Below are 72089 nucleotides of genomic sequence, written 5' to 3'. Positions count from 1 at the left end.
GATCATCATCTACCTTTGTAGATAAGTTAGTGAACTGATCTGAAAGTTCGGCTACTTTATCCGATTGTGAAATTATTTCCTCTGTGTGTTTTTCTGAACCAAGTTTCAGAGTGTCCATTTGTGTTGAAATCGTATCTACTGTGTCCTTTAAGTTTTCCTGAGTTTTTGCAAGTTGCGTAACCGAATCGGTAGATGCAACTGAGTCAATTTTAGCTTGCAAGGTGTCGTAATTTTCATGAACAATAGTTTGCAGTTCTTTTATGGCTGCTTCGTGATTCTGTAATGCATTTTCATGACGCAAAAAAATAGGTTGAAAATGCTCACAAATTTGTGTTTTTACGTCATTACAGACTTTTTGACATTTCGATTCTATTTTATGTAACTCAGTAGTTAAATCTTCACGTGTTTGTTCAAGCATGGTGTGAAGATTTTGTTCCATTGCGTCTAACTGTTGCTGTGTTTGTCTCTGGTGTTGTTCCATTGTGTGTAACTTTTGAAGATTTTGTTCCATTGTGTCTAACTTTTGAAGCTTTTGCTGTGTTTGTCCCATTTGTTGTATTAATTGTAATAACAATGTACGAGTGTCTGAAACATGTTTCTCAGTGCTTTTCGGCAATGAATTTGCACCGGCAACATTCACATTTTGACAAGCAGAAAATGTGTCTTGATTTATTTGAGAAAACGGTGAGGACCCAAAACCTGAATCTACAGTATTTGCGAGATTGTGTCCTGTCATTTCGGATTCCTGAGGCGAGCTGTTGCCGACCGATCGATCGATAATGCTTCCCTGTTCACTAATAGTTTCACTGCCTACGGCATTATTTGCCGCCCGCTTTATTTCCCTATGCACAATTACCAAATTACTACTTTGAATGTCTGTTAATTCATTACACAGTGGTGCTGATAAACTACGCTCGTCGTCACTATTATTTCTCAGTTTACTTTGGAGCCTAGTATTACGTTTTTCACACGCCATTATTGTCACAATATTTCACACGACAACACAGAAAAGCACAATTTGAAGAGAAAAATAAGAAAACACATTAACATAGCATTGAAAATAGTATCTGGTTAATCGCAAGCGCAGCTGCGAAATACTTGGTGCAAATCTACATGCATGCCACAACTGTTTTACTGTACAACAATGAAAGACTGCAACTACAAAGGAGATTCTCTCTACAATTACGCGCTAGCAATAAACAAAATCTACACTAATTACACAAACTACAAGAAAAAAATCGGAAGATTCCAGTGAGGTATCCTCGGCTAAGGGTCGACATATGAGACGTCCCCTTAGGAAAATTATACATGACTGTGTTTAAACGGACACACAATATTTTTAGCGCAACGGCAATCTGACTTTCAAAAATCCCTACAAAAGAATGGCCCTGACTAACATTAACCTATACGTTTCACAAATCACTTACCTCACAAAAATCTTGGTTACTTAAACTACTGCAATACAGCGAGCGCCACTACTGCCAGCTAAATAAAAGATTCAAACTACGGAAGGCACTAACTACTAATAGGCACAGTTAGCAAATGAAAGATTTTGATAGAGAACAAACAATGTATTTACCTTACTAGTGTTCAAAAGTCATAATATATATAGCAGTTCATGACATCCAGTCTTACAAATTTCAAAACTCCGCCATTTCTCTCCCCACATCCACCACTGCCGGCGGCTCACCTCCAACTGCGCAACGCTACGCGCTGTTAACATCCAGCTGTCCAACACTACAATGGCAGACAACAATGCAAACTAGCTGCAGACTGCACACAGCACAGCCAGTGATTTTCATACAGAGCGCTACGTAACGTTGCCAATAAGAAAACATAAACAGCCTACTTACACAGTAAGTATTTGCTAATACTGAATATTGATATCGGCAAGCATTCAGTAAGTATTTGTCTAATATGTCTGTGATATTTTTGTTGTTATAAATAACATACCTCCTCTATGGCAGAAGATGAAATGGGTCCGCAATTTTGTCTTTAGTGAAAGAAATTGTTGGAATACTGTCGTGAAGCCGGCCGCGGTGGTCTAGCGGTTCTGGCGCTGCAGTCCGGAACCGCGGGACTGCTACGGTCGCAGGTTCGAATCCTGCCTCGGGCATGGGTGTGTATGATGTCCTTAGGTTAGTTAGGTTTAAGTAGTTCTAAGTTCTAGGGGACTTATGACCTAAGATGTTGAGTCCCATAGTGCTCAGAGCCATTTGAACCATTTTTTGAATACTGTCGTGAGCTGCATTAGAAAGTCTCCTTTATTTACTCATGATGGACAGTTTCGGACTTAAGTCCAATCTCAAACCGTACATCTTCATAACTGACTGAATACAGTTATGTACGCATGTGTGGGACAGCTATAGCAAATAATCCAAATGATAATACAGATACTTAAGCATACAATAGACAAGTTACACTGGGCAGTGCGAAGAATAATCAGTTGTGTTCTCTTGTCACTACTCATTCTAATTTGTCTCCCATATGCTTAAGTATTTGTATTACCATTTGCATTACCCGCTATGGTTGTTCCACGCAAGCGTGCATAACTGTACTCTGTCATTTACGAAGGTGGATTTTTGAGACTGGACTCAAGTCCGGAACTGGTCGCCATCAATAAATGAAGGAGACTTCCTAATACAAGTTATGACAGATTCTAACTATTTATTTCATTACCTATTATAATGATTTCTAACTATACTTCAGCACACAGTCATAAACATTGATAGTCTGTTGTTGCTTTTATAATTTTTTACAATTACTTTTCAGCACCAAATCGCATTGTTGCTAAATTTCGTCCAGCAGCACAATGTTACAGCATTGTCTACTCACCATCACATGTCGAGAAGACTAGGGGCTCCCCCAGTAGGTTAACTTTTGCGCCAGCACACAGTGTTATAGGCAGGTAGTTGAAAAAAGTGATTTACATTTCCATGTGTGGTCTACCTGTCGTGATCCAATTAATGCGGTCTATAGCAGCAGCACCAGCACACATTGGCGTAGTTCGGCACTTTAAGAAAATAATGATAAGTGTGTGGTGAGCTATACATCGTGTTCTCCACTGCGGTTGTGTCAGTTTCGTAGGGGGTTGCATACCACGTGTATGGCAACCCATTCGACAATACTGTGGATACAGCCATGAATTACTAGCAGTAATAACTCTTACACTCTACATAAGAAATGTATCTGCGAGATTGGTTTTATAACTCCCAGACTACCAGCAATCGGTGTTTCTGGAGTTGCAGATAATGGTCTTTGGCTGATGCCTGTTCCTTTCCCTTCTAGGCTTTTTTTATGTCTCCGCTGAAATTTTCTCCAGTGTTGACGCTTCTTGGAGAAGTGTTTGGACAGAAATATTACCTGATAATAAATTCGATTATGCCCTTTTTGTATGATGAACATAATGTAAATACTAACATTCTGACGCCATGTTTCGTTCTGTTTTACACCATGGCCTGATTTTGCCCCGCACTTTAAATAAACAAAAAGAGAACATCAATACAAAGCACCACGAGAGGAAGTACGAGTATCAAAGACGTTTCAAGATGGCGTCATTGAAGCCAATGCGTTCCAAGACAAAATTTCGCAATGACATACAACCGAAAAATTTTCATAACGACAGAATCAGTTGTTCCGGGGAGTTCGGAAGTGACATAGGACGGATTAGATGGGGTTGTTGGAACATCTGGTTCGCCGACGTCATTCAGTGTGTCACTCCTCCAAAGGTTTAAGACTCAGACGAAGCATGCATTAAGTGTAACAGCCTAGTAAGCCGTATTTAGACCCATTACCGAAGGATAGATGGATCCAATATCTATCTAGCCGTTAATGCTCTCACGAAGAATGATCCATTGTTTAGGTATAAGGCACTTACTTCGTTTGCGATTTCAGTTTTTAATTATGGTAGTTTTTGTTTTTTATTGGAAAAAATTATTGAAAACTTTGCAACATTTGAAACTTTGAACTTCTTTATGGAAAACCAGTTTGGCACGTAAAACCGGTTTCTGGTATTATTCGGTAGTAATTTTAAAGATGTCTCCGCAATATCCTTTCTTTCAGGAGTGCTAGTTCTGCAAGGTTCGCAGGAGAGCTTCTGTTAAGTTTGGAAGGTAGGAGACGAGGTACTGGCAGAAGTAAAGCTGTGAGGACGGGGCGTGAGTCGTGCTTGGGTAGCTCAGTTGGTAGAGCACTTGCCCGCGAAAGGCAAAGGTCCCGAGTTCGAGTCTCGGTCCGGCACATAGTTTTAATCTGCCAGGAAGTTTGAATTTTAAAGATCTCTATATGTTTACACAAGTCTTTGCAGTAGAATACAACTGTTTCCTAGTTTTCAAGTTATTTCCATTCCTTTAAATGGATACCTCCGTTTATACCATGGGTGGGACAAAACTGGATATTTTGCACCTCTGAAAGTTGTTACGTCTAAATCCGATATGGTTTATTTTGAGCTGAAACCGGACTCGTAGAAAGTTGCTGAATACATAAGTAATCAGATTAATAATCATTTACGAACTTAAATATCGGTGACAATAGTTTATATGTATTAAGATACCCGGGTTTGCCCATACATTCGCCTAAAAAACTTTATATAACAATGTCAATTAACTCCTGTATGCATTAGAATATCATCCACTAACTTACAATATTCTCCACACTATCCACTCCTCCAGAACAACCTGCTGCTTCCTGACAACCTGAGCAAAGCCAACCTTTCGCATCGTACCTACATTTTCACCACCCATGACAACCCTAATATCGATAATTTCAAGGCCTCTTATGGCCATGATCGCATTAAGATCATCGTCCCTCCCCTTGTCACCCATCTTCAATACTTACACTCCACACCGCAAACAGATTCAAATACACCAATACAGCGTACGATATTAAAGCCACTGTTGTTAGCGCCCGCCCATAATGCCATCACTCACCTTAAGGGAAATCCTTTCTTCTTTCTGGAAACATTATCATCATTACACAACACCACCATTTACTCTGGTTTCTAGCCTGAGCTGTGGAAGACCAAATTCCTACTTCTCCTCAGACTCAATAATAACCCAGAGAACCGTCATCCTACTAACCCATTGCCTTGCGTAAATCTTCAGCAAGGCCCTTCGATCTATCTTCACCCCTCCCGCCATATATTACAGTACTATACAGCCCACCTTGCCTTCAGCATCTGCCTTCCTTTGCCTGCAAGCCTTCTTCAACACTGAATCAAATTTACACAACTTCTCTAACAGTTAAAAGATATAGACCTCTCTTATATCTAAACGTCATTTCCAACAACCTACACTCTACCCCATCTTTGAGTACTCTAGCGAGCCGCCATTCTCTACCAACACGTCCCATCCTTCCTACATGTGCACGCACTCTATAGCTTTTTCAAAGCTTTTCCAAAGGAATTTAAGTCGCCTTACCCTCCCAAACTGGAGAAACTCTTCTCAAGAATAACGCCACTTTCCAATACTTAACCAACTTTCCCAACCCAATCTCATCTGAAAAAAGTTCCAGCTCACCCCCCTCCTGGCCCAAATGACATTACAGTCTTGCGGCATTGTGTGTTGTCGGTGAGACAACCCATCCATTAGGTTAAAACGTAATGGGGAGTCGAGGAGGCTCAGTTGGGGAAGCAGCAACCGTATGAAACTGCTAAACTTGTGAGTCACCATATGTATATAATCTCCTTTTTTCACGCACCAGGTTTCCTTAAACAACGCTGTCATCTCGTCTTGAAATGCAAGGTTGACTGTGGATACGTTTTTGGTGAGTGGGTGGGAGTCTGAAGACTATAATACAGTCTTACTCTTGGACTTCTCTGAACATTCCTTGCACTGCTTACAATTCACACTTTCCAGTCACATTGATATGATCACCTGTCAAAAGCCTGAATAACTAGCTTCTGCAGCGTGGACGATTCTGAGAAATGCAGGAATGGGGTCAGAGGGGTACTCGAAGACACCGAGAGGTGTATGGAGCCATGCTGATTCCAGTGCTGTGACCAACTAAGTTTGGTTTATCGGCTGAGCATCCGTGATGTGATCAGTCCCATCGTCGTGGACCCACAGATTCTCGATTGTGTTCAAATCCGAGAGGGTCTGGTGGTCTTCGAAAATGCATGAATATTGCGAGCTGTGTGGCAAATTGCATTGTCCTGCTCATACATGTCATCGTTCTTGGTATGGTAGAAGCTGTGAAGCAGTTGTAAGGAACCAAGCTATTCAGATATCCTTTAAAACGATTTTATTAGCAAATAATTCTTACTCAACTGTTGTTAGAAAGCATATTGTTTATATATGTAATGCCAAATTTGGGCCCAAAGTAAGTATAACACCAGTTAAAAATTTCAACTCAACCTCGATAACTATTTGTGATAAGAGTTTAAAATGCCCGCGGCTATTACAGAAATGCATGTAGTAATCTTTAAACCACTTTATAATTACAAACTGACAACAGTTCGAACCTAAAAACAGTATTCAGATAAATCCAGTTTAACAAAAGCACTTGGAACACACAACAAATTACTGCGGGTCCCCCTTATCACAAGTTTTGTACTCGCCAGGTTTTCTCGTGTCACAGTTTAAAATTTGCTCATTTACTGTACCGGACCACCGCACAATCTCAAACAAGTTTAGGTGCAAACTTTTTCAGATGGACGCCAAATTAAGAGACGCGAATAGTTCAATTACAAAAGCTAATTACTTAACTCAAGAACAAATCTGCAGCATCAGAATTCATCCGCTGTTACCTCAGTGGGTTAACAGAGCCGTAATCTGGCCATATTATTTTATTTTACACGTCAGACGTGCGCAGACTTCCTGTAAATACATGACACACGTCCTTAAATTGGCGTGATAAGAGCTGAAGCCTAAATGAGTTACCACTGGCCACACACAACAGTACAATAATGCGACCCATCACGACAAACTCAATGACAAGCTCGTAACGGGAACAGTTAAAATAAACAAATGACGAGTCACGAAATAGTGGAATTAATGGCACCCCACAAGAGCGGACTCAATTACAATGTTGAACAACTAAAACACACAGATGGGCAAGTAGTCAATGATAAGGATACTCAGCTTCAGGTGGAGCTATGCAGTACTCGTGTGTCAATCCAACCAGGGCGCAGTGACAGTGCAGTGACGGCTGTACAGACCTCCAACCGTTGCTTTAACCCGCGATCTCCTTCGGGCAACACAAGTATCACGGAACCGAAACGCTCTTGCGTGCAAAAGCGGAGCTCATTTCCAAATCTCAGCTCCCAAACAACGGCTTCCAACTAGGTCTCGCTACCACTCTTGGTGTGGCCAGGTCTTTATGCGGCACATATACGGGCTGCTCCCAGCACACGGCCTCGCTCGCCACCTTCCTCGTGCCGCTGCTACCTCAAGACTCCTCCACTGCTCGAGCCACGCCGCCTCGGGGATCACATTCGCACCACAAGACTCTCTGACAAAGAGATTCTACACACCCAGCGAAACACAACAAACTTTGTGGAAGATTTCGACGCACGCCACAGTTATGAAGAAAAGCCGACTGGTTTTTGGGGTGAACATGGTCCCCAGGGATACATACTTATTTGTATTGGTACATTGTGCCTTTCGAAATGACGAGATTACCCACTGAATGCCACGAAAACATTCCCCAGACCATAACGCCCCCTACTCCTGTCTAGGCATTACCGACAATTGTAGTGGACGTTTGCCACTGTCAGATAGAGCACACACCGTGGTTCATTTGAACAGCCTACCTGTCACCACTCACTGGACGTCCAGTTGCCGTTCTGACGTGCAAATTCCAGCCTTCGCCGCCGGTTAACAGCGGTCAGCATGGGCGCGTCAACCAGGCACTTGCTGCGGGGGGCAATACGCGGCAACGTTCGCTGAACGGTCGTCGGGGAGACACTGCTGGTGGCCCCTTGCTGTATCTGAGCCGTCAGTTGCTCAGCAGCTGCACGTGTATTCACACTCTTACATCTCTGCAGCCGTCGTTTCCGCCTGCCGTCTATGACTTCGGGGTGCACTACAGTTGCCTCGACGCCAGTTTTGGAGAGCGCCATTTTGCCATACACAGTCTACTTCAACCAGGGTGGCAAGTGAATAGTTTACAAACTTAGCCGTTTCCGAAATGCTTCCCCTCTTGGGCGGAAAGCCCTTTTGGACGCCAGTTAAATTGCTCCGTTTCCCTGATACGACAACACCTGCACTGTTTTTACGTGTCCCTCTTCTGTTCAGCGCTTTCACCTGCCGTCTGTGAGTGATTAGAACACTTTAAACTGACTGGATTGTATATATACTACGTTTTCGTAGTATATTCCGCGGTATAGCTGTCTTGGTAAGCAGTGGGTAACGCCAGAAATATACTCACCATACCTTCATTTGTGTAGAATAGAAGGCTTGAATTATTTTCGTCGTATTCTTATTTGATCAAAGCTCTAAACAAAATCCTGTTCGTTAATTGATCCAAACTACACTCCTGGAAATTGAAATAAGAACACCGTGAATTCATTGTCCCAGGAAGGGGAAACTTTATTGACACATTCCTGGGGTCAGATACATCACATGATGACACTGACAGAACCACAGGCACATAGACACAGGCAACAGAGCATGCACAATGTCGGCACTAGTACAGTGTATATCCACCTTTCGCAGCAATGCAGGCTGCTATTCTCCCATGGAGACGATCGTAGAGATGCTGGATGTAGTCCTGTGGAACGGCTTGCCATGCCATTTCCACCTGGCGCCTCAGTTGGACCAGCGTTCGTGCTGGACGTGCAGACCGCGTGAGACGACGCTTCATCCAGTCCCAAACATGCTCAATGGGGGACAGATCCGGAGATCTTGCTGGCCAGGGTAGTTGACTTACACCTTCTAGGGCACGTTGGGTGGCACGGGATACATGCGGACGTGCATTGTCCTGTTGGAACAGCAAGTTCCCTTGCCGGTCTAGGAATGGTAGAACGATGGGTTCGATGACGGTTTGGATGTACCGTGCACTATTCAGTGTCCCCTCGACGATCACCAGTGGTGTACGGCCAGTGTAGGAGATCACTCCCCACACCATGATGCCGGGTGTTGGCCCTGTGTGCCTCGGTCGTATGCAGTCCTGATTGTGGCGCTCACCTGCACGGCGCCAAACACGCATACGACCATCATTGGCACCAAGGCAGAAGCGACTCTCATCGCTGAAGACGACACGTCTCCATTCGTCCCTCCATTCCGCCTGTGGCGACACCACTGGAGGCGGGCTGCACGATGTTGGGGCGTGAGCGGAAGACGGCCTAATGGTGTGCGGGACCGTAGCCCAGCTTCATGGAGACGGTTGCGAATGGTCCTCGCCGATACCCCAGGAGCAACAGTGTCCCTAATTTGCTGGGAAGTGGCGGTGCGGTCCCCTACGGCACTGCGTAGGATCCTACGGTCTTGGCGTGCATCCGTGCGTCGCTGCGGTCCGGTCCCAGGTCGACGGGCACGTGCACCTTCCGCCGACCACTGGCGACAACATCGATGTACTGTGGAGACCTCACGCCCCACGTGTTGAGCAATTCGGCGGTACGTCCACCCGGCCTCCCGCATGCCCACTATACGCCCTCGCTCAAAGTCCGTCAACTGCACATGCAGTTCACGTCCACGCTGTCGCGGCATGCTACCAGTGTTAAAGACTGCGATGGAGCTCCGTATGCCATGGCAAACTGGCTGACACTGACGGCGGCGGTGCACAAATGCTGCGCAGCTAGCGCCATTCGACGGCCAACACCGCGGTTCCTGGTGTGTCCGCTGTGCCGTGCGTGTGATCATTGCTTGTACAGCCCTCTCGCAGTGTCCGGAGCAAGTATGGTGGTCTGACACACCGGTGTCAATGTGTTCTTTTTCCCATTTCCAGGAGTGTATTTATTTAAAAACTTTTCTTACAATTTTATAAATTTTGTGGATATGGAAACAAATTTACCTTTCCTGTTCATAACTACTACTTTGTCTTTACCTCAGCCAACCACTCCGTTGCTCCTTACAAGCAAAATTCTTCTGTTTCACTGTCAGCCGAGAGCGACTGGTCTGAGGTTTTTTGCCGCTTTTGATAGGGTTGTGATTGTTGCTGGATACGATTTCATCCTGTAGAGTTTCAGAAATGGCGGTGAGGGAAGTACTTGACTCAGCTTATCTACATGAGAAAGAGGTAAAGTGTAAAGTAATAGTCCCCAGTAGAGAATTTGGTGTTACTAAGCTCCGGCAACTGTGTCATATGATCTAGAAACTGATGTGGACAGAAGTTTTTGATTCTGATGTGGTGAGTGCAGCCGTCGAAGCAATTGAGTATATTTCGACCCGGTTTTCCTCGCTTGTTTCCCTTGAGTGCATTGACCCTTTTGGTAGTCAATCATCATATTAGTCGAATTAATGATCTGAGAGTGTGCTAGTCAAGGAAAGTATGATAAAACTGGTACTGATCTACGCAGGAAGAGGGCAGTGGCTGTTTGTGGACGAGTTAAGGGACTATTTTATAATGTCAGGGAGGCGGATATTAAGCTGAAAGTGACGGCAGTATGGGATGTAAAGTGATACGCGATGGTAGACCAAGTCAAGTCACTGCAAAAGTCAATAATCCTCAGGTGGCCTTATTGGAGGGCAATACATTTTTTTCCTATAGAAACCCGTCAGCACACACTGGACATTTAGTATTTCCATATCCAGGTCCAGGTATGAAGTATGTGAAGTGAGCTAGGGTGACGCTGTCCAGTTATTAGCCATCAGGGTATGGGGTGGGCTCCTCCAGTGGATTAAGGAAGCCCTAACTGAAGGAACGAGAATTAGTGAATGACTCTGAGCACTATGGGATTTAACTGCTGTGGTCATCAGTCCCCTAGAACTTAGAAGTACTTAAACCTAAGGACAACACACACATCCATGCGCGAGGCAGGATTCGAACCTGCGACCGTAGCGGTCGCGCGGTTCCAGACTGTAGCGCCTAGAACCGCTCGGCCACTCCGGCCGGTCGAGAATTAGTTACTTCCGTCAAAGACCCCTAACTGAGGGAACGACAATTAGTGACTTTCGTCAAAGACTGTGTGAGGAAATCATACGTAAATGGGCACTTCAGGAACTGGTTCACCTAAACCATTCCTCTGAAGGAGGGAAGCATGGATGTATGGGTCATTATATAGAAAGTGTGAGGGAGAACGTGAGGGAATTATGTTTACCTTGTAATAAACGTGAGGTGCAGGAGTATGACAGAAATATGGAAACACCGCGAGAAATGCACACTTGAATATAGATGCAGACGCTAGTCAAGCCTGTAGGTTGCGCAATTGCGGAATGTCCTCAATACGCTGCGTCATCAGAACAAAATTCTGTGTATTTGTAAGTGCGTGATGGCGGCGCTCACTGGCTAATTGTTGGTGCTAGTAAAGTGGAGCTTCCTTAAACTACACAGCAGAGGTGTTCAGTGTTTCAAGAGATAAGTAAACCATGTACAGAGAAATCGGAGAAAAATCGCCGATAAGTCACACAGAGGGTTGAAGAGGATCGTAACGAAGGACGACAGCTGCAAAATTGAATGTCGCACTCGCGAGACCAGTCACTACCAAAAGAACACAAAGTGAGTTCAATGGTAACTGAATAGCAAAGCGACCTGGAATTCCAGAACTACTCATTAGTGGTGCAAGTGCCCGTCACAGGAAAACATGGTGCCGAAGCCATAAAACCTGGGCTATGGAGCAATATAGGAATGTCATTTGGTCGGATGAGTCTTGTTTCAAACCGTTTGCAAGTGCTGGCACAGTTTCATGAGTGAAATAAGGCGGTGGTTCGGCAATGATCTGGGGAGCCATGTCGTTGTCCCCACGATTACTCTTCAAGGCCTCGATACTGCCAAGTATTATGTGATTAGTTTGGCGGATAAGGTCCATCTGATCGTAAAGTGTTTGTTTCCCAACAGTGACACTGTGTTCCACGAGTGTCAGGGTCCCCGTTCACACAGCCCACATCGTTCAGGATTGGTTTTTTGAGCACGAGGATAAACTGTCGCTTCTCGCCCGGCTACCACCGTCACCAGATCTGAGTACTGTTGAGACTTTCTAGTCTACTTTGGGGAGAAGGCTACGTGATCTCTATCCACCCCCAACGCCATTACCTGTATTTGCCACTATTTTGCAAGCAGAATAGAATAAGATTCCTTTAAAACCATGCAGTATCTGCATTTATCCATTCCCAAACGTCTGGTAGCTGTTTTGATTGCTGATAGTTACGCTGCATTAGGTTTGGTAATAAGCTGTGTTTGGGGCATTTCCATACTCTTCCCTCCTTCTAGTACAACATGTATACTACAAGAGGTGAGACCAGCTGATACAGCAGATTGATGAGACAGCTGTGGAAATAACGTGCGCGGAACAGCGTAAGGGTGATGTAATGGATTATGACGTTGTGCACCAGATAGGCTTTAGAGGATCAATGCGTTTTGGGCAAGGAGGACACTTTCAGATGAATTTCCCAAAGAGACCAATTGGAAATCAAATGAATGACTAAAAAGGAGAGCAGTGTGCCCTAATCTAGATCGATTACGACCTTGCATTAAAAGACCTGTTCGACCACGTCTTCTCTTTGAATGCTATAAAGTGAAAATTGAACACATCAGTGCATTATTGACCATAGAAGGTATGGTAACGGCCATGAGTGGGATATGGGTTCTGCAACACTGTCAGCCCTGTCATCTGGATAAGTTAACTGAAAATAAGGATGCTTGTCAGGCAGGTAATACTACCCCAGTTTACATGTGGCAAAGCCTAAAAGTAAAAAATCAGAATAGCTAATTTTACTTAGCGTATTAAATTTATCTACTAATTTTACTCTGGGGCTTTTTGTTTAAATTTTCATCTAACGAGAGTTTTTCTTCTGCCACCATGTCACTAGCACCGTGAATAGTTTGCAAGATGGACAGAATAAGAAAGGAGATGAACAAGAAATTCAGTTGGAGTAGCTGGTATCTAAACAGAAGACAGCTCTTAGTCAGTTTGTTAAACAATTTCCGGAGTTACTCACAATTAAGTCTTAATCTCCATTGTTGAATATAATGTTGAAGTAATTGACCAGAAACCAGTCGGAAGATAGCGTCATAGATTGTCAGCTCCATGGGTGGGTTAACAGGAGTTAGTTCAAGAAATACTAGGGTATCATTAGACCGTAGAGCTCACTTTATTTGGTTCCACTGTTCCTGGTTCCTGTGTTACACCTATCGATGTTAAGGAGAGGCCTGTTTATTGGTATGCCGATCTTGTTTGGGAACTTTGTTCCAGATTTTGAGCAGAGATCAGAACTCGATAGTGTGTTGCGAAACACAAACCATACATTTGAGTGGGCGCCATTCCAGCAAGACGCCATTATAAATCTTAAAAATACATTTGCTGCTATTTCAGTTTTTGGGCTTCTATAGTTTATCAGACAATTTATCCTCCAGATGGACGCTTTCTTTTCCGGCTTGGGTGCAATATTGCTGCAGAAGTATGAGGTAAGGTACTACACGTCCATAGCCTTAAATGACCTTCAAAAGAAGTATTCAGTAATATATGCTCCAAGCTCTAGCACTTCTACTTGCCAACGAAAAGTTCAGACTTCATCTGGAAACCAACAACCAGGCAGTGAGCTGGGTTTTAAGACCCCCACCCCATAAAACTCGAAAAATTTAGTTCAGAGTCAGTCATGTAAGAGGAACAGAGAATGAAGTGGCCTGCATCCTAAGTGGACAGTTTGACCATGACATAGAAGGTGCTGAGCCTAAAGAAGATGAGTGTGATACCTCATTGCACTGTAGTGTGCGAGTGAATAAGTTTTGCCAGTAATACTTAAGAGAATCGAAACTTACCAAGTCTATAATCCTGAAATTAAACAAATTAAAGAACGTCTAGCACATGATAAGTGGAATTAACTGTATTTGATGAAATGTCATGTGTCGTAATATTAGAGGAGACTGGCAGCATAAGACAGTCGGCCTCATTATGTACTCGTTTCCATGTTTAAATATCTCCATGAACACCCAGTGAGAGGTCACATGGGGGTTTTAAGTAATTCCTCAGAATGTTCTGGAGCGATGCATCTGGAAAGATATAGACAAGGTTATTAAGATCAGTATCAACTCTGAGAAAACTGCCACACAAATAAACCTGCTTGGAATACCAAGTAAGGGGTACTGCCTTCTGAAGATCCACAAAGTTATTGGAGAAAATTTACTTTAGTTTTGCGGGCCCACTGTCCTGATCTTGTGCCAGAAATAAACAGATTTTTGGTTGTGTAGATGCCTTCATGCGTATCACATTGTTACTTCCAACCAGGAGAGCTACCCTATATATAGCCATTTGTTCTATTAGAAATACTCATTCCATTTTAGGTGACAATAATAAAGTGAAGTCTGATCAAGCAGCAGCTTTATTTCCCAAAGATCCCAAAATTTCGGTTTTGGTATGGGCATGAGGCACTCTACCAATACTTCACAACAATCCAATCTTTCCTCTGGGGATAGAATGAACAGAAATTTGAACGCTACTCTAGTAGCAGCTTTATTTCTCAAAGATCCCAAAATTTCGGTTTTGGTATGGGCATGAGGCACTCTACCAATACTTCACAACAATCCAATCTTTCCTTTGGGGATAGAATGAACAGAAATTTGAACGCTACTCTAGCCGCCTACCATCAGCAGGTTACACGGTAATTGGTTGACAGCAGTCGCGGGGTTGGATAGTGTATACTTTCAATACACCGATGCATGAGAGACACAAGGCCACTTCCATGAATCTGTTCCCTTTTCGCCTATAGTCGACAGACGATATGTTCCCAGAAGTTACGTTTCCCAGCAGTTGGTGGAGCAATAGAAAAGGGCCCAAAAGGAAAATTGAAAATTGTCCTTAATCGACAAGGGAAACGGTACACTAGCGGCTGGTAGTCGAAAGTGGAAGAGTGGATCTTTATTTTAAATTTCGCCAAGGGGTGTAGGGCAAAATTTGTGCTACATTGTTGCCATAATTTCGTTTCCAGGAAGGACTGTTCGCTTCCTTACTCCCATAAGCCCGTTATTGGAAGACCTTCAACAGACGTAGGCTATATGGATGGGTACCTGGCGTGTGCACATTTCGCAGGTGACGCTGATGAATGTTATCCTCCTGGCTGCTTAGAAACGTAGTTTAGTTTAGTTTAGTTTATGTATTCATGTCTTCATTGTTGTTGAGTAGCATGGTCTTGTGATATATCAGCTCTACTGGCAAGCTTACATCTGTACCACTCTGAACGACTGAGTAAAGGTTTCGTTCCTGTGGTGGGTGTGTTCCAGTTCCGGTGGTGGATCTTCCAGAGCATATTAGAGTCACGATTGCTGCACTAGCGTTGCGCAGCCGTTGCCATGTTGCTGCGACATCTCAGCCACCCAGACCACATGAGACAGGAAGCTTGTAATCGATGGCAGTGAAGTAAGCCTCCTCCATCAACGACAAGAGTGGCACTAGACCGAGGGTAACAGCTGAGCAATTGGGAGAGCAGCAACCGTTTGGAATAGGTACCTTTTCGACGAGCTAGTTGCGGACTGAACAACATAAAATGGTCTTGTTATTGGGCTTCACTGTACATTCGTTTCTCTGTTTACAGCTTACACATTTCTTTCCATGAGGACAATGTACATTATTTCATTACTCAGTGATCTGCACGAGGAATATTATTTTTATCAATAGTTTTCTATACGTTTATACGTGTGGCTCAACAGACAAATTTACTTATTCTGGTTAGTAAGTTGTGATTACTTTGGTATTGGTGATATTAACAAATTACTTACAGTGGTGCGCATTTTACATGATTACGCTTGCTCCTTGGAAGTAAAATTTCTTCCTTTTAATATAATTTTCATTATAATATAAGATACACAACAACATGGTCATTTTCATAAATATTATCTGGATTTGAACCTCATAAACTGTTTATTTTATATTCACTTTGGCTTAAATAATATCACAATTTTTGCAATTATTTCTATATACCGCAGAGCCACGAAACTTATCGTGTTCATTTCCCATCGCACACTTATATGAAATTTTTGAATGTTATTAACTTGGTAACTACACTGACATTAGAGTCTCCAAAACATTTCTTTATTTTCGGGGACATTGCTGTGAAATTTCATAGAAATGCTTTCCATTCACTCTTTATTATCTATATTTCTGAGTGGTTGTGAGTTGAACTGCAATGTACTTCTTCTTTGTTTAGCATATTGTACGGCCACTTTACGTTATTTGCATAAAACCCATTGGCTCTTGGAACTTGCTTTAATATACTGCGTTCTTTACGTTTTTCAATGACAGCCAATGATAAACTAAAGAGACGGCATTCATTAATATGAGAAAGGGCTTTTTTAATCGTGTTGTATAACAGGAAGTGCCTTGGATGATAAGATCTTAGCAAGTATATTTCCTAAAGATTGCAAATTTGTCTGTCAATTTTTGTAACGAAAAGGTACATACACATAAAGGAATTTCCTTCTTCTAGATCCATTGTGAGTCGTTGTTGTGTAAATACTACCTATCGATTCAGCAAATGCGTTAACCTCATTAGTGTTACCTCCTGTCAGCAATAAACCTGTGGAAACTTGGAAAAAAAGCAATGTTTTAAATTATTCACAAAAATGTCTGATATTAACGACACTTTTGCTTTACCTCAAGGCCATCCATTTGATATATTTATTACCGAAAGTAAAAAAAAGTGTTGACTAGAACAAAGAATAAAAACACAATCAGATTTATGTATTCTACCGTAAAAATTTTATCACGGGTTATCAGCACTCAGCCCTTACACGTTTAATTATAGACGAAAATCAGATAAACTGGATTAAGGCCTAGTTACATGAATAGCAACCGAGAGAGGTGGCGCAGTGGTTAGATACTGGACTCGCATTCGGGAGAACGACGGTTCAATCCCGCGTCCGGCCATCCTGATTTAGGTTTTCCGTGGTTTCCCTAAATCGCTCCAGGCAAATGCCGGGATGGTTCCTAGCAAAAGGCACGGCCGTCTTCCTTCCCCGTCCTTCTCTAATCCGATGAGACCTATGACCTCGCTGTCTGGTCTCCTTCCCCCAAACAACCAACCAACCAACCATGAATAGCATTAAAATGAAGACTTATTAGGTAGAGAAGTTCTGAATTACATTTGTAACGAAGTAACTAGCCTCCTAGTACTCGTTTTCAGTCTAAATGGAAATAAATCTCAGTTCATTAAATAGAAAAAAGACCTAACAAAAAGTGAGCAAAATATTCTAACCTCAGAATGCTAATATTATAAACAGTGTGGCTGGCTCTCAACAGTACCACTCTAATTTCATTGTAGTTGATTTAACAAATACTGAACTAAATGATGATGTAAATACTTTACTGAATAAAGGTTACAGCATAATATCACTCCATTAAGAAAAATATTACGCCAGTTATGTTTCAGACTAAAATTGTATGTGAAGTGACAGAGATGATGAAACCCGAAAATGTAAACGTAGCCGTTAGTGGTAAAGAAAGCGTCTTCTGATCAACATAGCTTTTCTGAAGTTGCTAACCGCAGGGGTGGTATTTAAAAAAAAAAAAAAAAAACCGCCTTAAGACAGCACTAGAGAAAGAGAAGCCAATGTTCATTAGAACCGATAAGGGGAATACGCTAGTCGCTGTACGTGTAGATGACTGTAATATCAAGTCACAAGAATTTTTTGCAGAGAAAGAAATAATAGATTTTAACAGAGACCAAACTGAGAAATGCCAAACAGAGCAATGTAAAAAGATAAGTAACTCCCAAATTCATCTTAATGAATATGGGAAGAAACCCATGAGACTGGTGAATTCTAAAATCTCCGACATAGGTCTCAAGTTAAAATACAAACACTGATAATTGTATTAAACTGATTGTGAACAATATGTCATGAATAGGCTACAGACACTATAGCATTAGTCTTTTACAAAGAATGTAGGTAACGAAATATTCGAAAGCGTCAACTTGTGGCTTATCGCAGAATTTTGAAATAGTCATTACGTAGAGTTCAGAACTCCTTATAGAACTCCGCAATCTATACAAGTAGTCTTCTCAAACAATGAAATAGACGAAGCAGGTGGACTTATGGTTTAAGACTAACAGATAGAACATGATTATAATTAGAAAAACCACTATGTAAAATGCACCTTAATTGAGCTATGTTTGCAGTATTCAAGTTATTGCTAAATGACTTAAAAAAGGAAAAAGAAACTAGTTTGTTCTGCATATATCCGTTCACTATTAAACCATTTTCTGGACAAAGGCTACGTAGAGTGGATAGAATTGTTAAAAGAAAGAAGCATGTTGCAAGAACGATATTTGTTATTAGTTCTTGAACAATCTGCAGAGAACGTGACATTATAGCCATCTGGGCACCAAACTAAATGGCGTTTCTGAGCGTGTCCACTAGTCTAGGAGGTTGGTCACGTAACGAAAGCGGGTTGCCTTCGTAGCTGGACCTGACCCGGCGTGGTTTGAACCAGTGTGGTAATATTCCCTCGTTATCTAATGTGGCAGCGAGAATGGATGAAACATTCTCCGCACGCTTTCGAAGGGCCAGTTGGCGACGCTATGAGATTTTATAGGAACTACACGGTGAAAAAGTTGATTTTTGCCTTACTATTAGCTTTATATGTCAGGTTCATGATGGAGTGCCCACTATCTCGATAATGGTCATACTTATTGTGATATTCGTATATAAATTACACATGGCACGAAATTCGAAAAGCTTGCAATGAAAAATAGGAACGCTATGATTTTGCATTTGGTGCATCTTACACCATATGTTGCTGTGTATAAGAAATAGCTAAGATATTGGATTTTTCTTTGGATTTGGGAGGAGGTCTCTGTCTGTCTCTAATATTGAGAAAATTGATTTTAAGTAGTGTGCTCAGTTACGATCACACTCGTGTGAGACTGCGATATTCGTAACATTCCTCACATCTCTTAAACCACTCAAGAAACCGAAACGAGATTGTGGCAAATGGTAGCACACAAAGAGGAGACTATTTTGCCAAGTGGTTGGCATACAGAACTCTCGTGTCTGCGGCGATATTACTATTGTTTTAATTGAATTTTTGCAATCTATTACTGTATTTTTAAGAGCCATTGACAGCTAATGGAAAGATAATTAAGTAGTATCAAAATAAACACGAAATTTTATTCTCTTACGTTACTGCAAACCAACACAGTTAGATATTCTCTAAATTACTGACTTCTGAGGTCACAAATTTCTTGTTTAGTACTACAGATTCTTTCAGGATTCTATTGCAATAACTGCTGCAAGGCGAGTCTGTACAAACTGTACTGTGATTTGAAAGAAAGACTCAAAATTAAACTTGCCAGCAAGAGAAACGGGGCCATTACTCTTAAATGATTATGCTTTTCAAACTAAGGAAAGGTTAACAGTTCAGACAAAAATAAGTCTCCAATTCTTTTGCAGTTGTGGCAGTATCCCGTAACCCGCCATATTTTTGATGGTGGAATGGAAACTTACCAAATGAATTTCTTCCTGTTCATCTTCTGAGGAGTAGAAAAATGGTTTGCAGTAAATTGTACACCATATTTTTCTTCCTATCTCCATTTAGAGTGATGTGATGAACTTCATCTTCATTACCGTTTGTAGTATAAAATAGAGATTATGTATATTCACAACCTATTTTTGCCTTGATTATTAGTCTCAAGCAGTTTATAAAATAATGGAATGGTTCAAATGGCTCTGAGCACTATGGGACTTAACTTTTGAGGTCATCAGTCCCCTAGAACGTAGAGCTACTTAAACCTAACTAACCTAAGGACATCACACACATCCATGCCCGAGGCAGGATTCGAAGCTGCGACCGTAGCGCCTAGAATCGCTCGGCCACCCCGGCCGGTTAAAATAATGGATATCAAGTTTTTGTAACCTTTTATCCACAGGTAAACATGAATGAAATTTATTGTTTCTAATAGAACAGTGCTGCATGTTACTGACCCAGTAAATCTCTTCAATATGTCTGAAGCTGTGGACACACTGTGAGTTGCAAAGCCTATTCCTCGTAGTCAGAATCACTGATGAATTAAAAAGATATTTGTAGTAAGGAGATTCAGTCCCACATTCTTTACAGGTATAGGAATGGAAATATGGTACTCAGTTTTATGTACTTTTTCCGTATGTCAGAGGTAACTGATGTTTAAAGAGAAAATCCTTTGGTAAGTTTCAGTCCCAGATGTTCAGTAGTAAAGATACATGATGTACACGATTCTCCTGAAACTGCAACAGAATTGGCCATTTATTTTCATCTGAGTTTTTGAAAATTTTTGCTCATTGAACTGTCATCAGTGACGAGTTTTGAGTAATATATTCATTTACCTGGTTGCCACATTAAATTCTGATTCTTTTGCAAATCGCATCTAATTTGAAAAAGTTAATGATTACAGCCATAAATGTAAAGATAGTTTATTAGCAAACCACACAATGATGGTACAAATATTTTTTATCTAACTTTCAGAATCGGAAGAACAAAGTTGTGCTGCAGTACTTATTCAACCACCTGCTATTCGCACAATAAAGCGGCCGTGTATCGCAGGCATTTTCCAGGTACTTCAGCTGCGACAACAGTGGTTTCCCGCCTTTGCTTTCATAGTCATCCATTTCTTCAATTTTTGTTGTGTTTTGGCAAAGGAAGAAAAATTTAACATGGCAAGTAGATTAATGTGTATGATGTCAAAGCCTGTCACTGATGACAATTCTCTGAAAGAAAAATAAGTTTAACAAGTCAGACGAAAATGAGTCGGTAATTCTCTCGCAATTTCAGATAAATCCTGTACCAAATCTAACTCTAAAAATGAGCAGCTGGAACTGAAACTTACCAAAGGATTTTCTTTTTACACTTCAGTTACCTCTGACATATAAAAAATACACCAAAACAACACACCATTTTTCCGTTCCTATCCCTGTACTGAGTCAGGCAGCGAATGTTCTTGCTGTGAATTTCTTTAAACTCATCAGGGATATCGATTCTGACGAACAGTTGGTAAAGCTCTGCAAGTAGTCAATGAGTTCACAGGTCCGAAGTTATGAAAGGTACTACTTTGCAGGAAAAATGCAGCATTATTCTATTAGGAAATTAAATTTGGTTCGTGTTTATCAGTGAATAACAATGTTACAAAAACAAGATAGTCATTACTTTACGAATCGGGTGAGACTACTCATTAAGATTAAAATTTATTGTAAAAACACATCAAACGATAATTAAGGTGAAGAAGTTCACCTCTTCACTCTGAATGGGGATAGGAAAAAATGTGGGATACTATTTGCTGTGAACTATTTTCATTCTTCTCAGGTGAAGACGAGCAAGAAAATCCTTTGCTGATTTTCCATTCCAGTCGTTCTCTGTTAAAAATATGATAGGTTACGGAATTCTGCCAAATTTGCAACAGAATTGGCGATTTGCGTCTGCCTGAATTATTATCCTTTTCTAATCTGAAGAAGAATCGTCATTTACGAGTAACTTCTGTACTTCTATTTTTGGTAGGTAGAATTTACCTTCTTTTGCCTAAACATAGAAAAATTTGAACAAACTCGCCATACAGGAACTATTGCGGCAGAATCCTGAAAGAGATCATCTTATTAAACAAGAAATTCGCAAACAGTGAGGTCAATATCTTACGCAATACATCAGTATCTCGGTTTGCAGTAACAGTCGAGGAGAAATTTAATATTTATTTTCATACGAGCAAATTGTCTTTTCATTAGCTGTCAATGACTGTTAAAAAATACAGTTGTTTGTTGTTGTGGTCTTTAGTCCTGAGACTGGTTTGATGCAGCTCTCCATGCTACTCTATCCTGTGCAAGCTTCTTCATCTCCCAGTACCTACTGCAACTTACATCCTTCTGAATCTGCTTAGTGTATTCATCTCTTGGTCTCCCCCTACGATTTTTACCCTCCACGCTGCCCTCCAGTACTAAATTGGTGATCCCTTGATGCCTCAGAACATGTCCTACCAACCGATCCCTTCTTCTGGTCAAGTTGTGCCACAAACTTCTCTTCTCCCCAATACTTCCTCATTAGTTATGTGATCTACCCATCTAATCTTCAGCATTCTTCTGTAGCACCACATTTCGAAAGCTTCTATTCTCTTCTTGTCCAAACTATTTACCGTCCATGTTGCACTTCCATACATGGCTACACTCGATACAAATACTTTCAGAAATGACTTCCTGACACTTAAATCTATACTCGATGTTAACAAATTTCTCTTCAGAAACGCTTTCCTTGCCATTGCCAGTCTACATTTTATATCCTCTCTACTTCGACCATCATCAGTTATTTTGCTCCCCAAATAGCAAAACTCCTTTACTGCTTTAAGTGTCTCATTTCCTAATCTAATACCGTCAACATCACCCGACTTAATTCGACTACATTCCATTATCCTCGTTTTGCTTTTGTTGATGTTCATCTTATATCCTCCCTTCAAGACACCATCCATTCCATTCAACTGCTCTTCAAAGTCCTTTGCTGTCTCTGACAGAATTACAATGTCGTCGGCGAACCTCAAAGTTTTTATTTCTTCTCCATGGTACTGGATTGAAAAAAACTTGTCTAAAATAAAAACTATGGCTTCTACTATGTCGCCATAGATAAGAACGTTCCGTGCGTTAAGAGTCTGGCAAAATACCCTCCTCCTTGCGTGCTATTTGTCACAGTCTCGTTACGTTTTCTTGGCCGGTTTAGGTGAGCTGAGGGATGTTATGAACTGTCGGGCAAGTGCTGTCGGAAGTGAGCGTTTACATAAAATACATTTCATCGAGTTGGAGACAGACTGAAGTCTCCTCTCAAGTATAAATAAAAATGCAATGTGTCAGCCAAGTTTCATACGCAGCAACATACGGTTTAATGTGCACCAAATGCAGAAAAGTAGCCCATTCCTACTCTTCATTGGAAATGTCTCGAATTTCACGCCGTATCTTACTTAAAAGCGAATGTCACAGTAAGCCACAAGACTGGCACCTCAGCAAGAAGCTGACATGTAACGCTATAAGTAACACAAAATCATTTTTTTACCGAATAGTTTCTGTAAAATATCGCGAGAAAATCTGCAGAGCAATCAGAGCACCCGCGACGTTCTTCTCATAACGGCATTGCTGCACCTTGACTGGCAGGCTGACCAGCATTCTCTGACTGCGCCTGTAGGCTCGCTGGCCAGCCCGGCGGGCTGGAACGCCGACTACTGGTTATCTTCCTGCTCTTACGCTGTAAGACAGGGTCTCGTGGACGCTCAGCGCGACTTTGATGCTAGATCTGGTTAGGTTGGGTTGAAGACAGTACAAGATTGGCGGAAGCTACACGGTGGTTCTTTGGGTGGGTTGCAGACGACGGAAACAGTCACGTGTCTGACAAGCAGAACTATCAGACAGACGTGCCTGTCAAACTAGCGGGGCATGAGGTCGCTTACTTCACCAGAGCTCTGTGGATAGATTCATTTGTCCGAAGGCCGATCACAGCAGCCATTCAGCATATGGTTTGAAACAGCAGTCACGATGAGAAGTGCATGATCCTTCACAACAAGAATAAGTTAATCATACGAATTTAGAGGTGGTTTTATGCTGATCTCTGCAGTATTATTAGTTTAGAAAATACAGATCGAAAATAGTAAATGACATACAGTAAGAATGGAAAAGAAAATTGAGGATGCACTAACTGACGATCAGTTTGGCTTCAGGAAAGGTAAAGGCACGAGAGCGGCAACTCTGACGGGCGGTGAATAATGGAAGCAAGACTAAAGAAAAATAAAGACACGTTCATAGGATTCGTGAACCTGCAAAAAGCGTTCGACAATGTAAAACTGTGCAAGATGCTCGAAATTCTGAAAAAAGTAGGGGTAATATAGGGAGAGACGGGGCATATTGTACAACAGCTAAGAGCGAATAATAAGAGTGGACGACCAAGAACGAAGTGCTCATATTAAAAAGGGTGTAAGACAAGGAAGTAGTCTTACGCCACTACTGTTCAGTCTGTACATCGAGGTAGCAATGATGGAAACGTTCAGGAGCGGAATTTACACTGCTGGCCACCGTAAATGCAACACCCTGAAGGAAGCATCCGAATCAAGTGAAATTTACACCATGAGTTTGCAGCGATGAAATATGCAACTGATTAGAATTTCAGCGCAGGCGCACATCACGCGCGCCTGTGGCGCCACCTCATAGCGCCATTTAAGGCTTGGCGATTTCGACGAGTGTACGTTCGGCACGTGTGTTTACCTTGTTGTTGTTTCACAAGACGGTCAGTTATGCCTCGTAGACAACAGCGAACATCTTTTGATCAAGTATCCGAGTTCGACAGAGGAAGGATAGTGGCTTACCGAGATTGTGGATTATCATACAGAGAAATCGCTAGTCGTGTTGTACGAAACCAAACAACTGTAATGCGGATATGTGACCGTTGGATGCAGGAGGGTACGACGGACCGACGTGGTCGATCGCATTCACCTCGGTGCACCACTGCACGTGCTGATAGGCAAATTGTGCGCATGGCAGTGACGGATCGCTCAGTGACATCCCGAACCATAGCACAGCACATTGCGTCTGTAACGCATCATCCAGTGTCTGCGCGTACCATTCGACGCCGTTTGCAGCAGAGTGGTCTGTCCGCAAGACGTCCATTGCTTCGTCTACCATTGACGCAGAACCACAGACGTCTCCGTCGCCAATGGTGTGATGACAGACGGATGTGGACGGCAGAATGGAATGACGTTGGCTTTAGTGACGAGGCACGCTTCTGTCTGCAGCACCACGATGGTCGGATTCGAGTGTGGAGACACCGTGGAGAGAGGATGCTGGACAGCTGCATTATGCACCGCCACACTGGTCTTGCACCGGGTATTATGGTATGGGGCGGTATTGATATTACTCTCGCACGCCTCTAGTACGCATTGTCGGTACTTTAAATAGCCGGCGCTACATATCCGAGGTTCTGGAGCCAGTTGTCCTTCCTTACCTTCAGGGCTCGGCCACAGCCATATTTTAACAGGATAATGCGCGACCCCACGTGGCACGCATTGTCCAAAGGTTCTTCGTCAATAACCAGATTGAATTGCTTCCCTGGCCGTCTTGCTCTCCGGATCTTTCGCCGATAGCAAACAAGTGGTCCATGGTTGCTCAACGAGTGACCCAGATTACATCCCCAGCTGCCACACCAGATGATCTTTGGCAACGTGTGGAAGCTGCTTGGGCTGCTGTACCCCAGGAACACATCCAACGTCTCTTTGACTCAATGCCGAGACGTGTGGCAGCGGTGATCTCCAACAATGGCGGCTACTCTGGCTACTGATTCTGGCAGGAACCATATGTCACAGACGTCTGTAAACGTAATCATTTGATACTTGGTCAACATGTTATCTACAAAATAAATTTTGTTGTGCTACCTCTTGTCTTTCTTGGTGTTGCATTTACGGTGGCCAGCAGTGTAAATTCAAGGTGAAAGTATATCAATGAATACGATTCGCTGATGACATTGCTATCCTGAGTGAAAGTGAAGGAGAATTACATGATCTGCTGAGCGGAATGAACAGTCTAATGAGCACAGAGTATGCATTGAAAGTAAATCGAAGAAAAACGAAGGTAATGAGAAGTAGTAGAAATGAGAACAGCGAGAAACTTGACATGAGGATCGATGGTCACGAAATAGAAGAAGTTAAGGAATTCTGTTACCTAGGCAGTAAAATAACCAATGACGGAGGGAGCAAGGAGGACATCAAAAGCAGACTAGCAATGGCAAAGAGGGCATTCCTGGCCAAGAGAAGTCTACTTATATCAAATATCAGCCTTAATTTGAGGAAGAAATTTATGAGAATGTACGTCTGGGGTAGAGCATTGTATGATAGTGAAACATGGACTGTGGGAAAACCGTAACAGAAGAGAATCGAAGTATTTGAGATGTGGTCCGACAGACGAATGTTGAAAATTAGGTAGTCTGATAAGATAAGAAATGAGGAGGTTCTGCGTAGAACGGAGAGAAAAGGAATATGTGTAAAACACTGATAAGGAGAAGAGAAAGGATGATAGGACATCTGTTAAGACATGAGGGAATGACTTCCGTGGTACTAGAGGGAGCTGTAGTTGGCAAAAACTGTAGACGAAGACAGAGATTAGAACACATCCAGCAAATAATTGAGGACATAGGTTGCAAGTGCTACTCTGAGATGAAGAGGTTAGCACAGGAGAGGAATTCGTGGCGGGCCGGATCAAACCATTCAGTAGACTGATGACCAAAAAGAAAAAAGTTTACTAGAAATTCCACTTGTCGTTTTTATCATTTTACTATTATTAGTCGGTCAAATGAAAGAAAATGCAGTATAAAATGCAAATACAACTCCAAAAGTGGCACTCAATGTTTCTGTAGATGTTACTGAAACTTTTGAGTATTCCGCATTTAGTTTTAGGGAAAGTACAGTATGACTATATTAGATTTAAGATACCCAAAGCAGCAAGGAAAAACAGAGCTCAAGAGGATTAGATTGAGTGCCACAACATAAGGTACACAGTGATCTGGCCCCAAAAATTGGCTTTGAACTGTATGAAACAGAGCAACTGCCATTACGACCGCCAAGAAATAGTACCAAAAATTAGCATCTGATTCTAATGGTGATATGCGCTTTCTTACCGCGTGAGAACGTGGTAACGTTGCCTAAGGTTTAACCAGGCTGCCTTTACGTAAACAACTGTGTTTCCAAAAACCATTATAGTATTTAACGATTGTCACAGAAACAGTATACACTGATCTGCCAAAACACATTACGACCAATGCCCACCACAAGGCTGAACGGCTCCTGGTGGTCTTGCGGACGCGTCACGCAACTAGGATACGACGTAAGCGGAAGAAAGTCGAACGGGCAGTCATTAAGGAGCCTAAAATGTGGAAATCGACTGATGTAAGAGGTTCTGACAAAGAGGACATTGGTGTGGCGCTTTGGATGGAAACGACAATGTCTCAACGTCTACCACACCGTTCAAAAGCAATTGTTGGATATGGAGCGCCACATCACACTATCGTTACGTGATCCTGTGTTGACCCAACTAGATCGTCAGTTATCATTGCAGTGGGCACAACATCACTGAGTTTTCATCGCAGGTGAACTGAAACAAGTCACCTGCTAAATGAATCTTACACCAGATCAATGCTTGGGTGCTTTAAACGCCGTCATCAGACCGAATGGCTGCACGAAACATACAGTGCGTCGCAGATACAGGCTGGCGATGGCAGAAGTATATTGTGGCGGACATTGAGTTGGACTTTCAAGGGATCTGCGGTGATAATCGATGGCATCATGAACTACGTGAACGTTATTGCTGATCACCTGCATCCCTTCATGCTTGAAGTCTCCCCCTACGGCAATGACATCTTCCAGCAGGATTCCTGTCCGTAAGAATCGTGCTACAGTGGTGTAAATGACATTAAAGTGAACTCACACTGATGTCTTGGGCAGCAAATGTACCTGATCTGTAGCCACTGGAATACATACGTAGCTTGTATAACACCATCGCGTAATTAGCGTGAATTGCTTGCCTATGCATAGGCGTCTGGTGCCACATACTTCTGGAATCCTATCAAGGACTTGTAGAATCCATGCCAAGTATAGCGTCCCTTTTGAAAGATATACTTGAAGTAAATAATAAAAGGATCTGAATAATATTATATAGACATAAACGACAAATTAATTATGAAAATGTATTAAATTAGTTTCAAAGAGAGACTATATCGATTGCAATGTGATAAAAAGACATTATTTATGTTAGATGAGATCGTAGTGCACAATGTTCTCGAAACTAACATTATTATCTTTGTCATTATATATAAGAGAAAAAAGATATTTAAAATCACTTCGAGTTAGATCATTTCTTCTGCTGTATGAAAGGTATGCTTGCTATTGTAAAGCGCTAGCTTTTTTTTCTATTTGTTCTCGTACGGAGCGAATAATTCAAGTGTGTATTCTGTGCTTAGTGGAAATATATTTACAAAAAGTGAGTGCATTGCGTAACTTAAAGAACTCATGCAAACAATTCTCTCTGAATTAATAAATGCAAGAAGTTATTTAGCATTTTTTTCAGTCTCTGCGAAGCGAGCAGCGGTGGTCTTTGACTGGTAACAATTGGCCGCCATTACGCGGCGTATTTAAATTTACTTTTTTGTGTAACATATCACCACAGCCGGAGGAGAAAGAATCATTTCACGTTATTCAATTAACTAAAGTGCAAAGCTTCACTTATTTTATTTCGTCAAAAATGCATACTTTCAAAGATACGATTTTTTTCTAGGTCATTGAACTTAACCTGCATTACATTTCGCCGAAAGCATTTGTAATAATTTGCAGGGAGCCTGGTGCTCATTTGAAACATATTTATCTTTGGCCATCTAAAAATCATTTTATAAATCCCTTTCTATCCCTTTCTTGTGTTTCACTTCATAATAATAATAATAAAAATAATAATAATAATAATTAATAACCATAGAAAAGAAGGGATAATATACAAGCTCAATCTCTGTAGTACTGTGTTTGAAAAGTTGAACAACACGCTATTAAACGGGTGTCATGACGTTTTGGCTCATCGGTGTATACGTTGGGCTTCTGATCACATGTACACATGCACGCTAAAATGACGCTTCCTCTGTTGCACGCCACTCTTACGTTAAGTTTACAGTATTGAAAGGGCGAGGCAAAATTTAGTTTTCATGGCTCAAGATGGATTATTTCAGGGAGCGCAAGTGTCAATAGCCAAGCATGAGGCGTGGTGGAGGTCAGTGTTTACCCACCAGATGTGGTAAGGTACCGTACTTTGTGAGATGCCTGTGAGACGAGTTCGGAGATGTGTGATGCAACTGCCATTCTGGTGGACTAATGATACTCTGGTTGGCTGGGCTCAGAAACGTTCAAAGCCATATGCAGTTTGATTTTATATTGGGACAGTGTTGACCGACTTCAAAATAAATTCACTAAATGCGAATAACTTGTCTTCAGTTACGTTAGGTAGAGATCTACGATCCGTTGATGACGTATGAAAAATTGTGCTTGACTAGGACTCGAACACGGATTTCCCGCTTATTACGAGCGCTCGCCTTGACTATTAGGCTATCCATTCACGCCTCCCAGAAAGTGCCTAATTTCCATATGTCACCCTGTCTACATCCTTATACCATAGTCTCCTAAATTCAGAGACGATAACATCATAGTTCTTGATTCCTTATAGTCTCATTCTCACTGGTGCGGGAATACAGAGTATAGCTGAGACCATTTAGAGATGAGTGTAGCAGACTAAGGCTACAGGGATGCAGATATAGAAGTCTGGGTCGGTCCGGGAGGTGTGCACAGATAACCTAACAGTTAAGGTGACCGCACGCAAAAAGCGGGATATCCTGTTTGAGTCCTGGTCATGTATCACCAGTAGAAAATAGGTCTGTACCTAACACAGCTGAAGCCAAGTTACATGCACTCAGCAGATTTATTTCGAAGTAATTTCTGATGGCTGTCTATCATCAAAAATATCAGTTCATTCAAATATTTAAGTAAGTGCAAGGGACACTAAATCTTGCTTACTTAAACTTTTTTTTTCATCATGTCCTTGCAGTCCTTCTGTGTAGTCTCCATGCTTCTCTGTGACTGAATCACAACGTCTCGGAAGCTCTATTACTGCATCTGGGACACCTCTTCATCTGTCGAATGGCTCGGGTAACGCTGGTAGGAAGCTCATCCAGAGAGAGACAACTACGTCCACGCATAGATTTTTTCAACTTCGAGAACAAGTCGAAGCCTGGTGGACACATGTCCCAGCTGTAGGGATCATGCGCCAACACTTTCCATCCATATTCGCGCAGTTTTTGGACTACAAAATTGCCGATATTCTGGCGAGCATTGTCGAGGAGAATGAGTTGCCCAGCCTGGATAAATTGAGGCCGAGAGGGTACATTTTTCTGCGCAGGTTTTGCATGAAGCTTCGATAATACACTGCTGTGCCACTTTTCCCACATGGGACGCTATCTGTCATGATGATTCCTTGGCGATCATAAGGAAAAAAACATTATTAGCTTGAGCTTTGATTGAGCGCGTAGAGAATCTGAAACTCTCCACTCATTGGACTGTGATTTCAAAGTCTGTAGTCCACGTTTCATCAACAGCGACTATTCAGCACAAGCATCCTTGACCTTCACTATCAAGCAATGTTGCAATGTGCAAGCGTTTCTGCTTCTCTTCAATAGTCGAAAAGTGTGGGACTCATCTCACAGAACTTTTTTTCCTTCTTCAAGTCACTTATTACTATACGAGATACGGATGCTGGAGGAATTCCCATGCTTACAGAGAGCTCCTCACAAGTCGCACTGAGATCTTCTTCAAGACCATCAGCCACAATTTTCGCACTTCGTCCATCTGTTGACGTTTTTGGTCTCCCGGAATTTGGATTATGGTCTGTGCTCAAATAATCACCACGAAAACGATTTATCCAACGTGAAACTGTGCTATGGTCCACTGTAAACTCACCACAAACTTCACTTAACACAGTGTACATTTCTGTCTGTTTTTTTTCCCCTGTAAAATTAAAATCTTGGTGTACGACGTCTGACCTTCAACAGTCACAGTACCCGAAACCCTTGCACGGGCCATTTCCACCTCTCGCCAGTTTTATCTTAGAGTACCGAACGGACACACAAAAGCACGCGCTTCTTCCTGAAGCTCCCAGCTACATCTGACGTAATTTTCATTCTTGTTATCAACAGCAACTCCAACGTGTGCATTATTTAAGAAATTCCCTCCGTATCCCGATAGACTTCGGACTTTGAATTTCTAATGCATAGTTTGGATGGAATAATGAGTGGCACGTCCGAAGAGAGAGTAATATCCCTCAAGATTACATAAATGATAGTAATATGAGGTCTTATCTTGAAACTCAAATAACAGCAGTGAAACATATCGATTGTTTAATTTGTTTAGCTACAATACTGGTCAAAGGTTATTAAGATCTGATGAAATTTCTAATGGGCTTCTCTTCCTATTTCACTGGCAAGTATCTTCCCAAAAATTCTCAAATGTGTTATTTCTGGTCCTGTGCAAAATTGCGAAGTGGTGTATGGCTTCCATTCAGTCACTTGTTGATCAGCGTGGTGTAACCTAACCTAACCTAACCTAAGTTGAAGATAGCATAACGAATGCCGAAATTGTAAATACCATGTTCAAGAAATCGTTCGCGCGGGAGAATCGTACGAACATACCCTCTTTTGACCATCCAACAGACTCCCGTATGGACGACATAGTAATAAGGATCCCTGGCGTACATAAACAACTGAAGCAGCTGAAAATTAGTAAGTCACCAGGTCGGGCTGGAATCCCAAGTCGGTTATTTAAAGAGTGCTCTACGGCATTGCCCCCTTGCGTAGTATGCGTTTATCGTGAATCTCTAGCCCGGCGATTAGTCCCAAGCAACTGGAAAGAAGTGCAGGCGACTCCTGCTTAGAAGGACAAAGATCCAAAAAATTACAGACCAGTATCCGTAACATTTTCTCACTTAAATATAATAAATATTAAGGATACCTAGAAGCTTGTGTACACAAATCAGCATGGTTTTAGAAAGAATCGCTCGTGCGAAACTCATCTTGCCCTTTTCTCACATGATATACTACGAACAATGGATGAAGAGCAACACATTCCACATTTCTAGATTTCTGGAAAGGGTTTGACACAGTGCTCCATTGCAGGCTGTTAAAGAAGGTACGAGGATATGGAACAGGTTTAAAGATATGTAAGTGTCTCGAAGACATCTTAAGTTGTAGAGTCCAGTATGTTATCCTCGACAGCGTATGTTCATCAGGAGCGCCTCAGGGAAGTGTGATAGGACCGCCGTTATTCTCTGTAAACATAAATGATTTTGCGGGTAGGATGGGCAGTAATCTGCGGTTGTTTGCTGATGATGCCGTGGTGACTGTAAGAGGATACAAAATGACTTAGAAAAAATTTCTAGTTGGTACGATGAATGGTAGCTAGCTCTAAAGAAGAAAAATGTTAGTTAAGGCGGATGAGAAGGAAAAACAAACCCATAATGCTCAGATGCAGCATTAATAGTTTCCTGCTTGGCCCGAGCATGTGAGGATTGGAGGAAAGACGAATGGTCGACATTGGTTTATTGGGAGAATTCTAGGAAACTGTGGTTGAACTGTGAAGGAGACCACGTATTGGACGCTAGAGCGACCTATTCTTGAGTATTGTTCGAGTGTTTGGGACCTGTACCTGATCGGATGAAAGGAAGACATCGAAGCAATCCAGAGGCGCTCGGTCAGATTTGTTACTGGTAGTTTCGAACAACATGGAAGTAGAATGAAGTGTTATGCAGATATTTCGGGAAGTCAAATAGGGATACCTGGAGGGAGAGCGACTTCCTTTTCGAGGAACACTATCGAGAAGAATTTAGAGAACCGGCGTTTGAATAGTGACTGCAGAACGATTCTGTTGCCTGCAACATACAATGCGCGTAAGCACAATGAATGTAAGACAAGAGAAATACTAAACACCTTTTTCCAAAGCTGTTTCACAGAGGAAGACCGCACTGCAGTTCCTTCTCTAAATCCTCGCACAAACGAAAAAATGGCTGACATCGAAATAAGTGTCCAAGGAATAGAAAAGCAACTGGAATCACTCAACAGAGGAAAGTCCACTGGACCTGACGGGATACCAATTCGATTCTACACAGAGTACGCGAAAGAACTTGCCCCCCTTCTAAGAGCCGTGTACCGCAAGTCTCTAGAGGAACGGAAGGTTCCAAATGATTGGAAAAGAGCACAGGTAGTCCCAGTCTTCAAGAAGGGTAGTCGAGCAAATGCGCAAAACTATAGACCTATATCTCTGACGTCGATCTGTTGTAGAATTTTAGAACATGTTTTTTGCTCGAGTATCATGTCGTTTTTGGAAACTCAGAATCTGCTATGTAGGAATCAACATGGATTCCGGAAACAGCGATCGTGTGAGACCCAACTCGCTCTATTTGTTCATGAGACCCAGAAAATATTAGATACAGGCTCCCACGTAGATGCTATTTTTCTTGACTTCCGGAAGGCGTTCGATACAGTTCCACACTGTCGCCTGATAAACAAAGTAAGAGCCTACGGAATATCAGACCAGCTGTGTGGCTGGATTGAAGAGTTTTTAGCAAACAGAACACAGCATGTTGTTATCAACGGAGAGACGTCTACAGACATTAAAGTAACCTCTGGCGTGCCACAGGGGAGTGTTATGGGACCATTGCTTTTCACAGTATATATAAATGACCTAGTAGATAGTGTCGGAAGTTCCATGCGGCTTTTCGCGGATGATGCTGTAGTATACAGAGAAGTTGCAGCATTATAAAATTGTAGCGAAATGCAGGAAGATCTGCAGCGGATAGGCACTTGGTGCAGGGAGTGGCAACTGACCCTTAACATAGATAAATGTAATGTATTGCGAATACATAGAAAGAAGGATCCTTTATTGTATGATTATATGATAGCGGAACAAACACTGGTAGCAGTTACTTCTGTAAAATATGTGGGAGTATGCGTGCGGAACGATTTGAAGTGGAATGATCATATAAAATTAATTGTTGGTAAGGCGGGTACCAGGTTGAGATTCATTGGGAGAGTCCTTAGAAAATGTAGTCCATCAACAAAGGAGGTGGCTTACAAAACACTCGTTCGACCTATACTTGAGTATTGCTCATCAGTGTGGGATCCGAACCAGATCGGGTGGACGGAGGAGATAGAGAAGATCTAAAGAAGAGCGGCGCGTTTCGTCACAGGGTTATTTGGTAACCGTGATAGCGTTGCAGAGATGTTTAACAAACTCAAGTGGCAGACTCTGCAAGAGAGGCGCTCTGCATCGCGCTGTAGCTTGCTCGCCAGGTTTCGAGAGGGTGCGCTTCTGGATGTATCTAATATATTGCTTCCCCCTACTTATACCTCCCGAGGAGATCACGAATGTAAAATTAGAGAGATTACAGCGCGCACAGAGGCTTTCAGACAGTCGTTCTTCCCGTGAACCATACGCGACTCGAACAGGAAAGGGAGGTAATGACAGTGGCACGTAAAGTGCCCTCCGCCACACACCGTTGGGTGGCTTGCGGAGTATAAATGTAGATGTAGATGTAGATGTAGAAATTAGGGTTCGTACGGAGCTTATAGCCAATACGTTTTACCCCGTTCTGTTTAGGAGTGCAACACGAAAAGAAATGACCAGTGGTGGTGAGGGGACCCCTCCGCCACGCGTCGTAAGGTGGACTGCGGAGTATCGATGTAGACGTAGATGGTAGGTGTAGATGTACAAAATCTTTCATCTTATTTTAGTAATTTTTTCTCTGTAAAACAATATTTCAAAACCATAACATGATACTGAACGCTTCCTCCGTTTGCAAGTCGTAAGCACTTCCCTAGCTCTGACCTTTGAAGTAAGTCACTGAGCAAGTTATGTACGTACCTACGATGCAACGTGGCCTTGTTAACAGTAACAAATCATTTGCAAATGTGAAAGAAGCGGTCAGTGATTAAAAAAGCTTTAGTACTGACTGACGACTGAACCACACATCTTTCGATATACAGGGTGTTACAAAAAGGTACGGCCAAACTTTCAGGAAACATTCCTCACACACAGAGAAAGAAAATATGTTATGTGGACATGTGTCCGGAAACGCTTACTTTCCATGTTAGAGCTCATTTTATTACTTCTCTTCAAATCACATTAATCATGGAATGGAAACACACAGCAACGGAACGTACCAGCGTGACTTCAAACACTTTGTTACAGGAAATGTTCAAAATGTCCTCCGTTAGCGAGGATACATGCATCCTCCCTCCGTCGCATGGAATCCCTGAAGCGCTGATGCAGCCCTGGAGAATGGCGTATTGTATCACGGCCGTCCACAATACGAGCACGAAGAGTCTCTACATTTGGTAACGGGGTTGCGTAGACAAGAGCTTTCAAATGCCCCCATAAACGAAAGTCAGGAGGGTTGAGGTCAGGAGAGCGTGGAGGCCATGGAATTGGTCCGCCTCTACCAATCCATCGGTCACCGAATCTGTTGTTGAGAAGCGTACGAACAATTCGACTGAAATGTGCAGGAGTTCCATCGTGCATGAACCACATGTTGTGTCGTACTTGTAAAGGCACATGTTCTAGCAGCACAGGGAGAGTATCCCGTATGAAATTGTGATAACGTCCTCCATTGAGTGTACGTGGAAGAACATACTGACGAAACTAAAATGAGCTCTAACATGGAAATTAAGCGTTTCCGGACACATGTCCACATAACATATTTTCTTTATTTGTGTGTGAGGAATGTTTCCTGAAAGTTTGGCCGTACCTTTTTGTAACACCCTGTATATTTGACACTTATTCGCAAAATCAAAATATGTTCTTTCTTAAACAAGACTTTGAACATGGCTTCACTTGCAAGAGATTCAGTGGATTAGAAACAACAGCCAACTAGCTGCAAAGATCAGGTTTATTGAACCCTGACTATGGCTTTGACGGTTTTATACAGTCACTGTGTTCCTTGAAGCGGTTTTGCTTTGATAGTTTCGCTTGTTAAGATTACGTATTCATGCACATGTACTTCTCTGCGCATTTGGTAAAGAGTCTGCTCTGTTTATCTGAGCTTGCGTGTTCTTTATAAGTCACAAGACTTTAATGACACATTTTATCTCCTCTCCTCTCCCTTTTTTCAACTATTTAGTAATGTGCCAAATCTGTCAATAATATGTGCTAGTGAAATCACAGTCGCTACTCATTGCAGCTAAGCGCATATAGGACACACAGTAGCGCCACCGGCCAGTGCTGACTTAAGGGTAGTGTCTGCACTTCCTCAGCCAGTCGACTCATGTCGATAGCTCTGAACATGACATACTGACGCTCCATAGAATCCGATGCCACGTTTTATATTTAAACGTCACGTTTTTTACAAGACTTTCAAGTATTATACTGCATATTGTTGTATCCAACGTCAAATATGTCATATTTTAAATATAGTAGACGGCTACTACTTTTCTAGAGTGAATTTAAATAGCGATGAAGGGGATGACTTGTACTAGAGAGTGTCAACGACTGCCACATTGGCTACAGATAACGTGATGCTACGTGAATAAGTTTTACAAAAAAGTTTTTTGTAATTATCTCCTGTAATTTTGGTTAATGTAATGTTACTAACTCTGTTCCGCACACAATGTCGCAATCCTGTAAAAAGGTACAATACCTTCCGAAGACGATAGCCTTAAAACCGTCGAAACCATGGTTAAGCTTTAATAAAACTCTACTTTGCAACTGGCTGAGTATTATTTCTAATGCAGTGGAGCTCTTTCTTAAATATCCTACTATTTACGTGGGTGGCGAATATTTTTATCACAATATGTGTACAAGAATAATACACACATTTTGTTTATTCACAGTGTTTCACATATATGGGACTAACAATTCTGGAATGACGATTATAATTAGGACAAAAAAGACCACATTAATTAAGCAGAAACTATACAAAATTAATAGTGCACAGTATTTCTGTAAAATGTACTAGATGTTATCAAAGACGTCAAGCATGTGATTCAACAAAGAAAATTGGCTGAATTATTAGTCACATCCACAAAGCCCAGAGATTATTAATGATTCGAATATAAGAAATTCATACCGATCTTGAAATCGTTACAACATATCCATTTTCCTCTCAGCTTATACAGGGCTATTACAAATGATTGAAGCGATTTCATAAATTCACTGTAGCTCCATTCATTGACATATTGTCACGACACACTACAGATACGTAGAAAAACTCATAAAGTTTTGTTCGGCTGAAGCCGCACTTCAGGTTTCTGCCGTCAGAGCGCTCAAGAGCGCAGTGAGACAAAATGGCGACAGGAACCTAGAAAGCGTACGTCGTGCTTGAAATGCACTCACATCAGTCAGTCATAACAGTGCAACGGCACTTCAGGACAAAGTTCAACAAAGATCCACCAACTGCTAACTCCATTCGGCGATGGTATGCGCAGTTTAAAGCTTCTGGATGCCTCTGTAAGGGGAAATCAACGGGTCGGCCTGCAGTGAGCGAAGAAACGTTTGAACGCGTGCGGGCAAGTTTCACGCGTAGCCCGCGGATAATTGGCTCATGCCACAACTGGAGACCGACAGCGCCGACTTTATCTTTCAACAGGATGGTGCTCCACCACACTTCCATCATGATGTTCGGCATTTCTTAAACAGGAGATTGGAAAACCGATGGATCGTTCGTGGTGGAGATCATGATCAGCAATTCATGTCATAGCCTCCACGCTCTCCCGACTTAACCCCATGCGATTTCTGTCTGTGGGGTTATGAGAAAGATTCAGTGTTTAAACCTCCTCTACCAAGAAACGTGCCAGAACTGCGAGCTCGCATCAACGATGCTTTCGAACTCATTGATGGGGACATGCTGCGCCGAGTGTGGGAGGAACTTGATTATCGGCTTGATGTCTGCCGAATCAGTAAAGGGTCACATATCGAACATTTGTGAATGCCTAAAAAAACTTTTTGAGTTTTTGTATTTGTGTGCAAAACATTTTGAAAATATCTCAAATAATAAAGTTACTGTAGAGCTGTGAAATCGCTTCAATCATTTGTAATAACCCTGTATTAATCTTACACGCGAAGGTATTATTAAGACTGAGCTGCAATGGTTTGTTGTTTCCTGTCCGACAAGCCGAACTGTACCAGTATAATCAAGTACGTAGTGGTGACAGCAGCACAGTTCTTCAGTATCGACCGGTCCAGCGACAAAAACCCCGCCGCACTGTAAGCGAGCCGACTGTGAGACAGCTGTTGTGTGAAGAGCTGCAGACCCACGTGGCAGCGTCCGTCACGTGCAAAGGAGAGCAGCAGCAGCTTGGCGGACAGCCGCCGTGTGTGGTTAGCCTGCTGAGCGACTGCTTCGCTGCTGCACGCCATGGTCGAGTGCCTCCAGACGGACATCACGATGAACAGCAGGTATATCAATACAATGTGACCCGCCGGCTCACCGTCCCACAGTGGTCCAACGTCCAGGAAGTTGGCCAAGATCATGTATGTGAGCACAATAATGTTCACGAAGCAGCTCCCCACTTCCGCTAGGTTCTGTACGCTGTAGGCTGCGTTGATGGACCTTGCCAAATCACACAAAAGACAATGTGTCTTCCACACACTTTGAAATGATACATGGTCATCCAAAATAATAGGTATACTGTACGGCGTATAAATATTCCTTCTAATTACTGGTCTTTGGGCAGGTAGATCCTGAAGAAGCACTTTATGGCAGATTAGTGGAGTACTGTTTCTCACAGAAACATTTGGCGTCGATGATATTTCGCTGTTCAGTTCGTCTTCTGAAGATACACTGAAAGATTGCAGCAGCTTTCTATTCAACTGCCTGAATTTTCTGTGCAGCATAACATTAAATGACATGAATTGGAGACTGACAATGTTTCTCACGGTGTACAAGGAATACAATAGTAGCAACAGATCAAATTTGTGTCTACCTAATATAAGCCAGGTGTAGTGACTATACAGATAAACTGAATAAATGACCACTAACCAGAAGACTTTACGGACTTTCACTGCTATGTCATAGTATTCTGCGTATCTGCTTCTATGAAGAAATGTGTCAGCTGAAATTATATTGGCGCAGAAGATGTCGACGTCTCTTTGTTTCACAGTACAGCTCCGTAGCACGGCGACGAAAGCAGGGGCAGTAGCGAATATCAGATTTCCAGCGTACACGTATTTTATTAGTACATCTGTGTTCCTGTACACCTCTGGCATTCGTACGCAAATTTCGTAACTAGCTGAAACTAGAAGCAATAAAGCAACACACACACTGTAAACTCGTCCACTTGTTGACACGATAAATTTTCCGCTTTTCTGTTCGAGAGAGAGCGGAACAGTACCAAAAATTTTAGAGATCACAAGGAAAAACCGCAGCTCATTAAACAACGATTCATTTTTTTCACCCATACCGTCTGAAATTCTCTGCTCGATATGAGAACTAGCAACTGAATAAATTTACAGCCTAGCGGACCGAAGCGGCAAAGTAATCACATTACGCAACGAGAGAGCTTCGATCAGACAGAATTATTAACGAAGTTATCGAGTAGCAACGATTCCATCTACTGTTTGTTAGCTATCTAAGCAGCGTCGTCAGTTCACGCAAAATAACAGGTTGGTTTCGTTTTGTTATAACATCATCCTGATCGATAGATTCTGAACATTTGAGGCCGAGAGCTCTACAGACGAAGTTAAATCATACAGCACAGTCTTTCAAGACCGGTGTTTGCATCCTTAGTGAATCAAGTTTTATGGGTATTGGTCTGTAGTCCAAGGCACAATTCGCCGCGCGGAGTAGCTGCACGGTTAGAGGCACCATGTCACTAACTCTGCGGCCCCTCCCGACGGAGGTTCGAGTCCTCCCTCGGGCATGGGTGTGTGTTCTGTTCTTATCATAAGTACAGGGTGTTTCAAAAATGACCGGTATATTTGAAACGGTAATAAAAACTAAACGAGCAGCGATAGAAATACACCGTTTGTTGCAATATGCTTGGGACAACAGTACATTTTCAGGCAGACAAACTTTCGAAATTACGGTAGTTACAATTTTCAACAACAGATGGCGCTGCGGTCTGGGAAACTCTATAGTACGATATTTTCCACATATCCACCGTGCGTAGCAATAATATGGCGTAGTCTCTGAATGAAATTACCCGAAACCTTTGACAATGTGTCTGGCGGAATGGCTTCACATGCAGATGAGATGTACTGCTTCAGCTGTTCAATTGTTTCTGGATTCTGGCGGTACACCTGGTCTTTCAAGTGTCCCCACAGAAAGAAGTCACAGGGATTCATGTCTGGCGAATAGGGAGGCCAATCCACGCCGCCTCCTGTATGTTTCGGATAGCCCAAAGCAATCACACGATCATCGAAATATTCATTCAGGAAATTAAAGACGTCGGCCGTGCGATGTGGCCGGGCACCATCTTGCATAAACCACGAGGTGTTCGCAGTGTCGTCTAAGGCAGTTTGTACCGCCACAAATTCACGAAGAATGTCCAGATAGCGTGATGCAGTAATCGTTTCGGATCTGAAAAATGGGCCAATGATTCCTTTGGAAGAAATGGCGGCCCAGACCAGTACTTTTTGAGGATGCAGGGACGATGGGACTGCAACATGGGGCTTTTCGGTTCCCCATATGCGCCAGTTCTGTTTATTGACGAAGCCTTCCAGGTAAAAATAAGCTTCGTCAGTAAACCAAATGCTGCCCACATGCATATCGCCGTCATCAATCCTGTGCACTATATCGTTAGCGAATGTCTCTCGTGCAGCAATGGTAGCGGCGCTGAGGGGTTGCCGCGTTTGAATTTTGTATGGATAGAGGTGTAAACTCTGGCGCATGAGACGATACGTGGACGTTGGCGTCATTTGGACCGCAGCTGCAACACGGCGAACGGAAACCGAGGCCGCTGTCGGATCACCTGCTGCACTAGCTGCGCGTTGCCCTCTGTGGTTGCCGTATGCGGTCGCCCTACCTTTCCAGCACGTTCATCCGTCACGTTCCCAGTCCGTTGAAATTTTTCAAACACATCCTTTATTGTATCGCTTTTCGGTCCTTTGGTTACATTAAACCTCCGTTGAAAGCTTCGTCTTGTTGCAACAACACTGTGTTCTAGGCGGTGGAATTCCAACACCAGACAAATCTTCTGTTCTAAGGAATAAACCATGTTGTCTACAGCACACTTGCACGTTGTGAACAGCACACGCTTACAGCAGAAAGACGACGTACAGAATGGCGCACCCACAGACTGCGTTGTCTTCTATATCTTTCACATCACTTGCAGCGCCATCTGTTGTTGAAAATTGTAACTATTGTAATTTCGAAAGTTTGTCCGCCTGAAAATGTACTGTTGTCCCAAGCATATTGCAACAAACGGTGTATTTCTATCGCTGCTCGTTTAGTTTTTATTGCCGTTTCAAATATACCGGTCATTTTTGAAACACCCTATATATATATATATATATATATATATATATATATATATATATATATATATATCCCTACCCTGTCTCACACAAACACACACACACACACACACACACACACACACACACACACACTATGCACAGAGTTCGACTTACTGAGGGTGTTTTAAGTCTGGAACTGCTGTTTGAGATTTTTCGCCTCTTATAATACCTCCACTATTAGGAGACGAAACGTTAGCTCCAGAAAAATGCATTATACCACAGCTTAATACCCACAAAACAATATGCATCAAAGATAAAGCCGTACAGCAAAGAACCTTATTTTCAACTGAAAATGGCTTCTTCGGTCCATTATTCAGCTCTCCATGCTACTCTATCCTGTGCAAGCTTCTTCATCGCCCAGTACTTACTGCAGCCTACATCCTTCTCAGTCTGCTCAGTGTATTCATCTCTTGGTCTCCCTCTACGATTTTTACCCTCCACGCCGCCCTCCAATACTAAATTGGTGATCCCTTGATGCCTCAGAACATGTCCTACCAACCGATCCCTACTTCTAGTCAAGTTGTGCCACAAACTCCTCTTCTCCCCAATTCTATTCAATACCTCCTCATTAGTTATGTGATCTACCCATCTAATCTTCAGCATTCTTCTGTAGCACCACATTTCGAAAGCTTCTATTCTCTTCTTGTCTAAGCTATTTATCGTCCACGTTTCACTTCCATACTTGGCTACACTCCATACAAATACTTTCAGAAACGACTTCCTGACATTTAAATCTATAATCGATGTTAACAAATTTTTCTTCTTCAGAAACGCTTTCCTTGCCATTGCCATTCTACATTTTATATCCTCTCTACTTCGACCATCATCAGTTATTTTGCTCCCCAAATAGCAAAACTCCTTTACTACTTTAAGTGTCTCATTTCCTAATCTAATTCCCTCAGCATCACCCGACTTAATTCGACTACATTCCATTATCCTCATTTTGCTTTTGTTGATGTTCATCTTATACCCTTCTTTCAAGACACTGACCATTCCGTTCAGCTGCTCTTCCAAGTCCTTTGCTGTCTGACAGAATTACAGTGTCATCGGCAAACCTCAAAGTTTTTATTTCCTTCTCCATGGATAGCGATGGGAAAAATTACGTTTTAAATTAAATCGCTCTGTCTCCCTCGGATTTATACCTTTGGTATGTTTATTCATCTACGTCTAAGTGACTAATCTGCAGTTCATACTTAAGTGCCTAGCAGAGGTTTCTTGGAATCACATACAGTCTATTTCTCTACCGTTACTCTCTTTTAGCAACGCGTGAGGAAAATGAATATTTAAATCTCTCTGTATAGCTGTTTTTTTGTTTTGTTTTTTTATGCTCATTTCCCATTCGGAGCAGAAAGCTAGTTATTGGAAGTTCACGAAAAGATGTTGTCGAAACGGAAAACGTCTTTGTTTTAATGACTGTCATTCCGACTCGCTTATCATATCCGTGATACTCTCTCCCCTTTTTCGCGATAACACAGAACGAACTGCCCTTCTTTGAACTTTTTCGACGTCCTCCGTCAATGCTATCTGGTAAGGATCCCATACAGGACAGCAGTACTCCAGCAAAGAACGAACAGGAGTAGTGTTAGTATACCTGTTGCATCTTCTAAGTATTCTGCCATTAAGATGTAGTCTTTGGTTTGCCTTCTCCACAACACGATCTGCGAGATCATTCCACATAAAGTTGTAACTCGTAGGTATTTGGTCGCGTTACTCCGTCCGAACCAACGGTATTGACCTACCACCGAGCCACCCCCAACCGATAGACATGCCTGGATGCGGATGTGGAGGAGTACGTGGTGTGCACACCACTCTGCCCGCCCCTTGTCAGTTTCCGTGACCAGAGCCGCCACTCATCAGTCAAGAAGCTCCTCAGTCAGCCTCAAAAGGGCTGAGTGTAGCCCGGTAGCACTCGACAGGTCCGGCCAGTCTCCCATCCAACTGCTGGCCAAGTCCGACAGCTCTTAACTTCGGTGACTTCACGGGAGCCGGCGTTATAACTACCGTAAGGCCGTTGGCGTTTTAGTCGAACTGACAGCCTTTAAACTTGTGTGATTTATCGTGTAATCGAAATTTAACGGATTTCTTTTCGTACTCATGTGGATGAGCTCACTCTTTTGCTTACTGAGACAACTGAAATTTTTATTACCCTTTAGATATCTTGTCTAAGTCACTTTTCAGTTGATTTTGATCTCCTGATGACTTTACTAGCCACTAAATGACAATTCCGTCTGCAAACAGTGTACGAGAACTGCTAGGATTATCTCCTAAATCGTTTATGTAGATTAGGAACAGCAGGGGGCCTATAACACTTGCTTGGTTAACGCCCAATTTCAATCCTGTTTTACTCGATGTTTTTCCTTCGATTTCTACGTCTGCATGGGGGCTTAGTTAAATATTAATGAAAATATTTTTAGTAGCTGTATGTCCGATTACGCAAGTCTCGTAAACGGCTGGCCCTGACTAGTATTATTACGCAATCTGACTGCATAGAACATCAACAAAGAATGAAATGAAAATTTTCGTTAACACAATTAATTAATTAAGTCCCCAGCAACTATAAAACCTACGAAACCAAAGCACAAGTATAACTGTTCTGTGTGTGGGAGTGTGACTCAACGTACACATCTGGCACGGTTCTTCTTCAAGAAGACAAGAAATTTCAAATACCATTTATACTGACGTGATAGAAAAAAAATTAGAAATACTATAATTGCTCAAGAAACCCAGAATTACACTCTAATACAAGAACACAAGCCAGATGCTTTGTTGACTGAACCTGTAATGACACATTATTCAGGACACACAAATAAATAAACAACATAATATTTATTACCTTCATATATATTGACGAAAAGCACTCTGACCATTACAATATCTCCATTGGAATAACATCTCCTATCTCTCCCATCAAACCACTGCATAAAACATGGAACAACACTCTCCACTACCACATCTCACTCTGACTTCACGACAAGCAGTGTCCACCACAACTTCTCGGTAAGAACTGCCTGCCGCTACGTCTCAATAAGCACTGCCAGTGGAGGCGGCGGAACAATACTCTCTGGCGCGATTTCTGGCGCTGTGGCTCAGTGTAGCCACCTTTCATATGCCCTTCCTCCACGGGCTAGAATTTGATGGTATTTTTGCCAGCATTGGTGGTGAAAGTACCACCAAATTCGTCAAAAAAATACAGACAAAAATAAAAGATAATATTAATACGTAAATATCATATAACTAGATAAAATTTTGGCTTTGCACTGACCTTACAATAGCCTAATATATAAAATACAGTAAGGAATACAAATTCCTTCATACATATGACTTTACATAAAAGTTTACACAAATATCATGTGGTTAAACAATTCAATCGATAGCGTCAGCAATGACGAATATGATCAGGTAAGAGTCTTATAACTTTTCACAGACAGTAATACACAAAAAAAATCAGTTTATACAAATTTTCACAACAAGTAGTTGACAGTTCCAGCAGTAGCACCCAGCACTGTTGAATAGGTGCTGACAGCAACAAGTGACATCATCTCAGTAGAAGCAGTCCATCAGTGGCACCCAGCATTGTGGAATAGGTGCAGACACCATCAGGTGACATCATTTCAGTAGAAGCAGTCCATCAGTGGCACCCAGCAATGTGGAGTAGGTGCAGACTCCAACAGGTGACATCATTTCAGTAGAAGCAGTCCATCAGTGGCACCCAGCATTGTGGAACAGGTGCAGACTCCAACAGGTGACATCATTTCAGTAGAAGCAGTCCATCAGTGGCACCCAGCAATGTTGAAGAGGTACAGACAGCAAGAAGTAAAATCATTTCAGTAGAAGCAGTTCCATTTGTGGTACCCAGCAATGTTGAAGAGGTACAGACAGCAAGAAGTAACATCATTTCAGTAGAAGCAGTTCCATCTGTGGTACCCAGCAATGTTGAAGAGGTACACACAGCAACAAGTCACATTTCTCAGTAGAAGCAGTTCATCAATGGCACCCAGCATTGTTGAGTAGGTGCAGACACCGACAAATGACATTAAACAACTATCACTGATCACACTGTTCCTCAGCAGAAATTAAACATGTCCTAGTGGCACCAATCATGTAGAAAAAGTACAAGTAACAGTCCATAATTTCACCATCACTAATCAGACAGTTCAAGCATGAACAATAGTTTGAATGCACATACAAATGCTTTTACAATGCTCTTACACTAAACATACAAATCATAACAAACACACAAATGATATCAGATAATTGTCATATTACTATTACAAATACACAAACATCAGTAAACCTATAATATTTATGGGTGTCAGTGCAAGCCACTACAAACAAATAAAATAATATTTAGGAGATAGGTGGGTAGGATTAGGAAAGGAAAACACACAAAACACACTCACTCATCTTTCATCCACATTAAGTACTACTGTGTAATTGAATGGTGTTAACTGTGTGAATCCACTTCTGTCAAAATTTCATGTTCATCATGTGTATCAAGTAGTAGTGACAGTAATGTATAACAGTCAATAATAGTTAAGTCAACGTCATAGTCATCATGTCAAGACCAATGTTTGCCAAGCCAGATCAAAATGTACGGTTGCTGAACAACTGTCAGTGTGCCAAGATATGCAACTTCCTCTCTCCAAAAAAAAAGTACATACTGCTTAGTGATTTAACAAAGTGTGTGTAGACAATCTTCCTTCCATTTTAGTGTTCTAGTCTGCTATCTTCATCCTCCTTGTTCCATATAGACCAACAACAACAAAAAATATGCACCTCACTTATTTTACCTCTTATACACCATAACTCCAATCAACTTCATATAATCTCAATACCTCCATAATACCTCTTCAATACGTTGATACATATAAACCTTATTGCCAGTATCATTTCACTTCCATAACAACTCTTTCCTCTAGTTAGTCTCCTCGATCAAGTACAGATAAAATCCTAATGCAAACCTCCTCATCCCATACAATCCGAAGACACACTGTCAACACACAACCTCTGTGTAATCCATCTGACCAAAATCTTCTACTCATTATGAATTATAAACAAAGAATGCATACATGACCTCTAACAGACTTAGTTCGAATAACTCTCAGTAATTAAGTACGATTACGGAGTGTGAATGATCCTAATATTTCACAGTGTGTACACCACTTCAAGAATTATGGCAAATAGAAGCAAACATGTGGAGTATTTCTTGTGTCAAGTGTCACTTCCTATTTCAATTGCTCACGAAAAATGCAGTGTAATAACTGTGTTGGTATGTCATGTCGTTAGCTTCCTTCCTATTGGCATACATTTATACAGCTTTCATAAAACCTCCAGCTCATGTGACTTCTATGATGTTTCTTGTACTAAAGTCGCTCGTCGAATTACTGCAGTTCATTTTCTTATGTTAAAATATAAAGCACCGAGCGTAAGCAAAACAAGCAACAGCGAGTAAATATACCAGTAGTGAACAGAATGTCAACAAGTGGATGCAGCACAATTTCTACAACGAGGCTTCGCCAAGCGAACAGTCCGTAACCCATACCACATCGTAACCCACACTCCATGTCCGTACACTGTACATCAGCATTGCTATATACCAAATTAAAGTATAGTTATGACAACAAGCAGAAATGTGTAAATGTGCAATCCATACGCATAGCAGTAAACATATATCTTACGTACTAAACAGGTCATTAGCATCATATCATCATAAGCAAATAATGTTCATATGTAATCTTAATAAGTAAACATGAAGGCGCAAGCAAATAAGTAAACATGAAGGCGCAAGCAGATAAATCACAAAGTATAACTTACATACCTAACCACATCAGCACAATTAATCAGGTGACAATTATAATTTAAATAAATAGGCACAGCAGGCACATAATTAAAAATATGACATCAGTGAAAAAGCAGTGCAGCCAAGCGATGCATAATATACACAAGTAACAATCCAGTTCATTAATAATCATTGTCAAAATCAGTTAACGTACGCAAGCACGTCGCTTCACAAGTAATTTCATTGAACATGTAATTAGCACAAAGTATGAATCACGTAATCGCGAGCAGCAAATTACGTCTAAAGTACGTACCTAAGTGGAAATATGTTACCTGAAAAATAAACTCAATTAATAATTACCTTTTTAGTTTATTACTTTCTTCTTCGAAATGACATTTTTCCTGAAATTTTCTCGATAGCAAGTCGTCTTAACGACGGACAAGCACAGAATTTACCTGAAGTTCTTAAATATTTTATAGAACCGTATCCTGAAAAATACTGAATGTTAATAACAGAATTCATCAAGTCACTATAGCTTTATACTGAATTTAGTCGGAGAAATTAGACTGTGTATTTATTTACGGCTGTCAGTGCATTCGCACTGAGCGCTCGATCAGCTGTAGGCGCGTGACGTAGGAAGTGATTGTTTGCGGTCAACGACTGCCTTGTGCGGCGCGCAGACTTGACTGTTGCTTTGAGTATATGCCGCCGCCAAAACACAGCGCGGTATCCTTGTACTCTCCGTGTGTTTACATACAACTGTTAGTTTCTCAAAAGTATGTCATTCTACAAAAATTTTTCAAAAGTATATCATTCCACAAAAATTTTAACGTTAGATATATGATGTATTCCCTTAGAGCGTCGTGATTTAAGAGTTTCTACTTCGACAGTGTTATCATGAATAATTTTGCGAATTCTATATGGACCGTTATAAAGCAGAAAAAATTTCCGACACAAGCCTTTTCCTTTGTGAGACAAACGATGAGACTTAATTAACACTTTTTGACCAACTGACAAGATTTTTAAACGACCAGGACGCTTAGCTGATTTCTCTCTTCTAGCATCCGCAGATGCAATATTTTGTAGAGCCAGGTTGACAACTTCAGAATGCCGCAGTTTCCGTGAAGGCGGAAAAGGAACGATTTCAGAAATGCGATTTGTCGGTGCTTTGTTTTTTAATATCAGTATAGGCGGTAAAGAAGTTGAGTCATTAGGAAGTTCATTCAGAATGTTTTGAAAAATATGAAGATACTGATCCCACGTTCTGTGATTCTGGTGACAATAAAGACGACACAATTTATTGATTTCCTTCATCCATCTCTCTGAAGCGTTAGATTGAGGGTGAAAAAGTGAAATGAAAATTGGTTTAATTTTACGACGCCGTAGAGTACGAAGCCAAATTTTAGAACGAAACTGTGATCCATTATCTTATCTTATCAACATGACCCACTTCTTAAAGAAAATGTTTGATGAAAGCATTAGATACTGAACGAGCTGTTGCTTTGCGTAACGGTGTAAAACACACATATTTTGATGTCAACTCCACTGCTACGAAAATGTACGCAAAACCATTAGTAGAACGAACCACTGGACAGAACAAATCAACTGCAACCATGTCCTTTAATTTCGCTGGAATCATAGGAAACAACGGTGCTCTATGAGAAATTGTTGGCGGCTTTTGACATAATTTGCATAAACGAGGTGTGGCCAAATCGTCCAATCTAACAAAACGTCTAAGAAAATTACAGACGCCAAGGAAACTACGAACATCACGTTTTGTGGTAGGAACAGCATAATTACGAAGAGCGTCTAATTTTTCTGGATCAGGAAGAATACCTTCTGTAGAAATAATGTGACCGAGAAAATTTCACCTGAGAACGACCAAATTCAGATTTTTCCAAGTTCACTGTAATGCCAACTCTTGCAAAGATACGTAATAATGAATCCAAAATTTTGTTGTGCTCACTCCAAGAACGTTTAGCAATAAGAATATCGTCAACATATGAAGTAATATTGTCACGAAGATAAACAGGTAAAATTTCATTTAAGCTACGAATGAATGCTGCTGAAGATACAGTAAGTCCAAACGGTAATTTCCGAAGTCACTTTTGGGTAAAATAGTCATATCCGGTTATTTTTTACACGCTCTCTAGATAGATTGATAGTTGAAGAGTTGTTTCGATAGATGCAAAGAATAGTGAAAGAGTAGGCAGCGGTACAGAAAACTAAAAGAGAAATAGCACCACTACAGCTCGGGGCCCTATGCTCGCTACGGCACATATTCACTTAAGAGTAGTGAATCCCCTGAGGACTTTAATAGCTGCACATAAATTTCAGTTTGTGACTTAGTGGCAAATTTGGCGGAAGTGCGTACAGAAATTGAGCTAACCATGAACATGGATGTATGTCATTCTTAGATTTGCCGAAGATCTTAAATTTCCGAACAGTCAAAAAGTGTTTATAGTCAAAGTTTTCGCCTCGTGGCGACAAAGACCTACCGCGTCTGTCCCAGTCCGAATGTCGATTATTGTCAAGTTCGCGCGCCTGGCGATCTCTTGTTGCATCCCGTAAATGAAACAAATTATTTTCTTCAAAGCCTTCTGATATCCGTGATTCTAAATTTCTTTTGCCGTCTTTTCCTACGATTTCGCCTTCAATTTGTTTGACTTGCTTTTTTAATGCCTCAAATTCCCTTTTCACGCGTTCATTAAATTTTCCCTGATTTTCAACATGTTTATTTATGCTCTGGTACTCTTCGGTTTCTGAAAATGGCAATGGAGCTGTGTCATCTGAATCTCTGTCCCCATTTAAACTAAGATTTGTCAATTTGTCTGAAATCTCCTCAACTCTTTCCGATAAATCACCTATTTGTTCTTTCTGTTTATTTACGTCTTCCGTAAGTGTCGCGACTCGCGTTTCGGTATTGTCACCTTTAGTAGTTAACTGTTCACACTGTTGCGTTAAGTTATTTATTCTGTCAATTGGTACGGATTCCTCGATTCTCTCAAATATTTCTTTCTTATCGTGTGCATGTTGTAAATTTAACTCTGAAAATTTCTGTACTATCACGCGTTCTTTTTCCTCCTGTTCTCTATCCTGTTCCCTTTGTCTAATCTCTACTGCAATTAATCTATTATTGTGAGAATTCAAAATCGGTTGTACTTCTTCTCTGATTTCATTCTTTAATTCATCTTTCATATTTTTGAAACATGTCCCTATTCGTGAATCTAACCGTGTTTCCATTGTTTCCATCTCTGTTTCTAGCCGTGTTGCCACCGTTTTCAATTCAGATCCTAACTGTGATCCCAATGAGTCTAACCGTGTTTCCATTGTTCCCATCTGTGTTTTTAATTCAGATCGAAACTGCTCCATTGTTCCCCTATCTGTTTTTAATTCAGATCGTAAAGTTCCCATCTGTGATCCCAAATGTAATATAGCATCCATCAACTGCTCCATGTTAGCCGGTTCGAAATTCTTTTCGCCCCTAACATTTCCCGCAAAACCAGCTTCCTTTGTCATAGCTGTAAGACTATCTGTGTTCGATACTATTCCAGAATCTTCTGTCGTTAATCTCGAATTCTGAAAATTTTCTAGTTGTGAAAAGTTTTGAATTGGTTCCGGACTATTCTCCCGACTTATTAAATTGTTTTCAACTTCATTATTCATCACACTGTTGTCCTGTGTTGGCGAGTTCGCCATGTTAACAATTTCGTCATTCTCACTATTCATCATTTTTGCCTTTTTCATTGATCGCGTAATCATTTACTAAATGTACAAAACTCGTCACTATATGAAATTTATACACAATGACACTATCACCAACAATATCAATCACACGTAATGCTTCCTTCAAACACGATTAACGAACAATAGAAGAATGACAATCACCAAATCTACACATGCAATACAAACTACAATTACTAAACTACAAATTACTACAACAATACTACTGTCTACTATTTTTCCAATCAGAAGAATTCCAAGGGACGATCCGAAGCAGCGGTCGCCACGTGCATGGGGGCTTAATTAAAAATTAATGAAAATATTTTTTAGTAGCTGTATGTCCGATTACGCAAGTCTCGTAAACGGCTGGCCCTGACTAGTATTATTACGCAATCTGACTGCATAGAACATCAACAAAGAATGAAATGAAAATTTTCGTTAACACAATTAATTAATTAAGTCCCCAGCAACTATAAAACCTACGAAACCAAAGCACAAGTATAACTGTTCTGTGTGTGGGAGTGTGACTCAACGTACACATCTGGCACGGTTCTTCTTCAAGAAGACAAGAAATTTCAAATACCATTTATACTGACGTGATAGAAAAAAAATTAGAAATACTATAATTGCTCAAGAAACCCAGAATTACACTCTAATACAAGAACACAAGCCAGATGCTTTGTTGACTGAACCTGTAATGACACATTATTCAGGACACACAAATAAATAAACAACATAATATTTATTACCTTCATATATATTGACGAAAAGCACTCTGACCATTACAATATCTCCATTGGAATAACATCTCCTATCTCTCCCATCAAACCACTGCATAAAACATGGAACAACACTCTCCACTACCACATCTCACTCTGACTTCACGACAAGCAGTGTCCACCACAACTTCTCGGTAAGAACTGCCTGCCGCTACGTCTCAATAAGCACTGCCAGTGGAGGCGGCGGAACAATACTCTCTGGCGCGATTTCTGGCGCTGTGGCTCAGTGTAGCCACCTTTCACGTCCTATGATGTTTCTGAGAGGAAATCACGGATCCAGGGGTACAACTGAAGCGATACTCCATAGGCACGCAATATGATTAGAAATCTCTTGTGAAGAACAGTGTCAAAAGCATTTCTTATGTGACAAACGAAATCAGAAGCCTTATGGAAATCTTAAACTATCGAATCAATTTGAACGCCCCTGTCTATAGCCCTCATATGTCGTGCAAATAAAGAGCTGGTTCTGTTTCACAAAAACGATATTTTCTGAATCAGTGCTGACTGAATGTCAATAGACCGTTACCTTCGAGACATTTCACTTACCAAAAGTGATTCTTATCCGAATAGGCAGCTAACCAACACCGACAACATTAGTTCAGGTAGCAAACTGAAGATGAAGAGATAGAGAAAGTATAGGAGGATATTGAAAGGGTAATACAGTACGTAAAGGAAGATGGAAATCTAGTTCAAATGGTTCAAATGGCTCTGAGCACTATGGGACTTAACATCTGATGTCATCAGTCCCCTAGAACTACTTAAACCTAACTAACCTAAGGACGTCACACACATGCATGCCCGAGGCAGGATTCGAACCTGCGACCGTAGCAGTCGCGCTGTTCCGGACTAGAACCGCGCTAGAAGCGCCTAGAACCGCTCGGCCACCGCGGACGGCCGAAAATCTACTAGTCATGGGAAACTGCAATGCAGTTGTAGGGAAAAGAGTAGAAGAAAAGGTTACAGGGGAATACGCGCTTGGGACAAGGAATGAGAGAGGAGAAAAAATGCTAATTGATTTCTGTAATAAATTTCAGCTAGTAATGGCGAATGCTCTGTTCAAGAATCACAAGAGGAGAGGTACACTTGGAAAAGGCTGAGTGATGCGAGAGGATTTCATTTAGATTCCATAATGATCAGATAGAGATTCCGAAATCAGATACCGGATTGTAAGGCGTACCTATGAGCAGATATAGACAGATCACAATGTAGTGGTGAATAGGTGTAAGCTGAAGTTCAACAGATTAGTCAGGAAAAATCAATATGCAAAGCAGTGGGATACAGAAGTACTGAGGAACGACGACATGCACTTGAGGTTCTCTAAAGCTGTAGATACAGCAATAAGGAATAGCTCAGTAGGCAGTAGAGTTGAAGAGGAATGGACAACTCTAAAAAGGGCAATCACAGAAGTTGGATAGAAAATCATAAGTACAAAGAAGATAACTGCGAAGAAAACATGGGCAACACAAGAAATACTTCAGTTGATTGATGAAAGAAAAAGCATAAAAATGTTCAGAGAAATTCAAGAATACAGGAATACAAGCCGCTGAAGAATAAAATAAATAGGAAGTGCAGGAAAGCTATAACGAAATGGGTGCATGAAAAATCTGAAGAAATCGAAAAAGAAATGATTGTCTGAAGGACTGAGTCAACATATAGGAATGTCAAAACAACCTTCGGTAAAATTAAAAGCAATATTCGTAACATTAAGAGTGCAGAGAGAATTACATTATTAAATGAACAAGTGAGAGCGGATAGGTGGAATACATTATGGGCCACTATGAGGGGAAAGATTTGTCTGATCTGATAGAACAGAAGTCGATTTAGAAGAGAGGAGGGATCCAACATAAGAATCAGAATTTTAGAGAGCTTTGGAGGACTTAAGATCAAATAAGGCAGAAGGGATAGATAACATTCCATCAGAATTACTAAGTGGCAACCAAACATCTATTCACGTTGGTGTGTAGAATGTATGAGTCTGGCACATAGCAATTGACTTTCGGAAAAATATCATCCACACAATTCCGAAGACTGCAGGAGTTGACAAGTACGAGAATTATCGCACAATCAGTATAAGAGTTCATGCATCCAAGTTACTGACAAGAGTAATAAACAGAAGAATGGAAAAGATTCTGCAAAGAAACTCCTAATTCCTTACCTCATCAGTCCACTTAATTTCCTACATTCGTCTGCAGCGCCGTGTCTCAAATGCTTCGATTCTCTTCTGTTCCGGTTTTTCCACAGTCCACGTTTCACTACCATACAATTCTGTGCTCCAAACGTATATTCTCACAAATTTCTTCCTCAAATTAAGGCCTATGTTTGATACTAGTAGACTTCTCTTGGCCAGGAATTCTCTTTTTGCTATTGCTAGTCCGCTTTAATGTCCTCCTTGCTCCGTCCGTCATTGGTTATTCTACTGCCTAGGTAACAGAATTCCTTAACTTCATCTACTTCGTTACCATCAATCCTTATCTCAAGTTTCTCGCTCATCTCATTTCCGGTACTTCTCATTACTTTTTCTCAATCCATTTGCTGTACTCATTAGATTGTTCATTCTATTCAGCAGATCATATAATTCTTCTTCACTTTCACTCAGGATAGCAATTCATTAGCGATTCGTATCACTGATATCCTTTTACCCTTAATTTTAATTCCACTCTTCAACCTTTCTTTTATTTAAATCATTGCTTCTTCAGTGTACAGATTGAACACGAGGCACGAAAGACTACATCCCTGTCTTACACTGTTTTTATTCCGTGCACATCGTTCTTCGTCCTCCACTCTTATTATTTCCTCTTGGCTCTTGTACATATTGTACATTACTCGTCTTTGCCTATAGCTTACCACTATTTTTCTCAGAATTTCGAACATCTTCCACCATTTGATGTTGTCGAACTCTTTTTCCATGTCGACAAATCTCTCTGTGTACCTTTTACATATCTTTACTTATTTATTTATTATTTTTTGTAATATCTAAACAAGTATATCCTCATACAATATCATATGTAAATGTCGGTAGCTGAAATTTGAAAATTCAACACCTTACCAAATGCACAAGGTGTGGTGTCACCGCCAGACACCACACTTGCTAGGTGGTAGCCTTTAAATCGGCCGCGGTCCGTTAGTATACGTCGGACCCGCGTGTCGCCACACGGCAGGTCTAGAAAGACTTCCTAGCACTCGCCCCAGTTGTACAACCGACTTTGCTAGCGATGGTTCACTGGCAAAATACGCTCTCATTTGCCGAGACGATAGTTAGCATAGCCTTCAGCTACGTCATTTGCTACGACCTAGCAAGGCGCCATTACCAGTTACTATTGATACTGTAATCATGTACCGTTAAGAGCGACGCTCATCATTAATGGATTAAAGTTAAGTATTCCACCAGCTACGTCCGTTTTTCTAAAGTCTAATTTCCTTGTCCTGTTCCAGACCTCACGCCAGCCTGCGTGAGCTAAAACGCGTGCCTTTTCGGCTTCCTCTAGTATCCGGTGTTGGCTCTCCTGCCAACCCACAACACAAGGTGTGACACTATTACGTTCTTTACGACGCATTTCTCCTGGAATCAAAATTTTCTTCCTTTTTTATTTCTTCCTGAGGACTATGATTCTCAGATATTGAAAACAGTTCCAGGGACATTGGTTGACGTCCTTGTAAACTGCCATCACTTTGTAAGGGGAAGTCAAACAAAAACGAGACAGATGGATGAAAGTAAGTAAACTGTTTATTATTTTAAAAGCAATACTCCATTCAAAAATCACAAGAGGAGAAGATATGCTTGGTAAAGGCCGGGATATGCGGGGGGATATCAGTTAGATTACTTCATGGTCAGGCAGAGATTCTGAAATCAGATACTGGATTTTAATGTGTACCCAGGAGCAGATTTAGATTCAGATCACAATTTAGTAAGAATGAAAAGTAGGTTACTGAAGAATATAGGCTTGGTAGGAGTGAGAGGAGAAATACCAATTGAGATATGGAATAATTTTCAGCCACTAAGAGCGAAAACTCTCTTCAACAATCACAAGTGGAGTAGGTACACTTTAATAAGGGCGGGAGATACAGGAACCTTTCAGTTACATTGCAGAATGGTCAGGCAGAGATTCCGAAATTAGATATTGGACTCTGCGACTTATCGAACAACAGATATAGATTCACATGACAATTTAGTAACGATGAGGAGCAGGCTGATATTTATGGGTTTAGTCAAAAAAATCATTCCTCAAAGAAGTGGTATGCAGAAGGACTGAGGAATTAAGAGATACGCTTGAAGTTTTGTGAGTCTACAAATACTGTGATAAGAAATATCTCAGTAGGCAGTTCAGTTGAAGAGGAAATGAGCCAATCACAGAAGTTGGAAGGAAAAAGTAGGTACCGAGGAGGTAACCATGGGTACAGGAGTAGTAGTAGTTGAGATGATAGATAAAAGAAAGAAGTACAAAAATGTTCAGCGAAATTCAGGAACACAGAAATACAAGTCACTTAGGAATGAAATAAATAGGAAATGCAGAGAAGCTAAGGCGAAATGGCTACATGAAAAATGCAAAGAAATCGAAAAATAGATGATTGCTTTAGCTTATAGAAAAGTCAAAACTATCTTCTGTTGAATTAAAATCAAAGGTGGTAACATTAGGAACGCAATGAGAATTTCATTGTCAAACGCAGAGGAGACAGCGGATAGGAGGAAAGAGAACACTGAAAGCCTCTGTGAGGAAAGACTTGTCTGATGGCGTTGTAGAAGAAGAAACAATAATCGGTATAGAAGAGGTAGGGGAGCCAGTATTAGAATCAGAATTTAAAAGAGCTCTGAAAGACTTAAGATCAAATAAGAAGAAGGAATAGAAACATTCTACCAGAGGAACTGGCCCACAAAACGACCATTCACGTTGGTGAACATCATTCACAAAATTCCGAAGACTGCGAAAAGTGCCACAAGCAAGAATTACCACGCAATCGGCCTAATAGTTCATGTATCATACTTGCCGAATAATATCGAGAAGACTGGAAGAGAAAATTGAAGATGCTTGAGATGACGATCAGTTGGCTTTAGGTAAGATATAGGCATCAGACTGTCAGTTTTGAAGTTGCGGTTGATAACAGAAGCAAGTTTAAAGAAAAATCAAGACAAGTTCATAGGAACTGTTGGCCTGGAAAAGGGTGCAACATTTTCGAAATTCTGAGAGAAATAGGGGTAAGCTATAGGTAAAGTAATATACAATATGTACAAGAGCCAAGAGGGTTCAAAAAGTGTAGAAGATCAAGAACGAAGTACTCGGATTAAAAAGGGTGTAAGACAGGGATGTAGCCTTTCGCTCATACTGTGTAGTATGTACATCGAAGAAGCAATAACGGATATAAAAGAAAGGTTCTAGAGTGGAATTAAAATTCAAGGTGAAAGGATATCAATGATTTCATTCACTGATGATATTGCTATCGTTAGTGAAAGTGAAGAAGCATTACAGGATCTGCTGAATGGAATGAACAGTCTAAGGAGCACAGAGTATGGACTAAGAGTAAATCGAAGAAAGACGGAAGTAATGAGAAGTAGCAGAAATGAGAATAGCGAGAAACTTAACATCAGGATTGGTGATCACGAAGTACACTCCTGGAAATGGAAAAATGAACACATTGACACCGGTGTGTCAGACCCACCATACTTGCTCCGGACACTGCGAGAGGGCTGTACAAGCAATGATCACACGCACGGCACAGCGGACACACCAGGAACCGCGGTGTTGGCCGTCGAATGGCGCTAGCTGCGCAGCATTTGTGCACCGCCGCCGTCAGTGTCAGCCAGTTTGCCGTGGCATACGGAGCTCCATCGCAGTCTTTAACACTGGTAGCATGCCGCGACAGCGTGGACGTGAACCGTATGTGCAGTTGACGGACTTTGAGCGAGGGCGTATAGTGGGCATGCGGGAGGCCGGGTGGACGTACCGCCGAATTGCTCAACGCGTGGGGCGTGAGGTCTCCACAGTACATCGATGTTGTCGCCAGTGGTCGGCGGAAGGTGCACGTGCCCGTCGACCTGGGACCGGACCGCAGCGACGCACGGATGCACGCCAAGACCGTAGGATCCTACGCAGTGCCGTAGGGGACCGCACCGCCACTTCCCAGCAAATTAGGGACACTGTTGCTCCTGGGGTATCGGCGAGGACCATTCGCAACCGTCTCCATGAAGCTGGGCTACGGTCCCGCACACCGTTAGGCCGTCTTCCGCTCACGCCCCAACATCGTGCAGCCCGCCTCCAGTGGTGTCGCGACAGGCGTGAATGGAGGGACGAATGGAGACGCGTCGTCTTCAGCGATGAGAGTCGCTTCTGCCTTGGTGCCAATGATGGTCGTATGCGTGTTTGGCGCCGTGCAGGTGAGCGCCACAATCAGGACTGCATACGACCGAGGCACACAGGGCCAACACCCGGCATCACGGTGTGGGGAGCGATCTCCTACACTGGCCGTACACCACTGGTGATCGTCGAGGGGACACTGAATAGTGCACGGTACATCCAAACCGTCATCGAACCCATCGTTCTACCATTCCTAGACCGGCAAGGGAACTTGCTGTTCCAACAGGACAATGCACGTCCGCATGAATCCCGTGCCACCCAACGTGCTCTAGAAGGTGCAAGTCAACTACCCTGGCCAGCAAGATCTCCGGATCTGTCCCCCATTGAGCATGTTTGGGACTGGATGAAGCGTCGTCTCACGCGGTCTGCACGTCCAGCACGAACGCTGGTCCAACTGAGGCGCCAGGTGGAAATGGCATGGCAAGCCGTTCCACAGGACTACATCCAGCATCTCTACGATCGTCTCCATGGGAGAATAGCAGCCTGCATTGCTGCGAAAGGTGGATATACACTGTACTAGTGCCGACATTGTGCATGCTCTGTTGCCTGTGTCTATGTGCCTGTGGTTCTGTCAGTGTGATCATGTGATGTATCTGACCCCAGGAATGTGTCAATAAAGTTTCCCCTTCCTGGGACAATGAATTCACGGTGTTCTTATTTCAATTTCCAGGAGTGTAGATAAAGTTAAGTAATTCCGCTACATAGGCAGCAAGATGCCAACGGCTTTGCTGCGGTGGTAACAGAGGTTCTCATCAGATCACCGAAGTCAAATGGTGTCGGACTGGGCTAGCACTTGGATGACTGACCATCCGGTTTGCCGAGCTCTGTTAGGAAGCGAGATGCACTCAGCCCTTGTGAGGCAAACTGAGGAGCTACTTGATCCAGAAGTAGCGACCCATCAGGTTACCCTCCATTCAGAAGGCTGCTGCACGCAGCGACTGTTATATTGACTTGTAAATAATAGATTTCAGCTATCAGACGTCTTTTTGAATTTTTATTGGCAGATCTAGATTTCAGCTAGAAACTAGCCATTCTCAATGCACTATCATTTTTGATCAGCGCATGAAATGCCTGTTGGTCGGGCTTCGTCCACAGTTCATTGAATACAGTATTCAATGAACTGTGGATGAAGCCCGACCAGAAAGCGTTACATGCACTGATAAAAAAATGATAGTGCATTGAGAATGGTTAGTTTCTAGCTGAAATCTAGATCTGCCAATAAAATTTCAAAAGGACGACAGCTGTAGTAGCGACCCAGTTTCGTCTACTGACATACGGCCGAGAGAGCAGTGCGCTGACCACATGCCCTCAATACGCGCATCCAGTGAGGCCTGTGGGTTAAGGATGACAAGGCGTCCGGTCGGTGCCGTTGGGCCTTTATATAGTTCGGGCGGAGTTAAGGTTAGTAAGGAGCAAGGGAATCACTAATGGACAGAGCAAGGAGGACACAAAAGGAAGATTAGCACAGGCAAAAAGGGCATTCCTGGCCGAGAGAAGTCTGCTATAATCTTACATAGGTCTTAATTTGAATGAGAAATTTCTGAAAATGTACGTTTGGAGTATAGCAGTGTATGGTAGTGAAACACGGACTATGAGAAGAGAATCGAAACATTTGAGATGTGTTGCTACAGAAGAATGTTGAAAATTAGGTGGAAATAGGAGGTTTTCCATAGAATCAGCGACGAAAGAAATCAGTGGAAAACACTGTCAAGAAGAAGGGACGAGACAGTGGGACATCTGTTAAAACATTGCAGAGTAACTTCCACGGTACTAGAGAGAACTGTAGAGGGTAAAGACTACAGAGGAAGACAGAGATTGGAATACATGAGCAAATAACGGAGGCTGTAGGTTGCAAGTGCTACTCTGAATTGCGAGGAATTCATGGCGGGCCGTATTAAACCAGTCAGAAGGCAGATGACGCAAGAAATGTCGCCGCAACTGTTAATACGTTTATCACACTGTGAGATAACGTGGTCAACGCTTTCATGAAATAATGTTTGCGGTTGCCTACGGCGCCATGATTGGACGCAGACGGGCGCGTCGTATTCCGAAGCAGATCGATGACCAATGTCTCACTTCATGGTTCCGAAAATGTAGATGTCGTATGGAGAGAAACCACTAATTTATAGAGGATGTGTAAGGGCTTCCCAGCGAAACTTTTGCAATAGTGGAAGTAACCTTGGCAACATGTGTAACAGAATCATGGCGACCATCAACATTCCTGGGTATCTGGACATGATGGCGCGTTTCAGTATTTGCAAAGAGTCTACGCCACCGTGGCGCCTTGGTCCAGAAAGTCATTCCAGTCAATGAAAAACGTCTTCATCCCTCCCCCCTCCCCCCCAGAGCTGATGTGTCTTTAGTTTCGACTAGTCATACAAGTCTGTACATCTTCCATACCGTCCCCATTCTCTCCATGTGATTTCCATAATTACGGATTCCTGAAGAAAGACACCTGCGGTCATCGATTTTCTTTGCATGAAGAGGAACAATCATGACTCCGTAGGCAACCGCAAACATTTATCTGTCAAAGCACTGACCGTCTTATCTCAGAGTGGGATAAATGTATTAACAGTTACGGCTGTTTTTCAAATAATAAACAGTTTACCTACTTTCCTTCACCCGTGTAGTTTTCATTTGACTGCCCCTTATACACAAAACTGTCACAACGCACACTTATTTCAATTTCCTTTTCCCTTATACCATAGCATTCGGGAGGACGACGGTTCAATCCCGCGTCCGGCCATCCTGATTTAGGTTTTCCGTGATTTCCCTAAATCACTCCAGGCAAATGCCGAGATGGTTCCTCTGAAAGGGCACGGCCGACTTCCTTCCCAATCCTTCCCTAATCCAATGAGACAGATGACCACGCTGTCTGGTCTCCTTCCCCAAACCAACCAACCAACCAACCTTATACCATATTCCAGACAAATTTCTTGATCTACAGATTATTTACTCGAATTTATCTTTACCGATCCATTATGTTACCTGCACAAATCATACAGAACGTTTCAATGTTTGAAAAATGTATTTATCTGGCAATAATTCAAAATAACTGCATGTGCCTCATTCAATGGGAATTTGCACCTGAAGCATATAATGTAATAAAATAATGGAATAGATGATAATAAAATGTTGAAATGCGTGGCCTTTTAAAATGTATTGAATTAATGAGATTAATTTTTTTGGCATGAATGACAAGCAAAGCTGAGCTATGCCTGCAAATAAGTTCGTATTAGTTCATATTATTTTGCAGGGGGAAGTAGTTTCTTTCTCTACTGTAGATTTGTGCTTACCCTTCTTTATAATCTACGTTTGGTCACCGTGTTCACCTTCAAAGTCTTGACCGTGTTCCCATTGAGCTTATAGGATCTTCGTAATTTTCCAAAGTACACAGGTGGGCTTCAATTCTTGTAATTATCGTACTATTTGAAATAACAACTCACACGACCTTTCTGTTAATAAAACAATACTGTATTTTCGAAACGGTGCACATATAAAGTACATAGTCCTCACTTATTCAAAGCGACCCCAACATGGCGGTCTACAATTACTCGCTTAAAATGGCGTGCTTCTCACTCGTTCACTAGCTGAGCGCGAATCCTTCCTTCCTCCTACTGGTACAAGAAAAAAATCCTCTGTTTTTTAACAACTGAAAATCAAAAATACCTGACGGTACGCATAGGCTCTATTATGGGCTACCGCTTCATCTTTTCTCTTTGCCTTTAAAGAAGACGAAAACATAAAAGAAATGCAAAAGGTTTATCAGAAGCACTAAGATACACGTTTTCTTTCTTTTTTTATCGTAGAAGCATGTATCATAGATGGTAATCGGTTATGCGTAAGAAATGGAGGCCGTTTATTGAAACTTCCTTCACAGCATGGTGACATGTCTTTTTAATTACGTGTTGTCTGAAAATATTTCCTAGTAGGTACGATTAGGAAATGCAATCATTCAAGAATTATTTTTCGTGCAGCCACAGAACTTTATTCCGTTAACGGGTTCTCGATGTAACACGTGTCCATTATTCATATATACGCTATTGATTCGGTAAAACGGTCGAACCTTCATTAGCTGAAGTAACAGCAACACGGTTTCAGACTCCATGTGTAAGACATATCAGTTGACTATTTCCTTTCGCTTTGTAGCATGAAGAGTTACTTCAAGATGGACGCAGAACGAACGGTATATCGGCAGCTACGATTCTTCATTGCGATATGTAGCGTTTCTGGGACTGCTCCACTTTCCTTTGGACACGGAAATACTAAGTTTAGAGTATCAGCTACTGGAAAAGTCTACGGTATTTTCGTAGCTTTATTGCTTCTGGTTTCTGAAACCTGTGGGCTATCTGTACGAATTCCATGGTTACGTAGCAAAGTGAACAGCCTAACTGGGTGCGTGTATCTATGCAATTTGATCCTTTCTATTGTTACAGTTACGATCTTGATTTTAAGAAGCACAACGCTGAAGCAAAAAGACGTTAACGCCGCGTGTAGAAAGTTGTTTTCAGTTGATGGCTTACTGTATGAAAATATTGTGGAAGAAAACTTGAACGTTGTCACTCTTGTGCGCCGAGCGGTACTTGGACTCACCATTTACTTAACTTGTTTGTTAGGTCTTTCTGTATGGAAGGCCCGTTATCAACTCGCTGTACTGCTGCCACAGTGTTTGTCCTATTTTCCACGCAATGTCGTTACGCTGCAGTTCTGCACTTTTAACCTGGTTCTGTACAGAAGATTCAAACAGTTGAACAAATATCTGCTACTGGCGTTTGACATACACTCTGAAGAACAGCTCGGAGCTACTGTGTCGTCCTCACTTAACATTTCTACAAGAGCATATTTTCCACAGCTTAATTGTGAACCACGTACTGTTTATTTTCGTCTGTTCGCAAGAAGGCACAGATTAGACACGACTATGAAACGTAATAAGAAATTCGTAACGAAATCAGGTCTGAAATTTAACGCGCATAGTCCACTAAAACATTTGCCGAAAGTGCACTGTTTTCTCAGCGACCTGGCTCAGACTGTGAACGCGGCGTACAGTGTACAGAACCTTGTGGAAGTCACAAGTTCCTTTCTACACATTGCACTGATCGGGTACATGATGACTGCTGACTTACTAGACATCGGACCTCTTTTCGTTAACAAATCTAAAGGACATATATTGTTTGCATCACTGCCGTGGACAGTGCTGTCTTTGTTACGGCTTGTCAGCATAGTGCTCAGCAGTGAAGTGGTCGTCCAAGAGGCCAACCGCACAGGAGAGCTGGTCGACAAGCTGCAGCTGCTGCCGGCTTTGACAGACGCAGACCGCCGCAGTCTACGAGAGTTCGCCCACCAGCTGAGCCGTCGTTCGCTCAGCTACGACGCTGCAGGTCTGTTTGCAATCGACCAGTCGCTTCTGACGAGTTGTGTTGCAGCCATAACGACGTACATCGTGATTCTCGTCCAGTTCGGCCTTTCTAATGGCAGTAATCGTCAGGAAATTGCTTGTAATTGTTAACTGATCAGCAACACGGAAGTGGAATTAGCTGTCGACATTTTCCGAACGCACCTCTTATAAATATAGCACATTTTCTTCTCTATAACACATATCGATGGCCAAAGCAGAGAGTACGGAAAAAGCAGACTGACAACAGAGAGAAAATAATTTTTGAAGAAGAGAAAACTGTTAGCATAGGATATAAATTTGAATGTTAGGAATTTTTGTCTGAAGGTGGGTCCGGCGGCTCGCCCTATATGGGAGTGAGACGTGAACTACAGGCAGTTCAGAAACGGCCAGCAGGTTCTGACACGTGGCGCTACAGAATAACAATCGAAATCCATAACTGTTACCGCAGATATGGGGTTGAAAGATTCGGAAGATGCTGTCGTGGAATATCCAGCACCAGACATTACTAACAAATCCAGGATTATAAATCTGAATCTCACTACACCTCCAGAAGTAATGTCAACCGTAAAATTTTAAAAATAAAAAAAAATGTAGTCACTATAGAATATCAATAAAATTGACTAAAGTAACCTTCTGAGTTAATTTATTTGTGCAACTGCCATTTGTCACTGATACATTCGTTAAATGGCTAAAATGTATTGAAGTTAAGTCTCTGTAGTCGGCCGGTGTGGCCAAGCTGTTTTAGGCGCTTCAGTCTGGAACCGCGCGACCGCTACGGTCGCAGGTTCGAATCCTGCCTCGGGCATGGCTGTGTGTGATGTAGTTCTAAGTTCTAGGGGACTGATGACCTCAGCTGTTAAGTCCCATTGTGCTCAGGGCCATTTTTTAAGTCTCTGTATCAGAAAGCAGATAACGAAATACCGCCAAACTTCCGCCTAGTTTTACTTTTGCCAGCATTCTCGAACACTGTAGAAAATATAAAAGCGACATACTAGCCATCTGACTACAAATAAGAATTTTTAGCATATTGCTGCCCGTGAGCAACTGAGATAGACTAATATATTGAAAAATCCGCCTCAGTTGCGAAAATTTTCTGGTCTTTATCCAGGTATCGGCTGGAATAATCTAGTCTTCTTCAGAAGCGTAAAATTACTATTCCATGCCAGAGTAAGGCACAGTCACCATTAAAAATTAAAACCTGTAGTACCGTGGTACCATGTCGAATTAATACTACTTAACTGAAGTCCATCACTTCACCACGCGGTCCGTTGCCAGCGCCAACAACTCTGGCATGTTATTGTAATTTTATGCTTCTGAAGAAGGCTAGATTATTCTAGCCGAAACCTGGGTAAATACCAGGAAATTTTCGCAACTGAGGTGGATTTTTCAATATGTTTGACTACAAATACACTAGCGGAAACAAATTCCAGCACCAAGAAGGGTTTGAGAGAATAAACGAAATTTGGTATGCGTATTTCTACAGTCGAAAGGTGATGTCTAATGAAATTTCGTGCTAGTCAGTTGAGAGTGTCGCTAGGAGCGTACTATGAGGATGCAAACCAGGTTTGCTTTAAGAACGCCTATAACGATCTTGAGCTTAAATTACCTTTGACAGTTCACATTAGACAACAATGCATTTAAGGCGACAAAGACGCTATTATCAACGCTTCACTGATTTTGAACGAGTTCTGTAGTGCTACGAAGAGCTGGACGTTACATCTGCGATTCTGTAGAAAGACTTCGCACGAGTGTAGCCACTGTACATCATTGTTGGCAGCGGCGATCACGGCCTCCAGGCGGTCACATGGCACTACCGAGAGATAAGACCATCGTGTTCGGCATATGGCGGTGGCACGTCGCATTGCATCTGCAGCAGCAATCTGAGTAACGGTTGACACCTCAGTGACTCACCGAACTGTTACAAATCGTTTTATCCAAGGACAGGTCCGAGCCAGGCGCCCTGTAGAGCGCATTCCACTAACACCAAACCACCGTCATTTGTGACGTCAGTGGTGTCAAGAGAGAGACCTCAATGGGGGGGGGGGGGGCAGACTGGAGGTCTGTTCCGTTTCATGATGATAGCCGGTTCTGCATCGATACCAGTGATGTCCGTCTGTTGACTAGAAGGAGGCCAAGTGAGTGCCTGCAACCAACACGTCTCCAGCTGGACACACTGGATCTGCTCTGCGAGGTACGGTCTCGGAAGGGGTTTCATACGACAGCAAGAGCATTCCCGTGGTTATCCCAAGCACCCTGACTTCAAATTCATGCGTAAGTCTGGTGATCCAATCTGTTGTGCTGTCATTCATGAACAGCATTCCAAGGGGCGTTTTCCAACAGGATTACGCTCGCCCACATACCTCAGTTGTAAACTAACACACGGTGCAGAGTGTCGACATGTGGTCTTGGTCTGCTAGATCACCAGATCTGCCTCCAGTCAGGCTCGTATGGGACAGAATCGGACGACGGCTCCAGCGCCGTTCACAAACAGTATTAACCCTCCCTCTATTGACTGAACAAGTGTAACAGGCAACTGATATCCGATACTTGTACAACACAGTGCTTGCACGTTTGCATGCTTGCTTTGAACATTCTGGTGGTTACACCGGTTATTAATTTACTGGCATTCCAGAAGAAATAAAAACTTTGAGATTCGCCGATGACATTGTAATTCTGTCAGAGACAACAAAGGACTTGGAAGAGCAGTTGAATGGAATGGATAGTGTCTTGAAAGGAGGATATAAGATGAACATCAACAAAAGCAAAACGAGGATAATGGAATGTAGTCGAATTAAGTCGGGTGATGCTGAGGGAAATAGATTAGGAAATGAGACACTTAAAGTAGTAAAGGAGTTTTCCTATCTGGGGAGCAAAATAACTGATGATGGTCGAAGTAGAGAGGATATAAAATGTAGACTGGCAATGGCAAGGAAAGCGTTTCTGAAGAAGAGAAATTTGCTAACATCGAGTATAGATTTAAGTGTCAGGAAGTCAATTCTGACAGTATTTGTATGGGGTGTAGCCATGTATGGAAGTGAAACGTGGACGGTAAACAGTTTGGACAAGAAGAGAATAGAAGCTTTCGAAATGTGGTGCTACAGAAGAATGCTGAAGATTAGATGGGTAGATCACATAACTAATGAGGAAGTATTGAATAGGATTGGGGAGAGGAGAATTTTGTGGCACAACTTGACCAGAAGAACGGATCGGCTGGTAGGACATGTTCTGAGGCATCAAGGGATCACCAATTTAGTATTGGAGGGCAAAAATTGGAGGGTAAAAATCGTAGGGGGAGACCAAGAGATGAATACACTAGGCAGATTCAGAAGGATGTAGGTTGCAGTAGGTACTGGGAGATGAAGAAGCTTGCACAGGATAGAGTAGCATGGAGAGCTGCATCAAACCAGTCTCAGGACTGAAGACCACAACAACAACAACAGCATTCCACATTTGCAATGGCTTATCTCGGCTTACATTAACCCGTGCAAGTTACTTAGAGAAATACATTGCCGAAATTTCATAACTCTACGTTAACAATATTTTGCTGTTGCGATTTTTTTCCGTCAGTGTGCTATAGTGTCAAAAGTAACTGCTCTCATTTTTAAAAGTTTTTGATACTGAACAGGCACACGCAGTGAGAATTTACATATTTCATCAGACAATAATACTATGGTACATATTTCAGGTCAAAGATATTTGAATGTGTAAAACATAACATCTTCTAAGTAAAATCGAATGTTGTGGTGTAATAGGAACTGACATGAAACAAAGGCTCACGAAAGCATAATCCTGTGTTAAACTGTTACTTCTCATCCAACTATAAAATAGTGATGTGTGGGATACCACATAGTTCCTTCTTACAGTTACTAACTTTTTCTTGTGTGTGTATGTGTGTTTAGTGGTTACGGACGTTCAACGTCTAGGTTATTAGCGCCCTTACACACGTTATATTCGTTAAAAGAAACGAAATGTTGTAAGCAGACTGTTTAGGTTTTTATGTTGGTAATGCCATGTAGTGCTATGTATGAAAATCGCTGACTGCGCTATGTGCAGTCTGTGGCTGTTTGGACTCATTGTTGGAATATTCGCTTGTGTAGTATTGGGCAGTTGGATGTGAACAGCTCATAGCGTTTGGCGGTTGGAAGTGAGGCGCCAGCAGTGGTGGATGTGGAGAGAGAGATACCAGAGTTTTGAGACGTTACTATAAGCGGACGTTCTGGACGTGTGTCCGCCAGAAAAGGAAATTTGTAAAGATGGATGTCATGAATTGATATATATGATGACTTTTGAACATTATTATGGTAAATACATTGTTTGTTCTCTATCAAAATCTTTCATTTGCTAACTATGCCTACAGTAGTTAGTGTCCTCAGTAGTTAGAATCTTTTATTTAGGTGCCAGTATTGGCACTCGCTGTATTGCAGTAGTTCGAGTAACGAAGATTTTTGTGGGGCAAGTGATTCATGAAAGGTATAGGTTATTGTTAGTCGGGGCCATTCTTTTGTAGGGATTATTGAACTGCGTTGCGCTAAAAACATTGTGTGCCAGTTTAGCGATGACCAGAATAAGTAAACAGAGAACTGTCTGAGTACGTTCAGTTTTGCTCAGCTGCTTGAAAATCAAATAACGTAAGAGGTTTTCCAGCACAGTCATGCTTAATTTTCTAAAGGGACGTTTCAGAGTTTTTATTGTGTATATTCATAACCTTTCATAAGTAACATTATAATTTGCCAAGTTTGTTTTATTTTCAGGTGAAAAAACACTTCAATAAATAGCATATCGAGTATAATTTTAAAACAAATGGTTAATGATATTTTGGGGGATATTCATAAATGTTTCCACGACAACTGTATGACATTAAACTTTGGAAAGACGTATTACATGCAGCTCAGAACTTGCAAGAAAATTACCCTAAGGATATGTCTAAAAAATAACGACAAACAAATTCAAGGTGTTTACACAGTTAAATTCTTGGAGTTACAAAATAACAATAAATTCAACTGGGAGGAGCGTATCACAGAACCTACGAAGCACCTTAACAAATTTTTATTTGAAATTCACATGATGTCAGACGTTGGAGATTTAAAAAGGAAGAAGCTACATAGCTTCGCTTATTTTCATTCCACAAGGGGCATACTGAATCATTTTTTGGATTGACTCATCAGCTCAAGCTAAATTGCCGAGTCAAAATGCGTATAAAACAAATTACGAGGTGTTGTCAACGCAGGAACTTCCTGCAGGACCCTGTTCAAGAAACTGAAGATGGTAACTACAGCTTCGCAATACATTAAATCTATAACGCATTTGTCAGTAACAGTATACCTCGATTTCAAACCAACAGCTCACTTCAGGGCAGTACTAGAAATAACAACAATTATCCGCGAAGTGTCAAAGTCATTTACTTTGGTCCAGGAATATGGATCAACATATTCCGTAACTTGGCACCAGATGTGAAAACTGTAACTACTAATAAAGTTCGTTGTAGGAAGAGTACAAAGAATTTATTCGGTACCTAAGTCCTTCTATTCAGTTGGCGTGTTTCTTAGTAGAGCGGAATGATGTGTGTATGTTATTCCTAACATCAAATAAAGTGAATTTTCCTCAAAATCTAACTTCTACACAGCTTCAGTTGAGTAATGTGATCAATGTACTCGTAAAAAAAGTCACAAACAGATTTTTACTTTGATTGATGACTGCAAAAGCCATAGAACTATCGTATGGAGCTCATTGTACTGCATATTTACATGTTTTTTTTTTAAACAACATATTACGTATTAAATGAAAATATGTTTAAGATATTTTTGCTTATTTCACACCAATGAAGACCATTTAACTTGGGATCTGTGTAAGGGATATTCTTAAACCTCTTTTGTTTCTTAATGTGTGTCACGTATGTTTGTTTTATGAAATATTACATTCGCGAGGATCTGGTGGCTAATCTATAGGATAAAAATTACAATCTAATCATGTCTGAATGAAATCAGGGAGAAAAGAAATTTATGACCAAATTCGAGGCAATTTGTGAGGCATGAAGGAGTCGTTAATTTGCTGATTGTGTGGTGTTAGGGAAGGGGATCGGGAGGGAATGGTACACGCTGACCAAGGCTACAGTAAGCCGGCGCTACAGTCTGGAACCGTGCGACCGCTACGGTCGCAGGTTCGAATCCTGCCTCGGGCATGGATGTGTGTGATGTCCGTAGCTTAGTTAGGTTTAAGTAGCTCTAAGTTCTAGGGGACTGATGACCTCAGCAGTTAAGTCCCATAGTGCTCAGAGCCATTTGAACCAAGATTACAGTAAACAGCTTCAGTTGGATGTGAACTACAATAATTGTTATGCAGAGATGAGGAAGCTTGCATAAGATACACTAGTGTGTAGAACTGCGTTGGTCCTGTTCTTGGAATGAAAACCAGAAGAACAGTGGCAACATAAGTTTGGCAGTTTTTGCATTGTATTCTAAGACTGTTCACATACGTGAACAAGCAGTTGTAGAAATCGAATATCAAGTCTAGTATGCGTGTTTCTCATGATGACATTGACACGGAGGAAAGATTTCAGGTCGTATTGATGGAAACAACAATGAACTGAGAACAGAATATAGAGTGTGAAACAATGAAAGAGGAAAATGCTGTTATAGAAGAAATAACATAGAAAATAAACGAACTGGGTGTCACTTGGTAAGGGACTTTAAGGGCGAAGTATACGACCTTAAGGGTGAAGCAAGGAGGACCTAAGAAGCAGACTAGTACAGGCGTAGATAGAATTCGCCACTAAAATATATCAAATTTGGATTTTAGTATGAAGAAGAAATATATCAGAACGTACGGAAATATATCAGAACGTTTCGAGCACAACATTGTACGGAAATGTATCATGGATTGTGAGGAAACCAGACTAATTATAATCGGAGAGCTTCAGATGTTGCATTAAAGAAGGCTGCTGAAAACTTAGTTGGCTGATTAGATAAGAATTAAGTTTCTCGGCATGATCGGCTGGGAGACGAAGTGGTAGGCTGATAGGATGTGTGTAAGACATCAGCGAATAGCCACTATAGTACTAGAGGGAGTCGTTGACGGCAAAATTTGCTATGGTGAACAGAAAGGACGTATTTCGAAGAAGCACCGATATTTAAATAAAGCACGTAATCCATGTAATCCATGCTACGTCCAGAATAGCCACACCCTTATGAAAGGTGGAGGGGAGGGGGGGGGGGGGGGCGGGGTCAGGTAATTTATCTGCGCAATGCCCACAGAGTCGTTGGTAGTGTGCGATGGAGAAAATTCAGTTTTACTTACGCCGCAAAGCGAGGTATCACCTACCGGATGAACCGTTCTCTACACGTGCAGTGGTTGTATTGAGTCATGATTTATATGAGACATAAGGCCCTACACTTGTCTCTTAAATCTAATACATACAAGGAATAAATGCATGCAACTGCAACGCTACGAGTCAGTACAACTGCGTAGTGACTACTTTTACGCACGAACACGGCAGGTGCCATTACCCGATTTCCAAGGTCAGTGGAAGTGGAAGTGGAGCTAAAATAAGCGAAACTGTGTGTCAGCTGATCTGTAGATACTCGTCCGCTTCTGAGAAAATGACCGTCAAAGTATTCGATGTAGCTGATGACTTTTAACGCGCAGTAAACTTAGCCAAACTGGTACCATATTGGCTAGCTCCGTAAACTTTCAGTTTTGCGTCCTTCGTTCGAAACTCGATTATTGCCTTTCATTTTAGATTATTTTTTCATTTATCTACCGATGTTCGTAAAAAGGTTACTACACGAAAATTTCTTACCAAGTTACGGTATGCAAGGGCGTTATATTAATTGTAAAATTAAATTACGTTTCACAGTAAGTGTCATACATTTATTATACAGGGTGGTCCATTGATCGTGACCGGGCCAAATATCTCACGAAATAAGCGTCAAACGAAAAAACTGCAAAGAGCGAAACTTGTCTAGCTTAAGGGGGAAACCAGATGGCGCTGTGGTTGGCCCGCTAGATGGCGGTGCCAAAGATCAAACGGATATCAACTGCGTTTTTTTTTAATAGGAGCCTCCATTTTTATTACATATTCGTGTAGTACGTAAATAAATATGAATGTTTTAGTTGTACCACTTTTTCGCTTTGTGATAGATGAGATATTTGGCCCGGTCTCTATCAATGGACCACCCTGTATATGAGTGTATGGTATTTTCAGTGACACAAATCTTTTTAGATTTTCGTATTGTTCTATTTAAACCTTATATCTACTCTTACTTCTTACATTTTTCCGGAAGATTTGGTGCATTCCCGTTAATCATACCGATCGTAGGAATATTCGAAATGTAGAAATTTAGAACACCAAAAGCATCTAGCGAAGGCAGGTTTGCCACTGCAACACTTCTTCGTACGAATCTTACTCGGAAAAGGGAAGTCGTTACCACTGCTGAAGATTTACGCCGGTATCAATTTCGTGGCTAACAATGCATAAGGTATCACGTTCCCTGAAACTGGAACTCCAGATTGGTTATTAATCGAGATATACTACAGGAATTTCACTAAAAACAATTTCAAACAATTTTTCGAGTCATTTATTTTTTTATTTATTCACCAGACATACAATCAGTAGACGAATAAGGAAAAGTTATTTCAGTACACGTTTGGAAATCGTTCATGGTGTATTCTTCTATGGAAATGGATAGATAAATGAAAACAATAATAATAGTATATCGTACACAGGGCACGAAACTGTGAACGCACGTCGCTAGCCACTGTATTACGGCTTCGGCAAGACTGTTTGCTCCCTGAAAGGAATATACAGTTACTCGTAAATTTTGACCGGCGTTCTCCCAGAAACGGTCGAGTGTCTTCGAATAAGTCGACACACGTGTTCGCCAGTTTGACCCCTCTGCCACTGAGCCAAGTTTCTGGGAAGTGGGGTTATGGCACTACCTGTCTTCTCCTCGCCAGTGTGCCTTTTTTATACTACATCAA

At 41.7% G+C, this 72089-nt stretch overlaps 1 protein-coding gene across 1 annotated transcript; it reads left to right on the top strand.

Moving 5' to 3' along the window:
- The first annotated feature begins 37989 nt into the window (after nt 1-37989).
- LOC126188814 (putative gustatory receptor 28b) lies at nt 37990-63224 on the top strand. The gene is made up of 2 exons (XM_049930426.1): nt 37990-38030; nt 62732-63224. The coding sequence occupies exons 1-2, from the start codon at nt 37990-37992 to the stop codon at nt 63222-63224; spliced, it is 534 nt and encodes a 177-aa protein (XP_049786383.1).
- Nucleotides 63225-72089: the final 8865 nt, after the last annotated feature.

The sequence above is a fragment of the Schistocerca cancellata genome, chromosome 5 (genome assembly GCF_023864275.1).
Source record: "Schistocerca cancellata isolate TAMUIC-IGC-003103 chromosome 5, iqSchCanc2.1, whole genome shotgun sequence".
NCBI classification, from domain to species: Eukaryota; Metazoa; Arthropoda; class Insecta; order Orthoptera; family Acrididae; genus Schistocerca; species Schistocerca cancellata.
The sequence above is the reverse complement of the archived record's forward strand: the minus strand, read 5'-3'. Positions and strand labels throughout refer to the sequence as shown.

Coding starts and splice junctions, on each gene's coding strand:
- LOC126188814 (XM_049930426.1), top strand. CDS start 37,990: ATGGTCGAGTGCCTCCAGACGGACATCACGATGAACAGCAG. Junction 38,031..62,731: donor GACATCACGATGAACAGCAG/GTATATCAATAC, acceptor CTGTTTTCTCAG/CGACCTGGCTCAGACTGTGA.